The 57,933-nt window shown below is 37.9% G+C and overlaps 1 protein-coding gene and 1 long non-coding RNA gene across 3 annotated transcripts; one reads left to right on the top strand and one right to left on the bottom strand.

Annotated features, from left to right (window-relative positions):
• Window positions 1–229: 229 nt before the first annotated feature.
• On the bottom strand, window positions 230–6,212 carry LOC127472912 (uncharacterized). Its single transcript, XR_007905207.1, has 3 exons — window positions 5,987–6,212; window positions 5,700–5,882; window positions 230–632 (listed from the first exon to the last, which is right to left on the bottom strand). It is a non-coding gene; the product is annotated as an uncharacterized LOC127472912 (long non-coding RNA).
• Window positions 6,213–14,457: 8,245 nt separating this feature from the next.
• Window positions 14,458–57,624, top strand: RASGRP1 (RAS guanyl releasing protein 1). 2 transcript variants are annotated; one of them, XR_007905199.1, is made up of 18 exons: window positions 14,458–14,888; window positions 17,286–17,455; window positions 32,286–32,391; window positions 34,064–34,126; window positions 36,093–36,224; window positions 37,272–37,425; window positions 40,389–40,562; window positions 41,323–41,439; window positions 43,087–43,362; window positions 45,511–45,591; window positions 46,189–46,293; window positions 47,148–47,257; window positions 47,867–48,011; window positions 48,710–48,746; window positions 49,331–49,477; window positions 52,745–53,118; window positions 54,534–54,851; window positions 57,249–57,624. XR_007905199.1 is itself a non-coding variant. In XM_051791784.1 (17 exons), exons 1-17 carry the CDS (start codon window positions 14,857–14,859, stop codon window positions 54,666–54,668), a joined length of 2,358 nt encoding a protein of 785 aa, XP_051647744.1. In that variant the 5' UTR covers window positions 14,458–14,856; the 3' UTR covers window positions 54,669–57,624. The 2 variants fall into 2 exon arrangements, 1 of the variants encoding a protein (XP_051647744.1); XM_051791784.1 differs by having other exon boundaries at window positions 54,534–57,624.
• The last annotated feature ends 309 nt before the right edge of the window (window positions 57,625–57,933 follow it).

The raw sequence follows: 57,933 nt of genomic DNA, 5'->3' as shown, positions 1-57,933 counted from the left end.
GAGTTCTCTGGGTTTGCCTCTTGTTTTCAGTCTGGTTTCCTGAGGAAATGAAAGTTGTGCAATCACAGTGGATATGTATGGGTGGCTACACACATGTTCCAGTAGTAACTTTTGAACCTGTTGGCAAACTGTAGCAAATTGGACAAAAAGTATTGGTCTCACAGATAACATAATTCAAAAGTCTTGGTCTCAAAGGTAATGTAATACAAATGTGGTGAAAATAGTGGGACAGCTGTAGATGCCAGGCTGTAGCCCGATAGCAAGAAATTCACGTGACAGAAATCACACTACTTCAGTTTTGATGTTAACAGAGTCAGGCACTGACTTCTTCAGCTATGTTTTAGAGTTTTCCTCTGTAGTAAGAAATTTATGAATTAGAAACCCAACAACAAAATGGAATCTCATGAAACAATGCAACATTAGGAACTGGAGCTTAAAGGAAGAAAGCCAAATATAGTTTTATTAGTAATAAAATAACAAACTAGAATAACTGCTCATTAATGGATGGTGTATAGATTTCTCTTCTCAGTCTGTGGGTGTCATGTCTTTATGAACAGCCACAAGACCACTCAGATTTTCTCTGTGCTTCAGAGGGTAAAACATCATGGTAGCAGAAAGCCTCACTGATGTACCTAAACAAAGAAAGAGGAAACAGAGATGAAAACTGGAGTGGTTCATGATGGAGAATATTTATGTTAGTGATCTCAGATGTCATAATGAGGCAAGGTTTACTCAAAAGTATCAGTGTAAACAAGGCCTTATTGGGGCTCAAGAAAGGCAATGATTCAACCTCTAACATTAGAATACGCAGTTCAAGCATGTGTTTCGTGTTGGAACTTACTTGCTCCTTTACAAGCACTGTTCCCCTTCCTGCTGGTGAGATACCCTGCCAAGAGTATCTTCTGCCAAGACTGAAGCTGGAGAGAGGGTACGTATGTTTGGTGTGTGTGTTTCCAGTACTCCCTAGCAGGTCAGAAATTGTATTTCCCCCTTTAAAACAAAGGTTCCAGCATAATTCAGTTTCCCCCCCTCACTAATGTGAGCAGCCAAAGCACACAGTTTCCACTGTGCCATAAACATTTATTCAGCATAAGAATAAAATGGAAGGAGAGAAACTAAGACCTTTTTTACATGGGATGGGCTAGGGAACATTTTTATTCTTGTTGCTATAGTAATGAATACAACTGATTGTGCAATCACTGCAATTACACATTTAAAGAGGTTGGTACTTCCAGACCGTAGCAACACAACTGCAATGTGAGAAAGTGATGTAATCAAGGAAAGACAGAAGCATAAGTCAACAGCATCTTTAAGACATGTTTATTGGATTATGATGAAATATTTTAGAGAGGAAGTCTGACTCTTGGTTAAGATACTAGCATCAGCTTTTTACATTTAAAATCAGTATCTTGCTCTTCCACAGCTTTCTTTTGTGACCCTGACAATGAAACACAGTGTTGACTAAAAGTTATGAGCAGTTACAAGCCATTTGAGGTGTTTGGCCATGGAGCAGAATCCAGAACCTTAAGTTACTCAAGTTGGCTACAGACTGCATTCTGAGCTGAACATAGTTAATAGTAATTCCTTCTGATAGATCATATCCTAAGACATCATCTGAGGTGCACAAGTGCTGAAAGCACTAAGACAGCATCTGAGTGCTGAAAGGAGGCACTTCTTTTATTTGAGGTAATGGAATCTGTTCTCAAGACAGATTTGCTTCAAAGGGCAAGGAAGTTAAGTGTCTGGTTTTGTAATGTATTTAAATTCAAAGGCTCACATGCTAGGAGCCCTCATAGAGATGTGCTCACTTGTAGAGAATGCTCTGATACTCATGATATCATTCTATGAGATGCCTAGGTTAAATTCCTTCCACTGCTTGTAAAAATTCAAATCGTATCTTAATGTCTTAAACACCAGGCTATAGGATGCTTAAAAGGGTAGCATGCTGTTAATCTCTGCTATTCAATAATTAAAGAACGTTGTGTGCACAGGGAATGCACACAACATTAACACTGCCAACTACCAGAACACTTCCTTGGGAAGGGAAGAAATTAGGTTCCATTTCTCTTATATTTAATATTAAGTAGTCCTTGGATCATGCTTTTCAAGCAACATGGCCAGAGGAACAAATAGCCTATGGATTTTGATTGTTGAGGGCTTACTAGCCTGACTAGAAACAGAGCTTAAACGCCACCAGTTTGAGGAAGCGGCTATGTCAGGATATTAAGAATTTTAAATTGGATCCAAAGAATTTGGAAGACAAAATACTCTATTGACTAAGATATCAGTCCTGCTGAACAGTTGTTCGTTAGTAAAATGACCACATTGGTAGTTCCTTACTTGCCCCATGTTCTGTGTGATTAACTACATTAAAACTGTTAGAATATCAGAAATTGCCACCATATGGCCATGGAAAATAAAAATAAACTGACAAAGATTTAGCAAAGTTAATCAGTTTCAAATTAGAAGATTCCTCTAAGCAATTTTTCAAAGTATTAAAAATATTAAAAGAATTAAGCTTGCAAAAAGCATAGTATTTAATCCCTTAATGATAGCACAGGGACTTGTATAGTGGGAACTTTTTGTTGCTTTTCAAAACATATTCCATAAACTAACTCTAAGACATTTTGAATAATTGCTTTGTTAAATAATTTGTCTTGTGAGAGCCAAAGAGACAGATGAGATACAAAAAAAATAAAAAGGCAAAAGGAGATATTTGCAAAACAGATAAAAGTAAAATTTAAAAAAACCCCAACATGTTCTGATCTATACATAAATGGCACCAAAATGAAAAAGAAAAGGCTCATGATTGAGATAAGCTTGTTAAATAGCTGGAGTGACTTCCTGAATTTCCCCTTATCCTTGATGTTTCCAAAAGCACTAAAATTAGAGTTCAAGGAACAGGAAAATAAGGTAAATGATGAAAGTAGTGTTGAGGGAAACAAACAATGCCTAAATAGGTGGCTGCATAGTAATTCATGCTGTACATAAGTAAATACAGGCAGTTAAAATAAAACATTAAAAAAAATCAATTAAATAACTCTTTCAATTCCCTATGGTATACTTAAGCATGTTCTGCAATCTACACAGTTCCAAAGGAACAACTTCCTATGGAAGCATGTCAAACACTAAAATTACATCTGCTTCTGTGAGCATCATCACCACAATTACTAGCATATCTTTGAAGTTTGCATGAAAATGAGATGGTCTGTCACATCTACCTACTTGCCCAACTTCTGATGGTGATGAACACTGATGTAAAGTCAGCATGCCATGTGCATGCTTCCAACTGGTGGGTCAAACTGAATCCTCAGTAACTACTGCATAAATACACTGTGTGTCTGAGACATCACCAAAGTTAGGCTAAAAGACATATGAGGTTCTGAATCCCAAACAGCAAATACTCTGATAGTGTGCAACTATGTATTTTTTGCCACTTACCCTGCAAAAAAATCCAAGGGATCTACAGACCTATTTTATGAGTTTGAACTATTTTTTCACTGTCACAACTACACACTGAGACAAAAGCACTTAGTCAACTTTCCTGGCCGAATATAAATAGTTTGCACCTTTTAAAATAGTGGTTTGAATATTGATAGAATCTGACATGTTTATTTAGGCACAATTTTCCTTCTTTATTGTCATTGGTTTACTAGGGAAACACACATAAAACCTTTTTTTGTCCACAGCCTTAAGTAATACTCTGTAACTGATGCTGAGAATAATAATGTTTGGCATGTTCTTAAAAGGGACATAAACCAATCTGCATTAGGAATACTAGTTCAGTTACTCTGATTCATTAGTCACACAGTTTATTGACAATGTTTTTCCATTCTCTTTTTTTCTGAACTTTTAAAGATAGATACCACTAAGTTTAAACTCAAATTTTAAAATGTGCTTGTATTTGATGAAGAAATAGCACACTTTGTTTTTTTAACCTATGAGTCATCCTGAACAAACATTAACAAACTTTCCTCTCAAAATTCCAAAGAAGTGAGGAAATAGGACAGGTAGACAGGTAGAGGGAACACACCCAAACAACCACTTTTCAGACAGAAATAGAATCTCTAACTTTCACTACCATATTATTTTCAGGTTGTCACAAGATTTCACTGTTCATGTTTATACCACATGATTTTAGAAAGTTTCAGAAGTTTTTGTCCTGGTTTTGTGTGGGATTGAGAAAGGTACGGTTAACTTTTTTTACAGACAATCAAGGAGGCAAAATAAGAAGCTGCAAACTAATGATTTTGAAAGACCTTCTAGATAAAGCTACAAAAAGCTTTGGATATTTTACCTAACCCTCTTGTAGACTGACAGCCAGAAATATTAGCACTAAAAGTGCTTAGTATATCTTGACAATTTTGCATTGTTTTCTAAGTTAGATATTCACAGAGACAGTTATACTTACAGATTAAGTTCCTGAACCTAACAATATACTTGGGCTAGGGCTTTACCCCTTAATATTGCCCCTAGAGTAGCTCCTGACAAATAAGGACTTTTTTTAAACGTAATTAATTTTCTGCATATGAATTTTCAGCCTGTCCCTGTGTGACATTTGCCATTAAGAGCAGGTTTAAATGTGTTTGCTGAATTGCTGCCTAAATATGTTCAAATGATGGGGTTATTGATATGGTACTGAACACTGGTTTTGGTATATATTCATAATTACATTCTGTTCAGTACTGCTACAGCTATTCTCCCTGATTAAAACTGAAGCCAACAGTAGATAGGGCTTCTAATCCAGAAAAGTGACAGTAATACTTGACAATATTCTGAGCAGTCCTTTAAAACAGGAAACAATTTACAATGTTTTAAAGTCAAGAAGGTAAGAAGGTAAGAACTGGGAAAAAGAAAAGATTTTTTGAGTTCAGGAAAATTTGCATCATTTTAGGTCTAAGTAATTGACATTGCCCTCTATTCATTTCACATCTAGCCACAACAGACCACAATGTCTATTACCTCTCTCCTTACTCACAATTTTCTTTATTGCATTAATTTGCCTCATCCTATTCCAAACAGAATTTATTGCAAAGTGCCTATTAAATCCAGGAAACTGAGGAACAGGTTTTATGTTCCCTTCCCATAAGTAGAAGTCTGATGGTATCAATATAGGAGGGTTAAGTATTCTCCTATAAAGAGTTTGAGAACAGTTTTACGGGTGAAATGGTGAATGGTGAAATACCTCTCCAAGGTATTTTCACCATTCACTCATAATAGCCATAAGAACTAGAGAGACTGACTAGTGTATTGATCTATCCTAATGATATTCTTCAGGGACAAAGTAGTAATTCAACAACAGACTGTTGTGTGTAACAAATTTTGTAAACAGCTTTGAAAAAGCCCAGAATTTTTTCTAACTAGTCCCAAATATGTTATGAAATATCAGTTCTCTTCAACTGAAAAGGCATCAATTAAATTCCTCAGTCAAACACCCTTCCCTCTGCAGTATATGTGCAGCAAATAGCCTCCAGGTCAAGCCATAAGTTTACAGACTAACTGAGAACAAGAGAGCACATAAGACAACGGGAGCCTTAAGAAGCTTAATCTTTTCCTTCAAGCATACTTATAGCTGGTAAATTTACCATTTGCATCCCACAACTAAGATTCTTTTTTTCCTTTTAAATAATGGTCAACTCATTTTTAATTCTTGTACCAATTACAACTGAAGACAGCCAGCCTTTGGCAGCCACTATTACCTGCAGCCACACAGACTTTGTTAGCCTTGTTCTGCTTCCTTCTGATCCTTCAGAACCATGGGCTCTGGTGAGTTGCTGGAATGGGTTTGAGGGAAGATGCTCTTCCTCCCTCCTCACTTCCTTTCTTCTCCATTTGACTCACATAATGAGCATATTAGAGAAGCAGAGAGGAGCAAGCAAAACCTGGTGAGAAGGGAGAAAAGCTTTTGTCTTAAACTGATGGAAAAGGAGAGTCCCTCAGCAGAGAAGAATGGACCTTGTCTATGTGGCTTATCATGTTCACTTACATTTTCAGCAATGTTCAGTTCAAATCAGCACAACTTTGCATTTCAGGGTGAAATCCCCTTGGAAAAGGTTCCTGCCCTGCAGGTGAGATCAGAAAGGACAGAGAGAAACACCACTTCCGTCACACTCATGTCCTGTGAAAACCCTCTGATTACTCCTCATTTCTTCTCACCTCACAGTCAGCAGGAGTTATCACTCCTGCTTGTTCACACAATCCCTGCCACTGATTTTGTCACTGCAAATAACAAGGGCAAAACCATTAACACTGCTATTTGCTAAACAGAAAAGTTTTAAGTAAACGTTACATCGAAAAAACTCAAAACCCCAACACTTCTGTAAGCCCAACTTTCATCCTGTTATACTTTCACAGGGACTGTTATATCCACAAGAATTTATTTGTGAAACCAATTTTAAAGTTAAAACAATACAGTTAGTATATCTCTAGAGAGTGGCCTCTTGCTGCTGACCAAGAGATATCCTGTAAAGGAAGTAGCTAATTACTGTCCCCCTTGGAAAATGTTTACAAAGGGATGTTTAGGACGATGTTATCAACATCCTGTTTAAGTAGCTATTTTGTTCTTTTAAATCAGATGGTGAATCAAAAAGAAGCATTCTTAGTAGTATTGTTATGCTTTGCCTTTCTGTATCTTGTTTCTGGACAGTGGTTATTTCAAGGGTACCAGCTGTTTGTCACCTTATCTATCCATATACACATGTGTTTTAAGAAATAAGGTGTTGCAGCATGTTGGGGTTTTGGGGGGAGTGGGAGGAGGAAGAGAAGGAGATTAATTTTTGTGCAATTCTTACCAAAATCAATTGGTGAACTGTATGTACACATAAGCACTCTGATGACCTGAATGAAAACTGATTAAGTACCTTAATTCTGAAAGATCATAAAGGAGAGAAAACTATTTTGCTATGGAGCACTGGTGCGAAATGGAAGTTATGAAGACAATGCTCTTGGATTCAGTTATAGTAAATAAAAACTTTTATCTTTCCCTGATGCCAGAATTAAATGTGATTTTGGTTTTATTGATACAGAACACAGATCTCACTTAGCAATATCATTACCTTTCACTGCATATTGCCCCCCTGTGTACTGCTTCTGGAACAGCTGGATATTAATGCAAGATAGGCAGATGATCCTTATAGGCAGCTGATTAATGCTCACTGTATTTCAGCATTATCCTAAGTAGAAAAATATCAAAATCTTGAATCAATAGAAAGGCTGGAGACTAAGCCTGAAAGGTACACAAATAAAAGTGTGATTTTACTGAGAAGAATGGCACCAGTGAGTAACATTTTCTAACTCACCAGACTTCTTGACGTTTTTATATATTATCAAGATATATGCTAATTGCTTTTTTTTTTTTAATTTTACAGGAACAATTAATTTTAGTCCACTGTTATTTAAACAGTCCACTGTTTCTTGATTAAAAACAGCAACAAACTCTAATAGTTTCAGTTACACATAGCTGACAGTGCAAGACTGTTGTCAATCAGCAGCTTGCAAATTATCTGTACAAACAACTAATGATAAACTTAAGCATAGTTTTTAAAGTAAATTTTAGACTCTCTGATGACTTTTAAGTCTGTGAGGGAGTCCAGGTGAAAACAGAATGAGAAATTAAGTTATTAAAAATTAGAAATATCTACACTGTACTGGGCTGGCTCACTTCACCTTGTAAGGTTTGTCTGAAAAGAAAAAGGGAAGAGGAATTTGGCCATTTTACATGGATTTGTCTCTGCTCAGAATCCCTATCTGTATACTGATGAAACTCAGGTACTGGAGTACTATATATGCCCTACCTGATGCATATATCCATCTATCAGTGTCAAATTTCCTGCACTGAATGTGAAACCTCTAATTTAGGTTGCAAAATTATGCGTTCATGTATACTGTACATCCCTGGAATATATGAGCACTTTCACAAATACAAATGCAGTTCTTTTCAGAGTATATTACTAAGCAATTGGATAAATATTCATCAACATGACTGTAAATCAAAAAAAGACTTTATTACTCATTCTTGTGAAGTACAGTGAGATTATTTTTCCCATTAAAAAAAGAGGAGCAAAGGCACAAGGGAAGGGTCAAAAAGTTGTGGTACTCAAAGTGAGACAATGAGGACCTTCTTTCAAAAAAAAATTAGTTAGCATTACCTAGTCTTTGCATGATTGAAGAACATGTTTTTATTTAATTTTCACTATTGAATGCTTGGATTTCTGCAATTTCTGCAGCTAAAAGAATGCCCAGGCAGCAACCAAATCCTGAGGAATACAGCCAACAAATATGTAGAAAGCTCTTTTCAGCATCATTGCTTGAATAGCTAGGAATTTTAAGAGTCCAAAGAAGATGCACAAGCAGTTTTCAATTATCTCAGTCATCAGACAATAATTTCACTTTTCTAATCCTCATTCCCTAGTGATTACAAGCGATCTAACTTCTGTAACCAAAGCAATTGAAAATGACAACTCCTGTCAGTATGCATCTTTATTTGCCCCTACTACTTACCCATACTATGGTTTAAAAGGAAGCAAAGGTGCTATGAAAGAAATTATATATCTTGTTTTATTGACAGTATTGACACCCATACACACGAGACATGAATCTCCTAATTTTGAAGAACACAAGTCTTCAAGCTGCATCTCTACATGGTAACACTGTCATAACTGCAATGGCTTAAAGACACAATCAAGACAAGATTTATAGGGAGAGATAACACCTTTTATTAGACCAAATAGTATAATACAGGAAAAAGTACACGGATGTCATGCTATTGCTATTTTTCAAGTTAAGTAAAGCTTTCAACGTGATTTCCTATAATGTTATTGCATTCAGTTTCAGAGAGTGAGATCTGGATGGGTGGACAACTAGATACCCACCTAGTAAAAAGCATATTGAATGTTTAGGCTCAGGGAGTAGGGGTTGTACTATAACTGGAACTGGCAACAAGCAGCACAGGGGTCTACCCTGGGACCTGCCCATTTTAGGACTGTTATCTACAGTCTGGGGGAGGGGATGAGTGCACTCTCCTCAGGTTTACAGGCAGCATCAAACTGGGATGACAACTCAGTACCCTTGAGGCCAGGGCTGCAATCCAGAGACCTAGACAGGCTGGAGGAATGGACTGACCAAGGACAAATGCATAGTCCTGCACCTAGGAAGGAAGAGACTAATGTAGGCTGGGGACTGACCATCTGAGGAACATCACTGCTGGAAAGGAGGTGGAGGTTTTGTGAGGCAGCAAGAAGCACGTGAGCCAGCAGTGTGCCCCAACAGCACCCTGGGCTGTATTCACAGGCACAGAGCCATTTCTGGGCTCCCCAGTACAAAAGGACATTGACAAACTGGATTGCATTCAGCAGAGGGCCACTAAGATTGTTGGATGCTGGAAAACTTGTGCTGAGTAGAGATACTAAAGGAACTGGGCCTTTTCAGCTCAGAGAAGAGATGGTCTCAGGGGAGATGTAATAGCAAACTGACTGTTCTTCTGAGAAGGCTATTGAGGAGGAACCAGTTTTTTCACAGCAGTGCACAGAAGGAGTATGAGAGACAACAAATAAACCAAAACAAGCAAAGACAGTAATTAGAAATAAAGAAGATTTTTTTTTTTTAATTTTGAAGATTTTCTTTTTAATCAGGAGAACAGTCAAATATTCCAGCAGGTTGGCTAGAGAACCTGTGCAGTTGTAGCGGGGAAGGATGCAGAAACTGAAACCATACACCACTGAAAGCTCAACAAAACCAATATTTATTACCAAGAGGTGGCCAACAAAATGAAAAACCTGATAGAGAGGAAGGAGGAGGAAAATAAGCCCTCAGTATGACTCCCCCTCTCACCCAGATGTTACTTACGACCCCAGTTATCTTACCGACCCCAGAATGCCTAGAATTACCCATAGCAGAAGCTGCGTTCTCAGAGTGTCGGCAGGCTCACAAGATAGCGGGCATCCTCGCAAAAGGCAACGTTGTCCTTTGGTGTGAAGCTTGTGTTCACTCCCAGCACGAGCTATCTGCTTTTCATACAATTAATTGATGGCGTCTACTTGGCCAGGTGTGGCCAGTACAGCCCAGCTAGAGGCCTTCGGTCCCTTCCCCTGTTATGGAAGTGGCATCTCTTCTGTGCATTTTCCCCGCGTCTGCGTGCTCAATCCCAGGGGGTCTTTCCTAAATGAGTCTGGGAACTTACTTCATCCTCCTCCTCTTCACTTTCTCCTTCAAATGCCCTGGAAGGGCCACCAACCAATAGTGAGGTACCAATTAATTCTAGTTTATACAAGATGCTTCCTTCGAGGACAAAGTTCTCGTTTATCAGTGCTTGTTTTCTCATAACTTGGCAGGAAAAGAACAGACTCTCACAAGTGGCTGGGCCAAACACAGACCAAAGGTAGCAGCATCTAATTAAGCATGAATACCACAGTCTTCAGACTTGGAGGCTTTCAAGACCCAGCTAGATAAAGCCCTGAGCAACCAGCTGGCCATGCTTGAACAGAAGGCTGAACCTGAGGTCCCCTCCAAACTCAGTCATTGTGTGATTTGAGATTCTCTGCAGAAATGCTTGTTAAGTCTACTCAAAATCATGTAGTTTTCTAAATGTGACAGTTGGTCTGATAAAAGATATTGCCTTTACCTACAAGCTATCTCTTACCTATAATTTCCAAGACGAAAACCCACAGATGTTCCATCAAGTGGCATCATGCTTACACCTATATGGATCATTACTAGGACTGGACTCTTTCAATACATCCCACAGACCTTTGGCATTTGAAGTGAACAAATTTACAGTAGCTGTAATGATCAGCCTGAGTGTTCACTGAGAATGCTGGGGAACCCATGGCTTGCAAATAATCCAAGAAATGCTCTGGCAAATTCAAAAACCAACAAGACCCAGTATTCCATGCTCTACTCTAGGTTCTGACAGTTTTCCTAAGCTTTTCCTTTTCTGCTTTCATGAATTCCAGTTGTGTCTCTGTTTCACCTTGTTCAACTAAAGGCTGACTTCTGGATGTTAATATGTTTAACAGAAGCAACCTTTACAGAAGAAATGTCAGTATAGAAGTAGATTGGTTAGGTACTAACTACTAAGATGTCAAGTTCAGTTCCCGGCCAGGGAAAAACTCCCCCGGGCAGATGGAGCTCGTTCAGCCCTGCAAGGCCATCCATCTAAGAGAAGGTCACTCTAAACAAACCTACGACCTGAGTACCTCACTGCCACTGTCCAAGCTTGCTCAGCCCCAGCAGATGAACCTCAGGATTAAAGGGTGGGCTCAGTTCAGCGCACACTGTGTCTCACCTAAAAAATCCACTGCGCAGGCTCAAAGGGTTAATGACCTTTCCCAAATCTTCACTCGCGAAGACTGGCCATACATACTAAGATGTCTAACTACTAAGACACTAAGACGTCTTGCTTATAATGTACATAAACATATGGTCCTTAAATGTAAGAAGGCAGTGGCTACTACATGCTCTCACTTCCTTCTGTTCTTGCAGAAAATCTGGAAACTCAGAGGTACCTTATTGACAACCCAAAGCACTCCAGTAAGATTAGTCCGGTTTTCTTCAACCTGACTTAAAGAACATTTTTAAAAACAGGATTCACATTCTTCTTGATTTACTATCCCCTCTCTGAATCCTACAGTCTTACACTTTCAGGTCCCATTTTGCAATAATGAGTATGAGTTTATTGCGTCCCTCTTATAAATGAAAGCTGTAGTTGTCCAAAAAGTCACCCTGGAGCACGCGCCATTGAAGAGAGATGCTTGTGATAAAGCCACAAAAGGTAACACTGTTACAGGTCACACTGCTTCAGAAAGTGTAACATTCCATCCCTGGCCACTATGGCAAAGCTGTGTGAAGGGAAAAACAGCAAGAGAATTACTATGGTCTGTGAAGGAGGAAGATTCAGGATGGGAATGATTTCAGGAGTGGAAAAAGATGTACAGTGATTGAAAGGACTTTATGATACAGACTTTACAGTTATTATGTATATACACATTGTATGTTTCCCCAGGATTTGTATCTCCCGGGCACGCCCAGGCTTGCCCACTTCCCTGCTTCCCTCTCTGACTGGCCGGAGAAGCTGTGGAGAGGAGGCAGCCGCCATTCGCCCTTTCCTTCCCCGGCTTCTCCCACATTCCTCCCCCTTTTGCCTGTGTCCCTATCCCGATTTGTTCCCCCATTTGTCTGTCTCACGCTCCACCCATGTTCTAGCCCTTTCCCCGCCTGAACTGATAAAAAATCCCATGCATGCCTCAATAAAGTATTCCATCTGCACCCCTACCTTGTCTCCGGACCCATCCATGCTGTGTCACGGCCCCACCCCCCCTTGGACCATGGCAATGGTCTGATAACCTCAATGGGGTTATCAGACCAGAATCTTCATTAACTCTGCATTCCAAAAAATGCAAACATTTGATAGATTGGTGAGTGTACCCAAAGCCTAAATCATCCTGATCAAAAGGTATGACCCAGGCTTGGAACACAATACTAGAACTGCTCTACTAGCTTTAACAGAAATCAACACTCTTGACAACAACCTGTTCTAAGAGATATAAACCTTAATTATAACCTAGAAGTAAAATTAGATGATACCTTAAATAGGCCTAACGATACAGGACAGCCACACCTTTAGCACATCACAGCTCAGATGAAATTTTTTTCATGTGCAATTGCTAGGAGGCCCTCACTTGTTAAACCCTATGACTCTGATTACTACCTAGTTTGCAAAAGCTATGCTGACACTTCATACAGTGACTTTTAGGTTTCTATTTGCTGTTTTCCTTCCCAATTATGTTAGCAAGCTTTTCTCCTTTTCTGGAATTGCTTCCTACACTAGATGATCTGGCTTGCCTTTCTAATGTTGTCTACTAATCCTGCCACATAGCAGATGCACTGTCAGCACCAAGGAACCTTTTCATTCATGATCCACACCACAAGGACACTGAAAACATTCAGAAGGCTGTGCTTTTAAAATGATCTATGCTAAAGAGATCTAAGTGAATACTACTCACTCTGTTAGCATGGCTCCTTTAGTCATAAATTATACTTTTAAGTAATCATCTACTGATTGAAGCTCTGATAATAGAAGAAATACCTTGCCTTTCCACAGAGTAAATCTCTGATCCTCTGAGGACACAAAACAAGCACGAATATACTTTACACTAGGAGATAATTTCATCTGAAGAAGTATGTCTGGGCATGTAGGTTACAAATGAATATTTGTATAAGCTTGTGTACTGTAAGATTTACTAATTGTTTACTTTCAGACCACAAAGCTGGAGAGTACTTTTTCTGTCAAACCTACATTTATTTCTGTGTGTATGAATGCATGTGAACTTCTCAGGGAACATGTGTTAAAAGCAAAGATGGCTGAGATGTACTTCTCTGAAGTACAATTAACATAATTGCTACAACATAATTGCTACAGATAATACCACAGAGCACATGACATGTGATCTTGGATATATATTAATGTATTTGTGTTTCTTAAACCACAATGGCCTTCAAGCTCTATGCTAGGAATGAGTTCACAACTTACTCAGAAGAATGTCACATACTGAATGTGATTTCAAGGAGTATGTAGGGCTTTTGCTTTTACCTGGAATTCTTCAGCAAAGCAAAAGTCAGGTTGCCCCAGTTACCGTGGTGATAATGGTATTTACCACTGCCCCTGAGAAAATGCCAGTGAGCAAAATTGATCATTTTTGAGACCCAAAGAGAAATGTGCTCTGGTTGTTGGTCAGATAATTACCTGGAATACCTGAACCTTGCCAGTTAGTCTTAAAATTAAATAAACAGTTCATTGAATCTGTCTGAATCTTGGTGTGTGGCACAATGGCATTATGATGACTAAGTAATGTTTAAAAATACAAACTGAGAGCTTAAAATAAACCGTTGATAATGCTTTGTGACTCAGTACTTTTGTATTGGTCCATTGAGTGTATTTGTCAACAAAAGACCATTTGGACAAACTGTATGATACGGGGTGAGTTTGCCCTTTCAGATTTCCTGCCTGGCCATTTCTTCTCAGAAGTGGAGAAGTCGTCAATGTTGAGTTGGAAGAGCTCTCAGAAACTCATAAAGGTGATACAAGAACCATGAAAAATACTGGGTCTCCTTTCCTTGCTCTGCGATTAAACTGGAGGGGTAGTCTAAGGTGCCAAATAAGCACAGAGCCTTTAAAGTGGCAATCGTCAAGGTGGGTATCTCAGTTTTGTGTCCCCATCTGAGCATCGCATAGACGCTCCCTTCCAGCTGGGTGTACCACGCGGAGCGGAAAGCCCTGGGCGCCTCCCCGTGAGCCAGGTCGCCATCGGGCCCCTGCCGCCCACCCCCGGGGCTAGGTGAGCAGGGGCCCGTGCCGGCCGCGGACGGGGGTGCTCCGGGAGCGCGGCGGAGGCACCCGTGAGCCCCGGCAGCTCAGCCCGCCCTGGGGAGGGAGCTTCCCCAGAGTGGAGGGCAGGGGAAGGGGAGGGGAAAGGAAAGGAGGGCCTGCCCTGCCTGACAGGAGTTGTGCCGTGGAAAAAAAGTTGCGGCGGCTTTAGAGCCCGGCGGTGAGAGCCCGGAGCGCGTGTCGGTACCTGGTAAACCCGGAGGCTTCAGAGAAGAGCAGCCCCCAGCTCAGTACTTCCTCCTGCCGATAAGATCTTCCCCAGCGCTCGTCACGGGTGGCGGCCGTCGGCGCTGCCCTACTTGAATCGGTTTCAGACTCCTCCCGAGGCGAGACGGGCGCGGAGAGCGGCGAGGCGGGAGGGAGGAGGCGATGCGCGGGGCCGTGCCGCTCCGCCCGGCCTCCTCCGCTCCGCGCAGCTCCGCGCCCTGTGCCGCCGGCAGAGCCGGCCGGGCGGCGGAGCCGCGGCTCGAACCGGCATGGGGACCTTAGGGAAGAGAAGAGAAAATCAGTGAGTTCACCGTGTTGTTTTACGCTCCCGTGTCCCCCTCCCCGCGGCGGCCGTGCCAGGGTCGGTCTCACGACGCTGCCCCCGAGACCGTGCGGTGCCCGCCGGGGCGAGGGGACGGGCACGGCGCTGCCCCCGCGGCGGGGCTGGGGGGCTGCCGGAGTCGCGGGGCGGCACGCCGGGGGCTGGAGCTCCTTAGGGGCCAGCCGAGGGTGGGACAGAGAGAGAAAAGAAGCGCGGGAGGGGGTGTGCGGGGGAGGATTTTGTTTCACCCCTTTGAACGCCAGTGTGCACCGGGCAGGCGGTTCACTGCGGGATGGAGGAGCCTCACGGTGCGGTGTGGGCAGAGCGGGGGGGGCGGTGCCGTCCCCGCCGTGCTCGGTCACCTGCGGCACGGCCGGCAGGGGCGGGGGGCGCTGGGCGAGGGGCCGGAGCGCGGCTGTCCCGGCCCCCGGGGGAGCGGCACCTGCTCCGCTGTCACCCCACGAGCGCGTGGTCACTTATTTTTGGTGCCTTCCCCACCGGCGCTAGCGTGCAGTGGAAGTACAGGGCGGGCGTCCCCTGTCGTCCCCCGGTTCCGCTTTCGCCGGTTTGTCATGTCGGGTGACTGCTGCGAGGATCTGTTCTAAGAAATGGCCAGATGTGCCTCTGGCTGAGCCGTGCCTATCCGGTATGGCCAAGTCGGCCACAGTGTTACTGTAAACTTTTTTTGGGGTGTAGAAACTTCAGTTTTCCTCCAGTGTGTTGCCAAAACCCGAAATATTTTCTGCCTTAAACCGTATTTTATTACTACTGCATTGCATACTGCCCTATGTTGAAGAGTCGCTGGAATAAAGCTAGGAGAGGGGTTTAAGCCTGTGAAAATACACCCCTGAAAGCTGATCAGGCTCTTGTTCTTTTTAAATGAGAACAGGAAGTCATATCACAAAGCTAAGAGGGAAATTTAGAGAAAGGGGGAAGGGAAGAGAATATTTGCATAGCCACTGTCAGCCTACGGAGGAACTCAGCGATGGTCACTGTCTCTGCAGGGTCAGGCTTGTAGTTTCCTGACTTTGAAACGCTAGAGACCTGGGATCAGTGTTGGGTTGTAAGTGACACCGTGGGTAGTTTTGTGGCTTTCCAAGCATTCAAATGAGACAGAAAGGTATGGATAAGGCTTGACATTCAGTGGGATGAGGTAGGGTCCAGTCTGTTTTCATAAGGCCTACATATTTCCAACTTAATCCAGGAGTGCCTATTTGGGGATGTTTGTGAGTTTACTTCTGTTATCTGTGTGTAATATGCACGCTGGATAAATTTCTATACCTTTTCTTGCCAGGACTGTCAACTTATTAATAAAGTCTTGCATAGTGTTCCAAGGAAAGTTGTATGATAGCATATAGTTGTATGTAAGATAACTTCTTGAAGATGCTGGAGTCACTTGTTTAGGAAGACTGTGGAGGGTCTGAAATAAACCCAGGCACTCCCTGAAAAGTCAGAAGTCCCTGAAATAAACCCAAGTTTTATTAAAACAGCAGTGGTTGTTCTTTTGTGAACTATACGTTTATTCTTCTGTCAGATTTTGCAGTGGTTCCTGTTACTTTCAGGCAAATATGTTGCAGAACTTTTCATCAATATAATATTGTGCCTATTTACCACTTCATACAGAATTATGAACTATGCAAGCAATGAACAGCCTTTAATATTATCTGTAAAGATGCACATTCTTGAAGTCTAGGGTATTATATGATCAAAACACAAACCTAAAATTAGATATATGCTTTATTTTGGTTTCTTTTACATTTATTATTAAATACGTTTATTTTCTTGTCTATGCTATTTTAAAATAACTTCATAGGAAATAATAGTATAGAATAGATGCAAATTAATATATTTGTTTTAATTGTGAAATACACCACTGTGAGGTTGTGCTGATATTGTGTTTACTTAACAGTGATTTTTTCCAAATTAAGTTAATAAAGCTAGCCTGGTGTTTTCCAATGTGTTTAATATTTGATTATAGTTATTTTTTTTCTCCTGTACTTTTGGTGGGCACAAAAATATGTGGTAGTAGGTTACTGCATGACACTATTGCTGTTACATAGTTTGAGAGGGTTTTATGCTTGTGCTGAAACTGCAATGTAAACATAATTCCCCAACAAAGAAACAAGGTTTCTGGTAATCTTGACAGATGATTCAGGGAGCTCTGTAACCAAGCACTCTGCACTCCACGTTTAGCAGAAAAAAAAAGGCACTTACTGAGCAGTCCCTTTGGTGTACATATTGAGTGGGAGGGTTATGTCGTTCAGTACCCTAGCTAGAAGGAGTTAATTGTCCTTTAAATCTCTCCTCCTTTCCCATGCAGTGTAAAATTTGCCACTCTGTCTTCTTGTATTTACTTCACTGTTGTGTTTTCTTTAGGCAATCTGCTCAAGCATGCAGCACTGCCCCTGAATCAGCACTGGAGCTGAAGCAGATCAGTCACTGTCCCAGCCTCTCAAATCATACTCAGGTCATGATGGTGCCATTGGGGCATCTAGCCAAAGGAGCCACTTTGGAAGATCTTCTTGAAACCTGCATTCAGTCTTTTGGTGAGTGTCTAGAGGTTTTTAGAATCATATTAATTTGTTTCTGTCCTGGCTATGTTTAGGTCACTTAGTAGTGAATTACATTGATTCACTGGTGGAGTAGAAAGGTGTTAACTGAAAATTTTCTATGCTGTGGGTGACTGTATTTTTTTAGGTTGGTGGATGTATTTATGCATATGTGTGTAACAGATGCTAAGAGATTATTATGACTGCTGCTTTTTCTTCAGGGAACAAGACAAATTCTAGTCATCTATACTTCTATGAATGTTTTTTGTTGTTCCTTCAAGTACCAATTTTGTAAACTTCAGCAAGTAATCATACTTTGCATATTGCAGTAACATTCCCATAATGTGTGTAAGCAATGTGTTCATATTAAATGTTTTTAAATGAGAAAAGCTATTTTTAAACTACATGAGGTCACATTGGGTTGCTTTTTACATTATCAGTGTAGATTTAAAGTTGCTTCTCTACAAAAGAAAAAGAATTCAAAAAGAAATCACAACTGTATACCTATCCATTTGTCTTTTTACAATAAGAATTGTGGTATGGATAACCATAATTATTGCCTAAGTCTTGTATCCCTAGTTTGCTTTTCCAACTTTTTCATTAGTACACGTGTTTATATTTTATATTATCAAAATATTTTAGTACTGAAGGCACTCAAAATGATTCTGAATGATTTCATGTCTGTTTGTTAGTGCTGAGTCTTTCAGTGCTATGAGTGATTCTCAAAGTATATGTGGCAAAGTCTTGGTTGCAGAATAGTCCTTAGAAAATAAATGTATTTGAACACCCACTCAACTCTAAAAAAAAAAAATCTATGTAGTTAAATAGTAACACATCGTGCTGATCAAGTGGTACAGAACATAAATACTTGTGTAAACAATTACTAATCTTTCACATTTGTTGGAAATTATTTCTTTTTTATCTTTAAAGCCTTCTAATCAGCATGTGCAGAGAAATGCATGTCTGAGAAAAGCTGGTGAAACCTGTAATTGTCAGTAATGTCTTGTTTCTTTTTGGCTTCTTTTCTCCTCCATTTAAATGTTGTAAAGACATATTCACTGAACTACTGTAAAACCCTAATTTCTTAAAAAGCATTGATTCATATTTTTATAATTTTTGGTTCACTAAGAGTGGGATAAGACATCTAAAACACAAGACCTTCAGAGGGTTTTAATATTGGTACTACTTGACCAATATTAATGCTCTATATTTTTTTGAAAAAGGTAATATAAATGTAACATTGTAAAAATCTAGTAAAATTATTAAGGTTATTAATTTAAAGTAATGTAGGTGAAACCCTGAATGGGAGATTATCGTTGTCTAATACTCTGCATAACAACATACATGCTTCTATGTTGTCAGATTCCTGGACATCCATATATTAAAAGAACTAAGGTGACCAAGAAAACTAAGTGTACCTGTCCAGTTCAGCTATATATACATATATATATAGTCCAGTAGATAGGGTTTTCTTGAACCTGGATAAGTGGTACGTAGGTCTAGCAAAGTGAATTTAGTGCATCTGCAAACATTATTATAATTCACTGAGGACTGCTAGAGTTATGATGCGTGCTGCAGAATTTTAAACTGTTCATTGGGCAGTTCGTATAGTTATACAGCTTCTGTGACATTATGCATGTTCTTACACTCTGTTGGAATTTCCCATTAGAGTATTTAAATAAAAATGCAACTGTTACAACTGTAGATAACCTACATAGTGAAGTTCATTACAGAATGCTCTTGTAGCTACCGATAAAAACACAATGCAAAATTCATTCACATTATTGTGAATAAAGCCAATAAAGGAAGAGATGAAAAAAAATTTAATTTGGGATTTTGAAGAGAGGTGGGGGTATGGAGAAAAATGGTGGGGGAGAAGCATGGTTGCAGAATGATTACAAGCAATCTGAAAGACTGAGCAAGTTTCTTCCCATGCATAGTACTGAAGTAAATCTTCTACCTTGTATGCTAATAGTTCTATTCAGACTGAGATTATATCTTCAGTCTTGGATATGCTGCCCTATAATATTTTGTATATTATTCTAAAAATTCATTTTCGTGATCTGAGCAAGTTTTCTTTAAATGTTAAAAATACAGAAACCCTCAAGACATTATAGATTTTAAGTTTGTTTTCTAGATTTATTTGTTGTCTAGTGTTAAAGAGAACAAGAGGCAGTAGATAGAGGTGGTGATGCATCATATTTCACAAGATATACTTCGTTACGTTAATATTATACTGCACTTGCTAATACTGTGTTTACAAATACAATTCCTATATAATGTGTTTAGCGGAGTTTATGCTCCTGGACTCAATTATACAAGTTTGGAGAAAGCAAATAATGTGTAACAGAGACTGCTGTCAAGAATGGCGTGTAAGGAAGTTGGCAGCCTTTTGCTGTATATGCAGAGACTCCCACAAGGAGGTCTAACCAAGAAAGTATTAAGAATTAATACACACAGCTGTAAAGAAGACAAGTATAAGTATTTTACAGCAGGGATAAGGACAAGAAAGGAGAAAGTGGGATATGCTAAGCTGAAATTAAAAGTGAGAGGACTAAGCTTTGCTGCAGTGTTGTAAATGGATTCCAGGATGTTTTGTAGAAAGACAAGTTTTGTCCAGAGAACCAAGTTAATCCAAAACTTATACTAAGGAGGTAAAGAAGAAAGACCGTATCTTGGAGTTAATATCTGTAGAAGTATCTAGATAGGAGATGACACTGGAGCATGGATAGAACAGTATAATTACAATGGTGGTGGTGTATCCACTAATTCAAAGGCCTTTGTTTTGGGTTTTCTGTTTGTTTGTTTTTGTTTCTTCTTTTTTTTTTCTGAAAAGGTCAGAAGCTTAGTCAGTGCAGTTAACTTAAATACCTGCTTTGGGATGATTAGTGTGTGCTCTTTCACCTCTTAAAGTTGGTCTTCTTTAGCTAGAACTGGTGAATGACAGGCATGTGCTTTAGAGACAGAAACAGTGAGGGTCATATGAGGTAGTCTGAAGTCATGTAGGAGATCACTACATCTGCAAGATCAGCATTATACCAATGTTTTTTCAATAGCCTGATGAGAAGGAGATGCTAAAAGCAGAGGTTTCTTCAAGTCCCATGAAAGTTTGAATCAGGATGAGTAAGATGAATCATCCTGCAAATGGGTTGCCAAAAGTAAAGGCAACAAAAAAGCAAGGATGTAAGTGAGGGAAAGAGTTCAGTTTAAAAATAGTATGATGAGAGATTGAAGGCAGGAAGTGTCTTAGAAAGGAATGTTGGTCCTGAGATTATGAGAAGATCTGTAGAGACTTGAAACCACTCTCATTAGTTTTAAGAGAGGAGATTTGCTTAGATAGGACAGTGATTCAAAACATGTTTTACGTGACTTGGAAGATCTCTCAACATTATAAGTAGCTACAGGATGGTGTTACTGCTGTAATCTGGATTGACAAGAATTGAAGAGTACAAGTAAATGCATCACATGTGATTGCCTTAGAAAAGAAGAAGGAAAGAGAAAGCAAAAAAGGGAGGAGAGTGTGTAGAGAGGAAGATCATAAAGAAGTAATTTAAAGTAGTGTTCAATTGGCAACAAGATGGCTGAAATTGTGAGTTCAGGAAAGCAAAGAAGTAGTTAATAGGTCTTGGCCTGGACTATGACAGCTTCAGGAGGGAGATAATTTATTGCGGAGGAAATCTTCATTAGTGACTGATTTTGGAGAGGAATTGTAAGTAGAACAGTGACTTTAGCCCCCTGCATCCATGTTTTTCCATTATGTAGTATATAAAAAGCCTGGAAAAGAATGTACTTTTGACTGGCAGACAGTTCTCTGAGAGTCAATATGTCTTTGTCTCCTTTTTGTTGCTAGTTACAGACACTTATGCTTAGTTTTGAAACCGACAGAGTGGGCCCTAGTTTGCTGGTCCATGGCCACAATGACTGCTAATGCTAACAGTTCAGTAGAACACAGGAAACATATAGTTAGTAGCACAGCCCTACTTTTTGCTGTTTTTTTAAGTCATCTTTGTGAGACTGCATAAATGCATAACATATATTTAGTCCAGAAAGTGCTACAGATCAGAGAGAAAAAAATCATCAGCAGTGTTTACTTCACTGGATACCTTAATTTGTTAACTGTATATCTACTAAATATTCATGACATTTATCACCTTAGGGTATCATGCTACCGTGAGTTTGAAGTTCTGACTATTTGTTATCAAGTCAGTCTCTAATCTAGAAAATTTTTTTTTTCTCTTTGTAACTTCACTATATGTTTGTGCATGGTAAGAGGTCTCTGTTTTCTCTCCTTTGACTGTGTTTTTTTTAATCTTATAAATGTACCTTTCTTAATCTTGAGTAAGGTTTAAGTGTGCTTATTTTTTAAACACACCTTTCAAAGATTCAATGAACTGTTTTAACATGAGTTCAAGCTTATAGACCATGTAGGGTCAGAGAGCCTTCTCTTCACCCACGCAAAATGTTTGTTTACAAATTGTTTTTGAAAGTGTTTAAAAACTCTCTTACAATCAGGACAAAATGTATATTCAGCATACTGCCAATTTGATATCTCCCCATTTTGTCTGCAGTAAAGTCCCAAAATGTTACTTGGAACTACTTAACAAACAATTCCAAGAGTGCACTTGAAAGTCATAATTTACTCAAACAATTGTGTCTTCCTAAAAAAATCTGAGAATTTAAAAGCTGAGAATTCCCGAAGATCTCAAAATTTTAATGTCATGAAGGTATTTCTGTATGTAACCTTTCAGTGCAAGATCATACTCTTTGCCTGTTACATTTGAGTGCTGGAAGTATGTTTACTGTAGCACATGGAAGACCTATGCTTATTCTACAATTCGGGAACTTCAGTTAAAAAGAAATCAAGAAATATCATCTTTAAATGCGTGTCAGGGTGCATTGTCCCTGTGTTTGGTTTCCTGAAAGAAATGTAAGTAATGGGCTTTCGGAAAGCAACCACATTATTTCCTAGAGCACTGTAGCATAATTCTGTGTAGAATCTCATCCATGACAAACTGCTTCCAGTGGAGCTATTTGTTTATACTGATATGGCAGTTTTCATAAAAAAAAAAAAAAAGTATTTAAATGCATGTCTGGGCTAAAGGAAGTTGAAAATCATGACTTAGAAGATTGGCAATATTCTTAATAGAATTTATGTGAACCTAATATAATTTGCAACTTCTAATGGTCACAGTGGTCTTAGACAGTTAGGTCTAAGAGTAGGTTGTGATGTAAGTTGTTCTGCAGTGTTTGATCAGTGCTAAACTAGCTTGCTGCCTCAATGTGTGATACTGTGAGATGTTTGTAAACAAACCTTAGAAACATTGAAAACTACATCCAGACTAATCTGGATGAAAGATGTCACAGAATTGTTTTGATAGAAATCTGACAATGGTGCTGGTTGCCTCTCAGATGCTAGCTACCTAAAACTGTACAAGATAATCATAGTTAACATTTTCTAGAATAAAAAAGAACTACATTAGCTTAGCTGTCTAGTTATGTGAACTGATAATATTTTTATATCGCTCATATCAATATAATGCAAAAACATACTGAGTCTTAGGAATTCTTTGAGAGCTAGTTCCACATTGCATCCATCTTGCAAACAGTGAAACTGGCAAGTTAGAGTTCACTCTTTGGAGCTCTAGCCATCTTCTCCTCTAAAATACAGAAAAATTGAGAATTTTATCCAGTTATTATTATTCCCCTTTCAGTTATCTAGAAAAACCCATTCTACTCTTAACTTAAATACATTCTTCCAGTCTAGTTAAAACATAAAATAACTAGTAAAACAAGTACCAAGTTTATCCTTTTATCAAATTTATTGTATACCAAATTCTAACATAGAATTCTGATTCAAAGGCAGTAAAGTCTTTCAGGGCATATATGCACTATGGTAGTTTCCTTTTTTTCTGTTAGGTTTGCCTAAACAGTCATTTGGTTTTATCTCATGCTGCACAAACTTGCAGGGTTCTACCCTTTGCCCTTGAGGCCTGGGCTGATTGTTGAGGTCTCCTATCCTCCCAAAACTAGTTAAAGTTTATTCATAATACTGTTCTGCATTAAAATGCTGTTGATCATTGTGTGTTAAGTAATCTGAGTGCGATTTGGTCAAATACAGTGCAGAAACTTTAGTATTGCTTGGCAACAGAAACGACGTTAATGATCAATTAATGACATTGTGGGAACAGAAGAGTCATTACTGTTCTGTCGAATTCATGACATTGTGGGAACAGAAGAGTAGTTACTGCTCTGGAGAATACTAAGTACTGTTTAGCTAGCTATTAAAGTTAATTGTGATTGTGCCAAAATGAAAATTATTTCTTTTTTAACCTGATGTCTGTGAAAAAGTTTTCCCAAAGGAAAGGAACTTTAGTTATCTTTATATGTACTATAACATTCTATGCAGCTAATTTGACTTCAGTTTTTCAATATAATTTTCCAAAGCCAACAAATAAGTAATAAAACAAAATGAAAAAAACTTAGACATTTTGCTTTATAAAGCAGTCTCCTATTTACTTAGAATTTTCAGTCATATCCATGTGGTAAATATATCTTCATACCTTTAAATATAAATTCAGGAAAAATCAATACAACTTTTATTTAGCAAGGCAAAAAAGCTTAGACAATAATAGATAATAATTAATTCTGAGATTCATTCTCACCCAGCAATGCAGATATCTGACAGTGCAACCTGGTGATTAGGTATGTTTTAAGTTTGGAGTGAAGCTGCAGGGTCCAGGGTGAACAAGAGATGTTTCAGTCCAAGGATGAACTGTAGTGGTTTAATACTGGCCATCAGCCAAGCACCATACAGCTGCTGACTTACCACCACCACCAGCGGGATGAGAGAGAGAAATGTAAGAGTAAAGCTGAGGAAACTCATGGGTTAAAATAAAACCAACAACCAAAAACCCAGAACAACATGCAGTGTGAAATACTCTAATTGCATCACCAGCCAGCTGATGCCCAGACAGTCCCCAAGCAACAGTAGCCCTGGCAAATTTGCAGTCTGTTTTTATATGCTAAGCATTGCATGATAGGGTATAGAATATCCCAGTGGTCAGTGGGGGTCACCTGCTCTGTCTCTGTCCCCTCTGAGCTTTTTGCCCACCCCCAGTCTCCTCGCTGGTGGGGCAGTGTGAGAGGTCATGCCCCAGATGGCAGGTTAGAAACTAGTTTGCCAAAGTCTGTAAACACCAGTTCCAGAAATATATCTAGAAGTTGGTTGATACAACAAGACTAGGAAGCTTAGGTATGTACATGAGGGAAATCTGAAACAGTAAGTCAAAAATTTTAGAGCAGGAGTAGGGTTGGAACATGCACCACTAATGAAAATCGAGTTCAGTGGGACCCAAGCAACATTTTCAAGTCCTTGAGTGGCAAGCAACTTGGTGTCTATTAGTCTGTTACACTTTGAACCTTTGGATGGGACAGACCTTGTGCGTCCTTAGATCAATCAATGCAGTTAGAGAGAAGCTTGTTGTAAAACACCGCAGTTGTGTGGGATGCATGTTAAGCATGCATCTGGATTCAGTGGTCAGACAGTGATACTGGCCTCAGAAGTTTCTGCTTCTGTTCTGGGAGCCTCTTATCCATCAGTACTTATGCCAGCACAGCTGCGTTGCCAGGCACTACATTTGAATTATTCAAGAGTTTCTTACAGCTCAAAAGATGCACTTCAGTATCACCATTCAAAGCTTTTGGAAATAAATCTTGAATGCTAAAATTATGTTTTGTAGGTTTTGGGGAAAAAGACTACTCAATTGAAAAGTTTGCATCTAAATTTGCTAAAATCAATGTTTTAAACATCCTGTAGAATGATATATGATGTGTGTCCGTGTGTGCAAAACTTTTCTCTTCTATGTAGCTCATCTGAATTTCCAACGCTAATGGAATGCTTTCCACCCACATTGCATTTGGTTTCTCTCAAAGTACATTTTAATTTCTGAAAATCATCCCATTTCCCCTTGACAAGAGCTTTTATCTCCTTGTTTTCATTTCAAAGAATTACCCACCTAGAGCTCTTTCTGCAAGATGTGGCTTTCCAAAAGCTGTTTCTGAGTGAGGGTGATGGCTTTCCCTTGAGGTTTCTCTCCCCTAATGTTCCCTACCTTCACACAGAACAGTCTCATTATCCTTTTTGGATGCATATTATCCTCACTTATGTCTTGGATATATCTGCATTGTTTATGAGTATTTGGAGGAACAGCAGTGGGTTTCCCCTCCCCTGTTGGGGAGTTTGAAGGGAGTAGACATCAAGAAACAGCCAGTTTATGTGGTTTCTTCTAACATCTGCAGTTATTTAGCTTTTTTAGAGTTCTGTTGGTCCAGGATTGATCACAAAGTAGCGTGATTCTTTCCTCTCTGGAAAACACTGGTTTGTTCTAAGTTTAGTTTTGGATTTTTTTTTCCTAAGACCAATTACTTGTGTAAATAAATTTATGTATAACTCAATAGTTGCAAGTGTGTATGGACAATAAGCCACTTTAAAAAAGACACAAAAAAAATCAAACCAAAACTTTAGCACAATTTCCCGAGTATTTTGATGCTGTCTGCTAAACATCATGTCACTCCTGTTGCCTGAGGGGGAGTACCACCATCCTGTACAGAATTAAATGTAAGCTGGAGAGCTCAAGACTCCACCTGCTTTCTGCTGCAGCTAAAATTAAAACAAGCATTCTGCTACCTAATTACTGTGTCATCTTTGTAAGGACATTCTAATTAAGCCATATTATTTATGAAAGATGTTAAGCACTTAAGATAATGATCTGAAATAAAGAAAAATTCACTTAGGACAAGTGTGACATTCTACACTTAGGGTAATCAGTTGTAAAAACAGTATCATAAAATCCTTCATATACATCGTTAGTACAGAAAAGGATCTCAATGTGAAGCTGGACTTTAAAACTGAAAATGATTTAATGATGTTGTATCACTGCAGAAACTCTAAGGCAATAAATGAGGCATAGAGGGATGTGTGTACTTTTATATTTTCTATATACATTATATATGTACACTTATGTATATTAAAATGTGTGTGTAAAGATATTCTGTACAGGATATTAAAAATGATATTTTAACTCTGGTGCTAAGAACTCCTCTGAAGTCTGTATTCAGATTTGCTTCATAAAGGTGCAGGCTATTCAGAAAACATCAGTAAAGTTGACCCAAGAACTAGAAAACCTGGCCTATGAGGGGAAAAAAATTAAAAAGGACAAATTTGGTGTTTCTTAGCTCAGAAAGGCATCAGGGAAGCAATCCTTAAATAGAGAAAATAGATGGATAAGGAAAATGAAATTTTTTTTCTGTCTTCTGGAGTCCAGCCATAAGCTGCCCAAGTTGCCTGAAATATTTGATTTGATTGAAAGAAGAATTTTTAAATGATGGAGATGCTCAAGTGCTGTAATAAGTCACCTACAGGGGCTGTGAAGTCCCCATCACTGTAGAATTTTAACAACAAATTAAACTGGTTCTGAAGCATACTGTTTTCGAGAAATCTGATTCTGCATTGGAGCAGTGAAATGGAATATATTAGCTCTTATCCCTGGTTTCTGCCAGCAGCTGAGCTTTCAGCTGTCATTAAAAATTAGTCTACGTTGAATCTGCTGGCTGACCCTCAGTGATGGTGTCATAACTGATGAGCAGAATGGTGGCTTCTTATGAATCTGATTCTGACCAAACGTGATCAATGTCATGAAGACAATTAAGTGACTACCTCTGTTACAGGGTATCAAATTCCAACACAGCAATAATAAGCCTGTAGTAAGACGGCTGCTAAGTGTTGCCCAAGTTTTAAGCTAAAGGGGAACAGAGTGTTTCCTGTTCATAAAGGGAATTTCCAGGGAGTATCCACTAAATACTCATTAAATATTTTATTTCATTTTGGTTGCTTCTAGCCATTTTAAGGTTATCTTCTACTACTGCACCTCTCATGTGGGGCAGAGGCATCGAGTTACAGCTGTTTCAGTTCAGTCACTAAACCCTACCATGTACTCCCACATGTATCTATTTCGTACGTCTCTGTGTTTCATCAATGTCTTTGAGACCTTAAGACCTTAAGAACATCAGTTCCCTCAGTTTTCAGATCACACGCTGATTTAAAAACCTTTGCAGACATTTATAGCACCATCCCCACACCATCTTCTTTTCATTACCGGGAAAAAGGAATTGCAGAAATCTTGAAGAATGCTGTGTAGCACATCAGTATAGCAACCCACAACTTTCAGCTTCGCACTTAATAACTTCTGGCAATTGCTTGATGCTTTCTTGCATTGCATTGTTTTTTGGTGCTACTTTTTGATACCCCCTGGAAGACTTGAGGGAGTTTAAAAGAAGTTGTTCATGTTCTTAGTAGCTTAGTCACTGATCACGTGATGTCAGTGCTCGGTGATTCACTTCTGATTCATTTCAAATTGTACACCAGGTAATACAGTTGGAACCTGCTTATGAAATAGACAGTGTTCATGAAATAAAGGCCTCTTAGACCTAGGAAAGCTAACTTTTCTTTCTTGCAGAATTCATTTCAGTTAAGGAATGCCATCTGTGGCATTCCTACTATTACCTTATCATCATGAGTAGAAGGGGAAGGTCTCAGTGCAACGATCTTGTCTATTGAATATACTCTTTCTGTTAAGTATATTTACCACAGAGTTGTGGACATCAGGACCTGGTGAAAAGCAGGTAGTTTGCTCTTAAAGTCTTACTTACTAATTCTTGAGTGATTTGTTTCTCTAAAGTATTCAAGGAACTAGTGATACTTGAGTTATTTCTATATCATGGATTACAAGGAGTCACTAATTGGATATGCAATAGAGTGGCTGATGTGCCTAGATTAAAATGTTCTTATCCTTGTGTGTTCTGAGTCTCATATAAGAAATGGAACTTTTGTAATTGTAGATTTTAGTGGCTTTGTGTTACTACACAGATAATAAAATATTTATCATTACATGTCTGTGCTTTCATTCATGGAGTTAAATTCAACTCCTGCTTTCTTATTTGTTTCAGAGAATATTTATTAAAATTTTAGTACAATAAGGGAATTTACAGAAGGAAAAGCATGCAACCAGTTGGTTATATGTATTTTACTGCAGTGAAACAAAGCTAAGACTTATGCAGTATTTTGCAGCTTTCTTGAAGGTAAATGACCTAACTGAAACACACCCATTCCACTTTATTTAGTATTCACTCTGTGGTTTTGCTCGCAGGCTGTGTGGTTAGAAACAGATATACAAACGGAAATGAAAATGAGTCGCAAAGTTTTAAAACAAACTGCTGGAGGTTCATGAGAATGCTGCAGAGGCAGTCAGAGGCACTCATGCAGCACAGTCAGGAAAGCCCTCTTACTGGCTCCACCATTTGCACAAAGATGCTTTACCATAACTTCTGTTACTTCCTTATATACATCAAGTGAGCTCTTCAAAAAAGTAGTGACCTTGTGGTCAACGTTGTGGAAGATCCAATGACAGCTCTAAAACTGAAACTGAGCTGGAATGTCTTCTCACCTAAGGCCCACTAGGGCTTTTTCAATTATGAATTTGTTGTATGCAAATGGAAGAGAAATCAGACTCAATATTTTTCTTTTAGTATTTTTCTTTTCTATTTGCTTTATCATGGTGTATGTAGTTGAAAAGTGCTTTATTTTAAAATTGGGAAGGAAGATGACATTAAATATACTGCACATTTGTAAAATTGCTGATACAATCAGTTCCATCCAAGCTTGCTGTTCAGTGCTGAACTGTGCTGGTAACCTTTAGATTTTTTTTGCTGCATAGTGTTTATTTTGTTTTTTGAGCCATCACTAATACAATATTTTTTCTTTGTGGAGGTGAGCCTTTTAGTTGGGTGAGAGAATGCATAGCTCAAAACCTAGTACTGCTTTAATATGTGCAAAATAATGGCATGTCATTGCAGTGAAGTCTACCTCTGTTGCAAGATAATTAGATTTGGATGTGGTGAAGCATAAATGCACTTTTATTATGCAAGAAAATACCATAAATGTGTTGATCTACTTACTAATAGTATGCAGAACATGCTGGTTTTTTCCGTGTCTTTGTGAAATGGAAAAGGTAAAATGGAAGAGAGATCTTCTGGAAGACAGAAGTTTGATTTGGAACCTGATGCCAAGTGGTACCTGTGTTATGTCATAGCAGAGAATTTTGGAATACACACAGTGAAAGTGCTGGGAGAAAGAGTTATTTTTTGTCTTTGTCATCTGAAAGTGATCTATATGGAGCACTTATGAAAAGCTGGTGATTTAATTACATCTGTATATTCTTAATAGTATGTGTACATGTAATCATTTGGCTTCCAAGTTAAGCATATACTGAACTGCTTTTCTGATTAAACAGGAGCTATTGGAAGGAGGTTCTGGCAGAACACCAAGTTTTGTAAAATGCATGAAAATTCATACAGGCCTCTGTGTGCAAGGCCTAAAAAAATTTTACTCTTCCTGAAGACACTGGTACAAAATGCCAAATACTAAAGGCCTGAATATGTATTGATTCTTGATGTCCCAGCCTTCCTCTGCAAGTTTCCTACTTCTCTACCTGAATAATTTGCTGTTTTGCCCTAAGTGCTCATGCTGTAATACCTAGGCAGTTTATATCTCAGAAGGATTCTTCCAGGAATAAATATAATTATGTGTGAATGCAAACAAGGAACGCATAAACTTTGGTTCATGCTATTAAACTGAGAACTTGTAGCATAAGCCAAAAGGCAGATCAAGAACTTTTTATTACTTGGGGTCTACACTGCTCCCTTTTATGGGGCTGTAGGACAGGCAGACTTTCCCCTCACCTGTATCGCTGAATGTGGAATTGCTCCTTACAATTAAGTGTAACTGCAGAAGGCAACTTCAGAAAATGGTGTCTCATGTTCAGTGTTGAAGATCATCTGATACATAAAATTCTCATCCTGGGCTTGCTAGTGCTGAGCAGTTGCTGCTATTCATATAGTCTCTGCCAGAATTTACTGTTCAGGATTTTTTACTTGTCTTGCCTGAGAGGATGACTGTAATAAGATATTTTGTTGTTTGTGTTTATTGTACTGAGTTTCCTGCAAACTGACTATGCTTTTGCTAGAAGAGTGAAGTTACCCACACTAGTTATATGATACGCAGCATGTCCTCTGCTTTCAGGACTCCAAACAGTCAGCTAAAGCAATAAAGCAATAAAGCAATAAAGCTTGTGAACTACAGATCTAGGCCCTTCTGTGTCACCTTCCTACTAAACTTCATCTACTTTGTATGAAATAGAGTCAGCCTGTCTTCCAGTTTAAACTAAATTTGATGGAAAGGTAGGAATACCAAAGAATGTGTGGAAGAGAGACGTACAGATAAGTGCCCACATTGATATAGGAGCAGCTGTGTGAGCCCAGACTTGGTTTGATTTGATCTGCTTTGTGGTCAGGCAGCCTGGAGTCAACTGCAACATGTATTACTTTTGTGTAGCTGATAGCTTTAAGCATGGCATCATTGTGAGGAAGAGAATGAAAAGACTTTCAGGGGAGAGTATAGTTATAAAGGGCATGAGTGGGGCTGTTGTGGAATGAGGAACAGAGGAGACAGATCTGGAGGAAATTGGGTTTCATTAGTTCTACCAGAGATCCAATGTGTTGCTGAAAAGGAAAGGCTTGGACTCTGGGGTTCTCTCTTCACATTCGGTACCTTCCTGTAGAAGGGCATGGAAGTTCTTGCTCAATAACTAATGGGGATTATCTTGTTTTGCCGGGCTAAATTTAATGTTCTTTTTTGGTGATGTGCAATTTAAAAATGACTTTTCTCCCCCTTACCCAGTAATAGATGCCATTTTATATGTTGCAAATATGCTGTTTCACATCCCTCTTCCATTTTGCCCTATTGTGCATTGCTTCTGTATCTTGTTCCTGTTACTGCTTTTTTAATGGTAACTACATTTATCCTAGTAGAGGTTAATGCATTTAAAATTATTCAAAAAGATAAATTTTCTTTTCCATTTGAAAGAGTGTCTAACTCCAAGCTACTTAGGTTCTCATGGCAGGCTGTAGAAGGCTGTAAATATTCATCAGTTAATGTTTACAAACACTTTCACTACTGTTTTTGTTACAGAAGTGGAAACTTTTTTTAAGTGTTCTGCTACATTCGATGTCCTTGATCTTTTCAGAATATGAAAAAAAAACCCACATGACCGAGAAGACAAGTAGTCTAAAAACTTTATTCAAGTGAAATCCTTGTAATGCATAGTTGAAGGAGATGTGTAGGACATTTAGGTCCATCACAGGGAGTATGCATAGGTAAACCTATGGGCTTCCTGCATGTGTTGTATCTCATTCCATGAGATATTGGTGCATCTTGGTACAGATCCCAACCTGAGTGTGTACTTTAGTGCTATGCATGTCATCTGTACAAACACTTAAGAATATTGCTGTTCTGTTTGATAAGTTCAATCATGCCACCGACTCATAGGGATCATTAACTGAATTCTTTTGCTCTGCAGTTCATTAATTTGTTTCAAAGTTTATACTCATATGCCTAAAGCTAAGCATTTAAGTGCATTGCTGGGCTTAGATAATTTTGTATAATTATCTGGATATTTTGAATTTTTTGAGACTTTTTTATTTGCCTTTTTCTTTTTTTTTTTTAAGGGTCTTCAAAACCTTGTAGTGAAATATATTTCTTGTTATATGGCTCTCATCAGAAAAATAATTCAGCTCCTAAGTTAGTAGGTTACTGCTATTTTTGACACAGCATACATGAACAGACCTAACTAGAATTAGGATTCTGAAAAAGCCTCTTATAAGTTGTTTATTGGAGGTATAGCAAGATTTCAATATAAATACTTTTTTTTTTCAGATTTAGAAGGAAATGCATATCAAAACAACCAGCTGCTAAAGATAATTCTTGCCATGCATCAGTTTATCATCTCCTCTGCAGACATGCTTCAGAAACTCATTGATCTATATCCTTTGTAATATTCACCTGCTGTTAAGGTAATATTTGATAGCCTTACAAGTTTGAGATGGGTAAGCAGAGGATATTTACTCTATGGGTGTATTACTGTACCACTAATTAAATAGTATACTTGTTCTTTACATTTTTTGATTTTATGGGGTGGTTTGTTTGGGTTTTTTTGTATGTCTTTTGGTTTAGCTTGTCATACACAGAGCAAAAAGATGAAACTCCAATTCAGGTTTTAAGTAGGATAAATCACCCTCTGTTGGCTGTAGAGGAAATGTCTATAAGGTGTTAGGTTAATGTTGGCACGTCAGTTAGGTACTGTAAACCTGGGCCCAAGTTTCAGATCTGTTTCTCTCTCTGTCCTTCATACAAGTCAAAGAGCAAAGAACAGAAGTGTTATCATCTGGTTATGAAAATTTTCAACAAAAATTATTTCTGTCTCACACACTCAACATTACAATGCGCTGAAATAAACCATAAGCTTTTCCTTTCTATTTCTTCTCATTTGAGGTAACTGCCTAGACTGATACACGTGTGTTTCTGGGTTATTAGATTTTTCATAACATAGCTGCTAGATCATGTTAACAATACTAGCCTTTCTTAGGAATCTTTAATTGTGGGATATGTTACCTGTCTCTTTAGCTTTACAGAATGTTTACTCCTAATTATATGAGCACAGTACAGGCAGGAGACCTGCCATGCTTAGAATCCACAGCCATTTTTGGTTCAATTTAGAGAATCCTTTCTTTCCTCAAACTCTGTGTCTAACAGGCATTTATTTATTCAAATTGGGGCCTTTCAAAATATGTGGGAACTTACTCAGACCTCAACAGTTCTATAGTCAGCCTGATGTAAGCATACAATATGGCTGGTTAAATTGTGGATGGTATGTCCCCTCAGTTGCAGTAGATTTAGGCTGCAGTTACTTTCAGTCAGACTGTGAGAGGATCCACAAGGTATTTTCATTACATTTTGTTTTCAGACATGAAAATGTGTGTGTCATCTACATCAGAAGAATCAAGACATGTAATACATTTTCCAAATGTATTTTCCATCTCTTCAACAGACATCGGCGACAATATCAAAACATGTTTTATAGAGCTAATAGATGAAAAACATGGGTGTTTCTTTCCAGTTACCACATCAAGTCAAATGAAAACTGTTGCGTAGCTAGATAGGTAAGGTTACTATGGAGAGGCATGTCACATTTTGCTCTACCATTGTATACAACTGGTTATGTTTAAAAGAAAATAACATCTTTCTTTTAAAAGCTCCAGTGAATTGTAATTAGCTGAAAAGGATTTCTTCATAAATGCAGTGATTCGTAAATTTGGTATTACTGTTTCAAATTTTAATGAGATGTGCAAGTGCATGAGCTTTATTAGAAATTGTGAGACATATTGCAAAGAAACCTGAAGAAAACAATTGTTTCACTACTTAACACTACTCAATACTTGAGTAATTGCATCAATATTACTCATAGTAGTCATAGTTGCAATAAATTTTGGTCACAACCTTGCCTTATACTTTGTATACAGTTGTGTAAAATCCTAATCTGATATTATATAACATCAGTAGAATGATTCCTATTGCTTACAGGTTGGGAAGTATCAAGCATGTTACATTTCATATCATATATGAATGGATGTGGTTTTCCTTAAAAGTTTTTCTACCTATCTTAATGCTTTAGAAAATAACTCTTCCATGCTGTGTGTAAAGATATGCTATTTTGTGAGGTAAGTATATTCTTGGTTGGTAGCTATTAGTTTTCAGCTATCCATGTGCCATATATAAGTATGCTTTTGCATATTTTAAGTTGACATTAAAAATATGCTTCAGCTTTCCAAGGTTCACTTTAGCAGCTTTACACAAAAAGGCCCACACAACTGGCTTTGAGATATGCTTGAGTCAGTGCATGAGTTGTTGGGTCACAGTTTTGGATGGAGTCTGTATGAATCTGAATCTTAAACATCCATGAAAATTGTCAGTGCTCAGGAATTGGTAGCATTGTATCTAATATTATTATATAGGCCATTAAAAATGAAGTGGGATATTTCAGATATTTTTATATTAAGCAAAACTCTATTACATTTGATAGGGAATTCTCCTTAGTAGTTCTACTTAGTCACTTGCAATGATCCTGGAACACCTTTTTTTGTTTGGTTTTTTTTTGTTGTTTTTTTTTGTTTTGGTTTGTTTTGGTTTTTTTGGGTTTTTTTGGGGGGTTTTTTGGTTGTTTTTTTTTTGGTTTTGGGTTTGGGTTTGGGTTTTTTTGTTTGTTTGTTTTTGTTTTGTTTTGTTTTTCTTTCATTATGTATAATAAAGTTTGATATCTCAGTTTAAAGAAAACAGAGGAGAGGAAAAAAACGCAATTGATTGATGATACTCTTTTTTACAACAAAAGGGAAATAATTAGTAACGGGAAAGTAGAATTTGTTTTGAATTGTGATGATTTTATTATCTCAGAGCAAATTACTGGTTATGTTAGAATGCTTTGGTATTGTATGAGATCTGGTAACATTTTTGCTTGTAGGTAAATTCATACATGCATGCATCCATAAGAATGCGCATTTCCATTTTTCCAACAAGCACAGATTTTTACATGTCTAGTACTGGGTACTGGGTCTGGCTGGAATGGAGTTAACTTTCTTCCTAGCAGCCCCTATGATGCTGTGCTTTGAATCTGTGAGTAAAACACATCAACGTTTTAGCTATCACTGAACAGTGATTGCACAGCATCCAGAGCAGTTTCTCACTCTGCCCCCACCACAGTGTAGGATCGTGGGGAGCTTGATGTTGGGAGGGTATACAGCTAGGACAGCTGACCTGAATGACCAAGGAATGTTCCATACCATATAGCATTGTGCTCAACAATAAAAAGTTGGGAGTAGTCATTCCAAAGTTGCTGTTTCTTGGATACTGGCCGGGCATCTTGTGCGAGATGGTGTTTGCCTTTGCATCACTTCCTTGGTTTTTCTTTGTTTGGCTTTTTTATTGCCTTCAGTTATTAAACTGTCTTTATTTTGGCCCACACACCACCCTTTGCTTTCACCCTTTCTATTCTCTCCTCCATTCTGCTGCAGGGGAGAGAAGGGAGTGAACACCTGAGTGGGTATTTAGTTCCTGGCCAGGGTCAACCTACCACGAGTGACAAGTCACATATAGGAATTGAAATATAAAATATATGACTGAAACAATATGAATGCCCCACAATGAAAATTATAGTTCTCTGAAAAGATTTTGTGCATGTGAGACTGAATCACCTGTAAACTATTAAATAGATTTTATTAGTAAATTTTTGTGCCTACCACAGTCATCATGTCTGATGTACAGACCAAATAATCTCAAGTTTTGAAGGAATGCAGAAAATCTAAAAGTTCGTGAAGAAAAACTCAGCATGCATATTATCTAGATTTATAGTGAAACTAGAAATTTTGATATTGAGTTTATTGCAAACATATATCTAGTATAGTGCTATACAGCATCAAGTCAGATAGTTTCTAATTTGTTTTAACCTTGAAACTTTGATTTTTGATTAAATCAAGGTAGCCCAGCAAAAGCATCTAAAAGCAAGATTTATCTCCCAAAGTTGGTAAAGAAGAAATACAACTTGTAAACAGGAGCACAAATCTAAATTTCAGCCTTACTGATGTTAGAACAAAACATGTTTGTGTGTATATGTGTGTTTTAATTGTGCAATAGGTATTGGATTACAGAGTTCTGGATTATGTTCAAAATGGACTCTAAACTATCCACAACCATGGAGGAATTTCAAGAGCTGGTTAGAGCTAACGGTGAGGAGTTACACTGTCGTCTAATTGACACATCTCAAATGTGAGTGCCAAAGTCTGAATATGCTCAGAAAACAAACTTTATCTCTGAATTGTCTTTATTCGAATGTAATGTCTCTCATAAGTCATAGGTATCTATCCTTAGAAAAGTTTATACTTCATTACAGATAAAATATATATTATATAGTGGAACAGAATGCATTCCAGGAATGGCTTAGGTTGAGTTTAGCTGCAGCATAGACTTTGAGCTGATTCTCTATGCTACCAAAGTTTTAGTCTATCCAGGGAACTTAGAAAATTTGTAGAGGCCTAACAATTTTGAAAGATCACTTGAAGCCAATGAGGAGCAAACAATTTGATTGGGTAACAGATGAGGTAAAAAAGTGTGTTTATATTTTAGCACCAAATGTAAATGAGGATATAGATTATTACACTGAGTGACTTTTGATACTGTTTTATATGATTTTAGTTATAAAATACTTGTCCTATCAAGAATAAATCCTATAGATATACATCATATAGTTCTTTCTTGGGAAGAAAACTTTCCCTGTTATATGAGAGTAAGATAGGTCTGTGGAACTGTATAACAGTGTGAATTCATACTTTGGGTGGAAGTGCACAGGCTAAAGCAGAGCAGAATTTGGCATACATTTTATATCTGGTTATAAAAGAGGATATTTAGTTTTTCAAATCCAAATAAATTTCATTACTCCATGGGTGAATAGCAGAGGGGGACAGTTTATACTCAGGGGCTGGTTGAGAAAATCTGTAAGAATTATTAAATGGAGGAATGCTGGATGTGTTCAATGAAGATAAAGTTACAGAAAGCTGTTCTGGAAATGCAATACAGAATCTCATGCTGTTTAGTAATAAAATTGTATTGTACTTAATGTGCTACATCAATACAATAAAGATTAACAATAATATTTTTTCATACAATCTCTACTGCAGGAAAGGAGCTTGCTGTTTATAAATTCGAATAATTCACTTTTTATTGCAGTAAGGCATGAAAGCAATGTTACCTCTGTATTGGGGAAATAGGAAAATTTTGCTCTTCAGAAAATAACTCATGATAATTCTGTTTTAAAAGCAATTCTAGGGATTGGTCTAGAAAGCTGACACAGCGTGTAAAGGCCAACACCAGTAAGAAACGGAAAGTCTCGCTTCTCTTTGATCACCTTGAGCCAGAGGAGCTGTCAGACCACCTTACCTATCTTGAATTTAAGTCTTTCAGAAGAATAACAGTAAGTGATTAATTTTTATCTATTTATGTATCTATCCATTTATTCATTTATTTTAAGCAAAGATGGGAAGGACATAGAAAATATGGCAAGAGAGGTAGTATTATAATACTAACTGCCACACAAGCTGTTGACAAGCTGAGTCTGTGTCCAGACTCTTCTTTGTTTTACTAGTGTTGAAGGTGGACAGTGGAACTTAATTCTGAGTATGTACCCTTTTGCTACAGCCATTTGAGAGAGGAAGAGTGAACCTGAACTGTGGAACAGAATCAGGGCAAGGTCAGTTGGAAGGAAGAGGAGTAAACTTTCTTCCAAATCCAGGATCTTCTTCCAGAGTGTCTCTTTTTGTTAGAACAAGGTGATGTCATTCATCATAGGAACAAGTAGCCTCCTTTGACTCAAATCAGTAATCAGGCTGAAATGGGATGAAGGAAACCTGGAATATTCTCCTAGAATGGTAACTCTCTGTGGCTATAGGGAACAGTGCAACATTCCTGTGTAGTGACTAATGGACTGTATAGAAGCTGTCCACTGCACTCTGCTTGCCTTTTTTGATTGTGCGTGACAAAGACTAGAGATAAGAAAGCACTTTAGAAAATACCATTTTTTAATGTAAGGGGGGTTAAAATATTTTATTAGACAAACTTTCAAGTACACAAACAATTTTTAAGGATTTGTCTCATTTATGTTTTTTTTCATTTGATTTGTTTTCTCAGCTATGTTTGTAGCTGATAAGTTTTTTTTGTAACACTACAATTGAAGATGAACCCTTGCAAGGAAAGGGTCTCTCAATAAATGGTGGAAGATTTCACAGTCATGTGTTAGTGTACTTTATTTTGAGCTGACAGTACATGACTCTATGTTTTGTGTTAAATTCAAAAAGCTGTAGAACCAGTGTCGTGCACAGATTGCTGCCTGTAGGCAGTAATAATATGCAAAGCTTATATAACCGTTAACATTTTCAAGCTCTGTGCAGGTATAAGGTAATTAATGATTACTGAGTATAACAAATATGGTTTTACTCAGAGTGTCAGATGTGTCATGTGGTTCCAAAAGTAACATACATATATACATTTTATATGCAGGGTTTCTGCATATGTTTTGGTATAAATTGAGTTGACCAAGTCTTCAGGTCAGAAAATTATGTGTAATTAATAAATAGCTATATTAATTACATTTTTACAGAATGTGTTCGTGATATGGTGAGCCACAGAATCCTTTTATTCTTCTCACATGGCACCATTTACTGGGAGAAAAGCTGCAAATGACCTGCTGTGTCATTAGTCACAGAAATAACTATTTCAAGGTTTGTTCATTTCAGAGTCAGAAAGGAATACTCGATCCCCTGAACATACCCAGCACACAGTAAAATATTGCATGAGACACCATGTATCTTGCAGCAAATTAAAATGGAGTGGTGTTCATGACTGCAGGCATGCTGGTTCTTGGAAACCATTTTAATTTATAGTCATAAAATACAGGGACACTACATTCTTTGTAAGAATCTGAATCCTGCATTCCTGTTGAGGCTCTTAAGTTAGTCATTGCAATAACAGACATGCATTACTTAAGTACCTGAGCTTCTTTACCATATCTGCCACTAACAATCTTGTGTCAACAATCTTGACCTTATTAATAAATTTGTGCACCAAAATTATTTCAAAACTTTCAAGTAGCAGGTTAGATGTAAATTTCTTCAGCATTGAAAAGAAAATTTTTTCTGAAGGAGACAGCTGCTGAGAACAAAATATAAACTGATTCATAATTGTACTGAAACAGCTATGAAGACTATAATTATGGAGTCAGATATTGAAAAATTATCTATCTCTGTAGAGTAGATGCTTAAATTTCAAGATCCAGCCAAACATGGCTGGGGTTCAAAATTCAAACAGTAATTGTTGTAATGTAAGTACCATGTAATCTCAGAGACAGCTCTACTTATTAATGTCAATTTTTCTTCATTTTTAATTTAATAAGAGGACATAATAAGCTGTCATATATGCTTTTAAAGTGTTAATAGTTCTTATTAAACAGATAGAAAAAAAATATAAAGTTATGAGAAAGTGAGAGAGGGAGAGTAAGAAACTAACACTAGCCTGATGTTTCTTTAAGGATCAGTGCCATTCAGCATATTCCTGTGGCCTTAAGAAAGGAATATATGTCTATTACAGCTATGAATGTTTTTGGTAAGATGTTAGTATTAGAGGTGATAGTAAAGAATGAATGTATAAATCCTGTATCATGCTTTCTGATTATTCAAATTCTTGTGTATTTTTGTTTATGGATAAACCAAGACAATGGATAAACATTGCATCAACAAAAGCAAATGATTGGTTCTCTTTGATCTTAAAGGGGAGAATGGCTTAAAAAAAATCTATGCGTCACATACAGGTATCTACTGAATAATTTTAGATCGCCTTAGTTAAATAAGGGAATCCCACAAGCTGTATTAAAAATACCAAGGCATCTGTAACCCTCATTCTTAATGGTCTTATCTCAGTTTCGTATTAATCTCATTGAAATTGCTTTTTGTATTAGTGTAGTTTAATTTAGAAGTGTGCCTTATCTACATAAACTGGACACTGAACTCCCTTAAACTAATACTGATTTACTAGATTACACTTTAAATTCAGTTTAACCTTCCCTATAGAAGCCTAGACTCAATGAATCTATGAAGCCACTGAAGCTGGAGGGAAAGCCCCAATTCTACTCATCCTAGGGTCTATAAGAGCCAAGGCTCCTGAGATATGGCAAAAAGATGCTTTCAGCTAATTCAATTAGTTGAAGCCTCTGCTTTGAACTGAAAAAAAAAAAAAAACTTTTACAAAGAAAAGATTTCAGTCTTATGGATATTTAAGGTATAAAATATATATTTTATATTTCATTTGAAAAGCAGTCTTCTGCACACAGATCACGAGGTACATGAAACTGTACATGAATTTTCATTTACACTTCTTTTGTTTAAGTTCTCAGATTATCAGAACTACATTGTGAATAGTTGTGTGAAAGAGAATCCAACAATGGAAAGATCAATTTCTCTTTGCAATGGTATCTCTCAGTGGGTGCAGCTAATGGTTCTCAGCAGACCAACACCACAGCTTCGGGCTGAAGTGTTTATCAAGTTCATTCATGTTGCACAGGTCGGTTAAAATCTGACATGTTTGGTGTTTATTTTGTCTTTCTCTGATACCTTTATATTTAGATACTTTGATAGCCCATTTTTTTGCTCTTCTCATGCTACTACTGTGGAGACAACTGGAAGTGTTGGCACTGGCCTCCTGGTTCATACACACCGTGTGTGTATTTGTGTACGCTGTGCTGTCATATCAAGTATTCAGATATTGCAGTGTCAGGGCACCGGGACTTTCTCATATTCATTGTGAGAAAATAGAAAACTAGAAAAAACTGAAAAACTAGACTTGCTTTAGAACTAGCAGGTGAGATTCCAAGCTGTGAATGGAAAGCTGTACCTTTCCAATGCATAAATCACTCCCATGCCTTTGGCCATAATTAAAAGCATTCCACCAGAAACGCCCTTCCGGATAAAAGCAGAGCTATGGTCCTATTGATATTCTTCCCATACTAATTCAGCTGCAGTCATAACCAAGATAATACAAATGTTTCCTGGTTGTGGTGGGCTCTGGGAAGAGGGAGAAGTACTGAGGAAGTACTTTGAAGACTTACTGTATCTGCACATTTAATATCTGATTTAATAACAGTAGGATAAGTCCATGTTACACCCAGTAAAATCACAATTCATTACCAAAATACATGAAGTCAAATGGCACAAAACTTGTAAGACTTCAGAGTAAGACAATAGAGGAAATGTAAAATTTGTGTGTATGTTAAATGACTCGAAACTTTAAATAATAAATACTGATTTTTTGTATGTCAATACAGAAGCTCCACCAGCTGCAGAATTTCAATACATTAATGGCAGTGATAGGAGGTCTCTGTCACAGTTCCATTTCCAGGCTTAAGGAAACAAGCTCATGTGTTCCTCATGATGTAATTAAGGTTGGTATTCCTTCTCTAAGTTTTACAAATAAGATAACCTTTAACTTTTTTGTCATTGCACACACAAAAAACAGCCTTGCTTCATTGGATAAGATGAAAAGACAGAACAAAAATTCCTTGGGTTTCATCTCTACATCACCAGTTACTCCTACACTTCTTTCAACCCCAACTTTCTTCAAGACTTGTATAGATTCTCTAAGGTTTCTCTTTTAATCCTTAGATGTGACAAAGCTGCATTTTCATGTATATGCAGTAGTATCGAATAGCATTTAAACATGAAAACAGAAAATTGGATCCTAGAACATTTGGGAAAAAAACTATTGTCATTCATAGCAACATTGACCATCCTGAGTCTGTGAGAGCTCTTCACTTTGAGTTTAAAACTGAAAGGACTGGTTTTGTTTATCACATCTTTCCCAGTGATGGATTTTATCTAGTTCAGATTTGAACAAATTTAGCCCTAATACACACATTATAATACAGTGGAATATTAGGAATCTTTTAATTTCCAGGTAAATTCTTGTGAAATACAGATGAAAGCTACTAAAAATGTGAATGAAAGCATATTTTTTAGCAATAAAATGGCTTCTTAAGAGAGTAAGTTACTTTATTATTTTATTTTGTCTGGGGCCTGAAAGATTTTGTGTAAGTATCTAATGAGCATGTTTTGATCACTGTATGATCAGCTTGAATAACAGTGCATACCCGGAGTATAGACCTCCCACTGGTAATGGTTGCCGCACTCAGAATCTATAAAATCAGTTAGTAAGGTTATTTTATAAACATGTTGTTTTTCACATTTTGTCATTATATGGACTACATTTGCATACATCCTTTGAGTAACTTTTTGTATCAAAAAATCATATACAAGCACTAACAGGAAGCAGATAAAAACAGGCTGGTAATTAGTGACTTGAGAACACATTTTAAGGTTTAACTATAAGACAAAGTTTGTAAAGGTAACAAATCAAGGGATTTGACAGGAACTTCCCAAAGAAAATATTGGCTCATTGATTTTATAACGTTGAGTCAATTTTGTATTTCTATAGTATTAAACAAGGGAAATATTTATACTGCTAGACTGAAGATTAATTTAGCCTTCGCAACAACCCCAATATATTGTTTCTAATTCATGGAAGAATTTCTCTTAAAAGCACAGATGCGCCACCTTGAACCGTAGTACAAGTTCTTATCACACTGCAATGGAATCATAGCACAGCATAGGCTTTCTCTGCCAGGACTTTTCCAGCAATGCCAGCTGGTGACCTGAAAGTCAGAGAAGTGCATTTCACATTTTAAGGTGAAGATGGATGCTTTTATGAATGTCAGAGAGCTTGTGCTTATGCATTAATTGCATACAGAGCCCCTTGATTTGAGAGGATCTTCTTTCCATTTGACTAAATGGGGAATGTAGGGAGACCAGCATTATAGATTAGGCTGTAGAATAACTATCTATAATTATATATTAGTACCTAGATTAGAGGTATAGGAAATCTAGAATATCCAGATTTCATTTAAAATTTTAAAACCTGTTTCAAGAGTCATTGCGAGTAAACTCCTTCACAATAACGTGAGAAGTTCTTGTGCTGTATGACAAAAAAAACCCAGTAAGCAGTGTTGATTTTTTTGTTTTCTTTTTATTTTTAGGTGTTTAATGAAATGACAGAACTGCTTTCATCCTACAGAAATTATGATAGTTACCGACGGGCCTATAACGAGTGCAGTAACTTTAAGATCCCAATCCTTGGGGTCCACCTGAAAGACTTGATATCACTTTATGAGGGCATGCCGGACTACTTGGAGGACAAAAAAATTAACATATACAAACTATACTCCTTGTATAACCACATAAATGAGTTGATACAACTCCAGGAAATGCCACTTCCCCTGGAGGCTAATATGGACCTTGTTCATTTGCTTACAGTAAGTCTGTTACATAAGATAAATACCTCCATTTAAAAATTTCATATACCTCTCAAACAACTAAGTAGAGAATTCCATTAATTAATTAATTATGAATACGTAATATTGTAAGATTTTTTTTCCTTAAGGAGAAATGTACAGTAATAGAAGAGAAAAAGCTCCTGATACTGATTTATCTGTCAGCAAGAGCAGAGGTGCCAGTATGCTTCCAGTTATTTCTATGAGGGAAGGAATTGTTTATTTCTGCTTCACTATAGTAGTGTGCACTCTCTGTACTTTCAAGAAAGAAGTGCTCTGAATCCTCTGCTGATTGAGCCTAAACAGGGAGAAAGACGGAAAGCTTCCTTAGATGCACCCTGGAGGCAGAAGATTGCATACAAATATTCCTTGTCTTGAAAATACAAACTTTCACACAATTATGTGAAAGTTCAGTCCCTCAAGATACCACATTTCTAGCCAGGTTTCTTCTGGTACTTAAAAAACTGTCTGACATAAACATTAGTCAAATATAGTTGTTGTATTACTCTTCCAGTCACATTCTAGTCAGTGCTGTGCTACTGAAAAAACTGATACTACCTAGGACGTCTGTTACAACAGTACTTTTAACTTCTCCTAGTAAGTTAAAATACTACCTTTTATTAAAATCGTAAATCCACCTTTTGGGTTCTCAGTTTTGTTTAGCCTTGACAAGTATCTCAGCTTGGAAAAACTAAATGGTCCACTTCCTCTTTCTGGTTATAAGCCCTGTTTCAGGAAAAAGCTAATAGATAAAAATGCTTATGTGCCTGAGGTTATTTGTTATCTCTGGGAGCACTCTTGTGTGAAATTAAGCACAGGTGCCCAGGGCCTGAAATAAAGCAATGTGAATTTCTTACTTCTTCTTGCTATTTGTTTTGTCTGAAATTATACTGTTTTTTTTTAGTTTTAAATAATGTTTATAAAAATGGCTATTACAGATATGTAGAACTTAGGTCACAATTTCATACAGCTATATATGACAGGACATAATTGAAAAGAAATACTTCATTTCAGTGCAGGAGTTTCTGAAGTTCTAATACTCTAGGGCAGATAATTTTTCATTTTTTTCCTGATTTTTTCAACAGTCTTCCTCCTTCTTCTGTTTCCTTTATTCATATGCTTTCCCATAAGCAGGCAAATCAGTATGAAGAGGTATTAGTAATCCCATACATAAATCATGAGAGAAGTAGCATAACATTTGGACTTTTGTTTTTTGAGTGTCAGAAACTACTTTAAGATTTCCCCAAGAATCTACAATTATTGACTATTTTGAGTACAAAAGTAATTTTGCAGTTGTTCACAAGAAAGTTACTGCATATCTGGAACTTGAATAAGGCTATTCATTGAATAAAATAGCTTATTTTTGTTTCTTAATTTATATACATATGACTGCAGCAATTTTGACTCTTTGTAAAATGTTTACATTTTCTTTGGACTTGTCACACATTGAGGCTCATAACACATTTACACCTGGCTTTCTATTCAAATATTCAAAAACTGTCATGTTACCACTCTTCATCTTAGCTTGAAATTTGTTTCCAGTCTATAAAATATTTGCTAGACTATTTTCCAGGACACATGCAAAAGCAAAGCTAAATTTGATAATATTTACCCAGGTATAATGTTCTTCCCTTTACATAACTGCTGTTGACAGCTAAATGTTCTCACTAAATATATCCTAGTCCATCTTTTATCCTCATCTTATACTTAGCTCAACACAGTCACATGTGAAATGTTTAAACAAGAGTTTTCTGAGAATTTGAGATGGACAGTTTCACTGGAATGGTGCTTTTGTACTTAGCTGCACAGTAGACCACTTGAATATTATGGGAGCGACAGTGTTTTTCAGGTTATGTATTAAGTGACTGCTGATCCTGCCTGCAGTCACTTGCTGTGCTAATGACTGTAGCAGTGTAATGTTACAGATGTCCAGATAATGGCAATAGAAGTCTGGAATGTAGAATTGTACCCATTTCAAATCACTGTGAACACCTGTGCAGCTCAAGTGCACTCTTCTAGGTGCAACCTAAATTAAAAAATAATGCACCAAAAAATATGAATACACTCCAGAAACAAGTTTATAAAGTAGTACCAGCTGTTTTGGGATTAAACTAATATGTTTGTTTTCAGCTGTCCCTTGACCTTTACTACACAGAAGATGAAATTTATGAGCTTTCATATGCACGAGAGCCACGAAGTCACCGAGCTGCTGTAAGATTCTTAACAAAAGTTTTTTTATGAGTAATGTAAATTTTATCCCTTGTGTTAATTTAATTTATTTTATTTTATGCTAAATTGAAAGATTTTTAGCCTTATATACTGAGTGAAGCATAAATTATTTGACTGACGATTAAGTCTAAGCTAGAATACATGGGAGAGTTGACACCATATCAGGTTTTATAATGGGAACACAAAGACAAATGAAGACACTTGTGTAGAGACATAACATCAGTCTCAGTCTTGGCAGTTAATACTGTTTCTTTCAAATAAAGAATTCTTATATGATTCAAATGATGAGACCCATGAGTGTTACATGGTAGTTTTCTTCCTGTTTTATAAATGTGGAAAAGATGGTGATTTTTCAGGGCTGCCAGTGAACTGTGACAATTTAAGGAATGACTGCTGTTTTGAACAGTTCAGGGAAGAGCTTCCTCTGAAACACCATGTAACTATCGAAAGTATGATGTCAGGTCCAATAGGTCATTTCTGCAGTCCTGTATCACATAGTCCACTGCCACAAATGACAGAAGTGTAATACTGAAAATCTTTCCATGTGGTACTAATAAAGTTCCATTTGATTTATTTTAGCCTTTGACACCCTGCAAACCACCAGTAGTTGCAGACTGGGCCTCAGGAGTGGCCCCAAAACCTGATCCAAAAACCATCAGCAAACATGTTCAGAGGATGGTAGATGTAAGTAAGGTTGGCCCATGTACTTTACATATCAGTCGTAGTCTCAATCTCTAGGTATGAAAAGATACAGGGATGGGAAAAAATAATGAATGCATTCAAAGTGGTGCTGAGCTTGTGATCACTTCTGTCCTCACAAATAGATATTTTTGCCTAGCTGTAAAGAGCAGCAGTGGCCAGTGAGGCACGGATGGAAATTTCTTAAATGGCTGAGGAGCTAGTGGGAAGTGTGAATGCTGGTTTGTATAGTTCCAGAGTCACTCTTTCAAGCAGCCAGGGAGTCAATTTCTAAAGAGTTTGGTTTTGCATGCCTGCTTCATCTCTTTTCTTTCTAAGAACTTCTAACATTGTGAAGCATGCTTTGATACGTGCTGTTTTGGAATGTATTTCTGAATCTGACTAGGTTTCCTCCTTGCCTTAGGGCCAGAGACAAACAGTAATGCATTCCACAAGTGGAAACAGGTGTCTACCTGACAATTCCGTCATATAACTGATTTTCTCATAACATTGACTTGATAAAATAAGCTAGGCAGCTACACTGATTTGGCTACAGAAATCATCACTGAGAGCACTAATTGAGACCATTAGTATAAGTTGTATATGTGGGCTTGGAAAAAATGATCTTAAAGCAAAAGTAAAAAGGAACACTGCAGCCTGTGTTGACTTCATGTTTTGCTGCAAATCAAGAAATCATAATTCTTCTTTAGTTTCAAGCAAAAAAAGAAATTAGACTGTTGCACTGTTTAATAGACACTGGGAGAGAAAGGAAGAGGAAATCCATAAATAATGTAGAGACTTTCTGAAGCAGTAATTCAGACCATCCTCATTATAAACTATTCTGCTATTACCTTGTGCAGTCTGTCTTCAAAAATTATGACCATGATCAGGATGGATATATCTCCCAGGAAGAATTTGAAAAGATAGCTGCCAGTTTTCCATTCTCATTTTGTGTAATGGCAAAGGACTGGTGAGTACCTGCTTATCAACTTTGTAGCATCTGTTTTGGGAGGGATTTGGGGGGTTTTGTGTTTAAATTGTATTTCTAACATTAGAGTGGTAAAAGCATCCTCTTCATGCCCAAACAGAAGTGAAAACGACTGACAAAAGTATTTTCTAAATGTGTTGTGAATGACATCTTCAAGGGCTTACAGCAGTGGTAACCAAGCTGATTTAGAAGGAAGAACAGAAAATAGAAAAAGAACTATTTTTTTTTAATATTTAGTATATACTACGAAAGATATTTTGTAAGATAAAGCTGTCCCTAAAAAATAGATAATTGGCAAATGTGTATTTTGATAAAATTAGGAAAATTTTTCTTAACATATTGAAGCGTAAAAAATTACAATAGTGATTATTCAGATGCTTAGTATGAAGTAGTTTTGAGATTGCATGACATATGCAGATATTCCATTTATCCTTACAGTCTGCATTTTAAATGTGTAGATAGCCTTCTGTATATTTTGGGAACAATTTTTCGCTCATTAAACTACTGCTATTATGTGAACAAAGATATATTTGATTCTCTTTATGCTTTTAACAAAATACATATCTGAAAACTTTTTTTTTTCTTTTTCAGGGAAGGTCTGATTAGCAGGGATGAAATAACAGCTTACTTTATGAGGGCTAGCTCAATCTACTCCAAATTAGGACTTGGCTTTGCTCACAACTTCCAAGAGACCACTTACTTAAGGCCTACTTTCTGTGACAACTGTGCTGGATTTGTAAGCTTACTTTTTAGTAAATTATGTTAACATTCTTTGGAATAATGCCTTTTTTCTCCCATAATCACCTTGTGTCATATACAGAAATGGATCTATGTAAAACATCAGTGAAGTTATATAGAACATCAGACTTGTGTCTGTGTAGCTGTTTAAGGTATCCTTTACATGCCTCTTGGCAGTATACTAATATCTCTTTAAACATGGATCATACCTTGGGCTCTTTGGTTGTGCACCAAACACAGTCTCAGGCAAGACTTCCAAATCCAGAGCCTTCCACCCCACGGGGCTGATAGAACTCATGTCTTTATACAGACATAACATGCCCCCTGCCTGTGGCATAGAAAGATTTAATAAAACTGACTGTCCTACCAATCTTCTGTTCAGCTGGGATCAGACAAGGGTGCTGAGATAAAAGAATTCTCCATCTACTCCAGCTCCACAATTTCTCAAGGGGGGGCTATCAGATCTGCTGATGTGTTCATTAGTGACTAGATCAAAGTATTTTGCTTGAGATTGAGGAACACACATGAAATACTCTGTTTACCTTATGCTAAAGAGGTAAATAGTTCAGATTTTGACCTTACGATTAAAAGTGCAGGAAAACAAGATATTCTGCAAGTGGAGCTTTTAGTGTATTTTTATATTTGGAGGTATCAAACATGCAGAGAAATATATTAATTTGTTTGTTTGAATTTTAGCTATGGGGAGTCATTAAACAAGGATACAGATGCAAAGGTAAGGTACTTTATACTTTGTTAATTTTAAACTATAATTGATACTGAATGGCAAAAACCCCTGATCATCCTGTGATCCATTGCTGTGTCTATGGACCTATTTAATCTGACCTCTCAGAGAGGAGAAGACTGATTCAAGAATAGTACAACAGATGGTACAGAAGAAATGCAAAGATGAAGGAACTTGTAAATATCAGCTCTAATGCTTTGCAAGACATCACTGAATTTAGAAGGTTTGGGAACAGACCCTGGGGCACAAACATCAACACTCTCTGAATACTGTGCAGTACATTCCCAACATATATTTTGTACTTTTCTTCTTCATCTGCTTTCTCTGCAACTCCTACAGTCAGAAGACTGTTGTGACTGAATATTGCCATTTTGTATTTTCATAATGAAAGGGAGTTTCAGACGTACATAGTAAAGGGATATCATTGGTCTGTTTACCAGATGTATGTTTTTACAGGTAACATACGTAGAGAACACTAAAGGTTTCATGCTTCCCAGGAAGCCAACACAGTGTGAGAGCTATCTTAGATGCTACACCAGAGCCACTGAATCATGTAAACTTTGTTTTGTTTATAGACTGCGGAATGAACTGTCACAAGCAGTGCAAAGACCTGGTTGTGATAGAGTGCAAGAGAAGACCCAAAACTTCAGTTGCAGACAGCAGCCCAACATCTGCTCTTGCATCAAGCCTCTGCCCAGTAGGAGTCAAAGAGCAATTCCATGGTAAGAAAAGATCACATTGAAAAGATCACATTAAAAAGATCAAAAGATCAAGACAATCTTTCCCTTGCTCCTTTTTTTTTTTAGGCTGAGTTATACAGCATAGTTTTAGGTTTTGTTAATTAACTGCAGTGTTTTATCAACATAGAAACAAGAACCAGGTATAAGTGAGTTCGTGTCAAGTAGCACCATTGCAGTTCTAGGCTGAATAAAGATGGACTCCCTTTCTGGGAGATCTCTTGTCACACTACGCAATGTATGGTACACAAATTCCACAAAAAAAAAAGAGTAAATCTTCTGCCAGACTCTCACGAGAACTAGATGCTATGACCAGAACAGCTGACAGGTTCCCTTAATTGTCTCACCTTGTGACAAGCAGGTCTTTTTTTTTAGCACTGTTGTAACATTGACTATCGCACTGTTACAATTCTGACTCAAATTTTAATGTGGAGTTTATAAAGTCAGTTTACTTATATATTTGTGTGATAGGAAAGCCAAGATGTTGTCTTTATTTTTTCCACTTTGGTAGGTGAATCTGTAATTCCTCTCCATCCGTCCACTTTTCACAGAATCAGAAATGAAAAATCTACACCTCTCTGTTCTTTTCTCCTTGTATCAAACAAGCTGTATAAACATTTCATATTGTGTATTACCATGTAGGCTCCCAAAGGAGTAAGTGTTGTCCTTGAAAAAGATCAGGCTACTCTTGTTTTAATTTTGATGTTGATGTTCCAACTCTCTCCATATTCACTTTCTTTGAATTTCTCTCCTGCTCTTTGCCTATATCTAATATTCTTCAAATCTGCTTCCTGCCACTTGAATTATCAATCTTTTCTGTTGTACTTAATATTCATACTCCTGGATTCAGTCTTAGTTTTCCTATTAGCACTTACATGAAGCTCAGTGTGGTCAATTTCTCTTGATAACTATGTGCAGCTCTATGATTGCACCTGCAGCACTAATAACCAGCTCATGGGATGTCATGCTTATAGAGACTGAAATGTAGTGTGTGGCCTGGTCCATCACCACCCAGTACACCAGAATGTAGTACCTCTCAACACCATGTCATGTCAAAGCATGAGAATTCAGGTCTAGATTGAAGATGTACAGATGAATTGTTCATCCATATCCACATTTAATTCTCCAGAGCCTGAAGCACCTACTGGACTGCTTGTTCTTTCCCCACATGCCTGAACATACCGTCTTACTCTGTTTTCTTCCTAACAATAGAAATTACTGAAGCAGGTCTTTTTAAAATCCTTTAATCACATCTTTTACCCATGGCTTCTAACACTGTGGGTTTGCCCTCCCCCTGTTTTTACTTTTAATTGCAAAAGTAAAAATATTTTAGGATGACATATACAAAAGCAGGGTAAAATTAAAAACCACCATTATTTCACTTTTATAAAGTGGGTAATTTGTATCTTAGAATCATAGAATCATAGAATCAGCTGGGTTGGAAGGGACCTCTGAGATTCTCAAGTCCAACCCTTGATCCAACACCACTGTGGTTACTAGACCAAGGCACTAAGTGCCACATCCAGTCTCATCTTAAAAACTCCAGGGACAGTGAATCCACCACCTCCGTGGGCAGCCCATTCCAATAACTGATTACTCTCTCTGTAAAAAATTTCTTCCTAATATCCAACCTAAAGCTCCCCTGGCACAGCTTAAGACCGTGCCCTCTTGTCCTACTGCTGGTTGTCTGGGAGAAGAGACCAACCCCCACCTGGCTACAACCTCCTGGCAGGGAGTTGTAGAGAGTGATGAGGTCTCCCCTGAGACTCCTCTTCTCCAGGCTAAACAACCCCAGCTCCCTCAGCTTCTCCTCATAGGGCCTGTGCCCCAGTCCATTGCCAGCCTTGTTGCTCTTCTCTGGACCTGCTCCAGGACCTCAATGTCCTTCCTGAAGGGCCCAGAACTGGACACAGTACTTGAGGCATGGCCTCACCAGCCCTGAGTACAGGGGAAGAATCACTTCCCTGGTCCTGCTGTTCCTGATCCAGGCCAGGATGCCATTGGCCTTCTTGGCCACCTGGGCACACTGCTGGCTCATGTTCAGCTTCCTGTCAATCCAAACTCCCAGGTCCCTTTGTGCCTGGCTGCTCTCCAGCCACTCTGTCCCCAGCCTGTAGCGCTGCAGGGGGTTGTTGTGGCCAAAGTGCAGGACCCGGCACTTGGTCTTGTTGAACCTCATCCCATTGGAATCAGCCCAACTCTCCAGTCTGTCCAGGTCCCTCCTGCCTTCCAGCTGATCGACACTCCCCCCCAACCTCATGTCATCTGCAAATTTGCTAATGGTACACTCAATCCCCTCATCGAAATCATGAATAAAGATATTAAACAGAACTGGGCCCAACACTGATCCCTGGGGGACACCACTGGTGACTGGCCACCAACTGGATGCAGCATCATTCCCCACCACTCTCTGGGCCCGGCCCTTCAGCCAGTTCCTAACCCAGCACAGAGTGCCCCTCTCCAAGCCGTGGGCTGCCAGCTTTTTCAGGAGTATGCTGTGGGAGACGGTGTCAAAGGCTTTGCTGAAGTTCAGGTAGACACATCCACAGCCTTCCCCTCATCCACCAGGTGGGTCACCTGATCATAAAAGGAGATCAGGTTGGTCAGACAGGACCTGCCCTTCCTAATCCCGTGCTGGCTGGGTCTGATCTCTGTCCATCCTGTAGGTGCTGTGTGATTGCACTTAGGATGATCTGCTCCATAACCTTACCTGGCACTGAGGTCAGCCTGACCGGCCTGGAGTTTCCTGGGTCCTCTTTCCAGCCCTTTTTGTGGATGGGCGTGACATTCACCAGCTTCCAATCATCTGGGACCTCCCCAGTGAGCTAGGACTGTTGGTAGATGACGGAGAGCGGCTTGGCGAGCTCTTCCACCAGCTCTTCTCTTAAAGCTTCATGTTGTGGTAACACTGAATGAGCATCCACATTTAATCTTCCTGCCCAATCACTGATGTAAATGGTCTATATAAAACCCCTTACCCATCTCACGGTTTTTCTCTAGCTGACCTTGATGGCACACCTGTTTTCTTCTTACTGATCCACATTTATCTTACCAACACAGGGCAAAAAGTTGTTCCAGGAGACACAACATTGAGAAACTTCTAACGACACCTATTTTGGAGAGCAATGAATGTAAAAATCAATAAGGAATAAATGTTGTTTTATTTATTAAAATGTTTTATTACTATGCCTCCTGTTTCTCCTTTCCTGGGATGAGACCTTGCCTCAGTTTACTGTATATATTTTATTAAAGGACAAGAAGAAGGATCATTCACCTTTCCTAACGGGGAAGTAGTGGAACACAGTGAAGGCAGCAAGGACCGAACCATTATGCTCATGGGTTCCTCGGCTCAGAAAATCTCAGTGAGACTGAAACCCGCTGTGGTTCATAAAGGTACACAGACTGATCCTGTACTGCTGGCTGGTGATGTATCTCGTAAGCGGAGAGAGAAGAAAGAACATAGGATGCCAGAAAATCCTTATCTCCAGACAACTCCACTATCCACATTTCCAAGCCCACTTCTAGGCCGCAAAAAGGCATTTGTTAAATGGGAAAACAAGGACGCCAGCCAGAAAATGAAGGAGGAGCATCACAGCTGTAAACCCTCATACCAGGAACTTGAGCAGGTACATACATAATGAAACAAATTCTATTTTACACAACAGTACCATCAAATGATTGGAGGGTATAGGGGAGGGGCTGGGTGGGAAGGTGTCACCTTACTCCAGTGTAATTAATTGCCAATTTAATTGAAATTAAACAACCCATGAATAGCACTGTAAATTCTCAGCCTCTTTAAACTCTAGCAATACTTTACTTCAATTATAAATTTTAGCACTAATATAGGGCTTAAGGAATAAATTTTTAAGCCCTTGTTATGATCATGCTGATCCCTGTCAGTTTTGGAATGTAAACATAATCCAATCACTAAGGATAGGATGTTACTCCATAAAACGAGGAACATAGTTCTGAATTTCTTCCTGGTTTTGCTGGCCTCTGCTCCCCTACGTGACTGAATATATAGGGCTGGGAGGGCAGGCAACTCTGCTTTTGTTCAACTGACAAGTGTAAGTCACCAAGACATTTTGCTGTGTGAACAGACATGATGCTTCTTGGTAGATTTCACCTTCATCAGCCCAGTTTTGTCTCATCTTACTCTACAAGAGATCTGACAAAGTAGCTATTCATAAGACTGTGTCACCTCAAATTTGGTCCAAATTCAGGTTTGTAGAAACAACACCTGCCAGACAGATTAAGGAGACTATCACAAAATCAACAATGCAACTGATGTATGGATCCAGCCATAATTATGAGGAACAGTCAGACTTATTTTCATACTTTACTCATTACTTACTACTATTCTGTGAACAACCAACATGGAAACAGTCCAACAGGACTACACCCTGATCTTTGAATGATCAGTATAACTTTCAAAATATCCTTTGCTGTTGTTCAAGTGAATTAATCTTTTATGAAAGACGAATGGTTTATTAAGACAGAGGTTAGGTCAAGAATCTTCCAACACAGACCACTTCCCTTTCAATCAACAGTATATTCAATATAACAAGGATGTGAAGCATGGACACACTTATAAAAACTCATTCTTTAAAATGTCCCGCTCCTACGAGTCCCACAATTTACACTTGACCTTGCTCCCTCAGCAGATCCCGACCTCAATTACTAAACAGCAGATGATGTTATAAATTAACAGCTTAGACTGTGGTACATCAATTTCTGCATTAGTAGAGTGGTAAAGTGTGAGCTGTGTTGTTGTTTCCCCTAGACTACTGCTGTTATGACAGGAGCAGGGGAGGGTGGATAAATGCAGGCTGTGGACATGGATACCTGCTGCTGGGAAGTTGTAACAGGATACACAGAAGACAGACCAGTGACTGTGGAAATGTTCAAATGAGTTTCTGGTTCTGTTCCCCTGATAAGAGCTATACCAACTTCTGTTTATGGCAGTCAACCTAAATATATAACCAGACATCCTGAAACAAATGCAAAATGAAATACAATTCTCTATTTTTTGTTTGTTTAGGAAAGAAATATTCTAAAGGCAGACAATGAAGGTTTGAAGATCCAACTGGAACAGGCACATAAAAAAATTGAATCTCTCACAATCCAGAGAAGAAACCACGTAGTTGACAGTCTACAACACAGAGACTGCTCCTAGCAGATGAAAATCTTCTGCAGAAGAATGTAAGACTGAAGGAGGGGCTATGATAAAGCTGCTTTACCAAGTGAACTGGAGAGAGAGTCTGAAGGATGTTAAGCAGAAATGTTCTCTTCACTCAACACATTTCCCTATTAAACATACATTCCTAAACACAAAAATCCATTCCTTTGACTTTTTAAGGTAATTTAGCATTATTTGTGCAATGAAAATAGTACCTTCTGGGTTTGCTTTTAAAAGGAGTGCGAGTGTTGCTGAAGTCCCTGTTCATGTTGAAGACCACATGGATTCCCCAGTGACTTGGCTGCCAGCAGCACACCTTAAGTCTACAAGTGTTCTGACAAAGTAGCTGTTCATAAGACTGTGTCACCTCAAATTTAGCCCAAAATCAGTTTTGTAGAAAATAAATGTTCAATAAAGCTGAGGAAGTAAAGCTGTAGAAATACTACATTAAGAGAAACAGTTCCTTCTCACCAGGGCTGAAACCAATTAAAATCATGAACTGTCACCTTTATTTCCAAAGCTTAACAAGAACATTAAAATAAGTAGTTAAGCTAATGATATTTGATTGAGTCTTAAACTTTAAGATAAACTGACAATTTTTTTAAACCTCTTTCAGAGCTTTAGAAGTTCTGCTGCTCAAACACTTACCTTTATTAAGGTAAAATAATTGAGACTAGAGACTCGACTTTGAATACTGCTTCCATTTTTGCATTCCGTGCCATGACCTGGCTTATTTGGCTTAAGGGATAAGTTCTTGTCCCCATACAGTTGATATGGGACAAGGTTGATTATTTTTCTCTCACGTTAAAGTGGATGCCATGGTTGAGTAGAACCTTTAGACCATAATACAAGTGAAACTGTAGAGTAATCCCAGTGCAACAGCTACTGTATTCCAGAGCTCCTAACAAGGTTTCTCCGTTTTCTCTCTCCTAGATTTCACATGCACTTTACATAGAGTCAAGATGAAGCGTGCTGTTATGTCTGTAAATTTTGTATAGTAAAAGGTGTGAGGGAAGTAATTTAAAGATGCAAAGTGTACATATTGTTAAGAAACAACAAAAGTGTCTTTCAAGTTACTGATAAATCTGCTTGTCAGAACAGCCAAATTTAAAATTGCATTTGCATTTCAAGAGAATCTGTACACTTACAGTTGTATAAAACTTGCTTGCATTTATCAGAGATTTGTCATCACACGTATAAGCATCAGAAACAAAGTCCACTTAATGCTCCTCAAAACTCCTGTTACCAAGTCCTTCATAGATTAAAATTTAGTCAACCTATAACAATAGCATGTGTGCTTTGTGTTCAAATGTATAATATGTATAAATATACATTCCATTCACAATTTACAGTCACAATTAAGTACATGAATGCTGCATTTATAAAGAAAGTTAATTTGAAACTACCTGCCCGTTTAGTGATTCTTGATCTGAAGAAGAGATTGGATTGTGCTTGCAACTCCATGTATAAGTAAAAACAAATGGATGGAAAGAGTAGTAGTAGTAGATTTTCTGTTACATTACTGTAAATAACTGAAATGCATAGGAAAAAACCAGAAGTTCTGAAGATTGTGCAGTTTTTTTCCTTCCTCATACACTAAACCTGAACTATTAACAGTAACATGGAATTGCACTTTGATCAGTAAAGCAATCAGAATGGCTTTCAGGTCATGCCTGCAAACTTGGTTTGCCCATTTTCTGTAAGCTTCTTGATTTTGTCCTCTATTCAGGGAACTACAGCAAGGTGTATTTCTAATAGGCATTTAGCAAATAAAAGTCTCTTTCTGCAATAATTGAGATAAAAGTTGAATATATTTTCACATATTTCAAAAATACTCCAAAAGAGCAGATAAGACTCATAAATCTTGTGCAGCCGAGGTAAATGTTCACTTGTGGTCTAAACTCTAGATTCTGATTGAATTCTTGTGTATGCATATACTTTGTCTATGATTGAAGGTGGAGATCATGAACAAAACCTCTTGTTTAAAAGAAAAATTCTCTAACATCAGCAGCTGACCCAAAGGCTACTGTGTTACTAGGTAGAGTATTTAATACTCAAAATTGAGTTCTGACCATAGACTTGTACAGTCTTAAGTGCTAACGATGTTTTTCTGTTGTCTTCTTGTTCAGTCTGAATAACTTAAAAGAGATCTGTCTGCAGGAATGTCTTAGAAAACAAGTGTGCTGAAAAATTCCTGCTGCAAAGAAGTCAGTTGATATCTGGAGAATTTCAGAGCTCTCTAAGTACCTTCAGGCTCTCTGTTTGCCCAAAGCCATTTACAGTTTTTTCTCCCTCTCTTGTATTTTTTTTTTAAATGGTGTGAGCCCTTTCTTTTGAGACTTCCTTTTTCCTGCATGAAGGACTAATAGTGGAACCTAACCACAGGGAAACTGTTAAAACTGACAAAGCTACCAACAAAAATCACTTGCATCGGTGTTAATCTTCAAGGTGCTTTATGTTAGGAAAAAAAGATACAATTAAAAGTGCTGTTTAAAAGTCATGGTAGCAAACACTGATATTGAAATTTATCTTGTCATGGCTAATTTAAATGAAAAATTCACCTTTTTCCTTCTCCAGGTTCAGCTGCACATACAAGAAGACAGAAAGAATAAGCACCAGTCCCCCGTCCCCCATTTACTTTTTAGGCGTGCATTCTGGTAATTTAAAGTAAATAGACTGAGTAATACCACAATTAACAAGGCAGGGCTACTGTTCATATTCAGGTTAAACACAACCACTTTTACATTAGCTTATATATGTTTTTGGAACTATGTGTTTGTTCAGTAGCATCTGTTATTTTGTTATAATTGATCTCTATGGCAACTAGAAAAAGTTAAAATGCTGTCTGAGAAGATTGAAAATGTACAGATTGTAAAGATTTTATATAAACTGTAAGATTTTGGTTCAATATTTATAATAGAAAAAAAATTAAAATTGGATTTTGTGCCTCTGACTTTGTATCTCAGAGAAATCTATACAACCAATATTCATCTTTCTTGACTGTCACCTGAGCCCCTTCTACAGGATTAACCAAGTACCAGAGTATCTAGTCCAGATTCACCTTCTACAAGCCTTGGAACATTGCCAGAGAAAACTTAGGAAGCTAGGTATTTGCAGATAATTCTTTTGGTATTTTAGTGGTTGACACAGTATAGACACTGTTTTGGTACTCACTATTTCAAGTATTACAAAGCATCAGTCTTTATTATCACTCACTTTATTATCTCTCACTTCTGTTGAGAATGCTAATTTTGAACAGATT

The sequence above is a fragment of the Manacus candei genome, unplaced genomic scaffold (assembly GCF_025592945.1).
Source record: "Manacus candei isolate 608988 ecotype Guabito, Panama unplaced genomic scaffold, ASM2559294v1 h1tg000033l, whole genome shotgun sequence".
In the NCBI taxonomy this organism is placed as follows: Eukaryota; Metazoa; Chordata; class Aves; order Passeriformes; family Pipridae; genus Manacus; species Manacus candei.
Note: the sequence above shows the minus strand (reverse complement) of the source record. Positions and strands in the feature narration are given on the sequence as shown.

Bases quoted from the DNA above. Each gene is read 5' to 3' on its own strand.
- RASGRP1 (XM_051791784.1), top strand. From the start codon at position 14,857: ATGGGGACCTTAGGGAAGAGAAGAGAAAATCA. The intron at 45,592-46,188 runs GTAAGATTCTTA...GATTTATTTTAG, and splicing joins CACGAAGTCACCGAGCTGCT to CCTTTGACACCCTGCAAACC. The intron at 48,747-49,330 runs GTAAGGTACTTT...TTTTGTTTATAG, and splicing joins ACAAGGATACAGATGCAAAG to ACTGCGGAATGAACTGTCAC.